At 36.7% G+C, this 72,089-nt stretch overlaps 1 protein-coding gene across 1 annotated transcript; it reads right to left on the reverse strand.

Moving 5' to 3' along the window:
• Positions 1-17,978: 17,978 nt before the first annotated feature.
• LOC149838698 (uncharacterized) lies at positions 17,979-32,471 on the reverse strand. Its single transcript, XM_090007767.1, has 3 exons — positions 32,036-32,471; positions 31,815-31,944; positions 17,979-18,275 (listed from the first exon to the last, which is right to left on the reverse strand). Exons 1-3 carry the CDS (start codon positions 32,399-32,401, stop codon positions 18,073-18,075), a joined length of 699 nt encoding a protein of 232 aa, XP_089863893.1. The 5' UTR covers positions 32,402-32,471; the 3' UTR covers positions 17,979-18,072.
• Positions 32,472-72,089: the final 39,618 nt, after the last annotated feature.

The raw sequence follows: 72,089 nt of genomic DNA on the forward strand, positions 1-72,089 counted from the left end.
ATAAAATCCAATTCTCGAGATGGAAAAATGGTTGGCTCTTTGATGTTGTCCCAGCATCCTGCAACTGCTTCGGCCTTCTATTCATTTCCTATAGTTTATAGGGGATCAATATCAATGCCCCCCCCCCCTCGTAGGTATATAATGACAAAACATGCATGCATAGTACAATAATACAGGAAACATTTCATCTAAAGTGTATAGCATATCACCAAATAATTGAACTCAATTCTACAACATATGCATGTCTTACCAGAGTAATTGAAACATCTATCATGACATGAGTAGCTTACAATTCTTTCATTTATATTTCTTTCTTAGATGATGCATATCAGGATTTCGTATATACTCAACATACTTTTGTTTAACTTTCTTTATACTCTATAGGTACAATGCAGACTAGATTAGAGGCTCAGCCCAATATTGTATATTCAGTCACTTTGTATCTTATTACCCCAGTCTTGTAGATCCTTTTCTTTCTCGGATGAGGGGTGCTTTAACGAGAGAGAAAACCCTAACATTTGCAACCTGATATATCATAATTCACTTTCAGCTAAAACCTTCTCACTACCACCCTGCGACACAAGTGGTATCTATCCTCTATCTCTGTGGTTGATAAAACAACATTTCGTAGTTAAAAATCTCACGGAACCTAGTGTACCCGCTTATTCTCTCATTATAAGCTATAAGAGAATTAATCATTCGCATTTTTTAGTTAACTCTCCTGACATACATGTTTTAAATAGTAATTGATCTTATGCTGATGTAATAGCCTCTACTAAGCTTAAGCATGTATGATTTCAACATGTTATAAGGTTATCGGTCACCAGTTTGGGGCACTAACACAATCTTATTCTGATTGATCATACATAAAGTTAAGAGCGCCTATTTAGGCTTGAACCATGCTTTCTTTCTGTGCAGAGTCCATGTGCATGACACACATGCCATAATACCAAGCTTAAACATAAGTAATAATATTCTTAAGCATGATTTCACATGATGCATTTTCATATCATTCATCTACATGCTATAGATCGAAGTATATAACCAGTCTCATACATTGCATATATCAATATCGTTTAGTCAAACATCACATTTTCAGTTCTACCAACATATATAGTATTATCACATTCATCTGAACGTAAAAATAGTCTCTCATTGGACCACTAGGCACTTACCTAAGTATTTCATGCAAGGTTATAGCAAAAATATGTCCCCCGGCTTGTTCTCGGGGTGATTCATTTGAATCCTTGACTTGACAACCTTAGCTGAGTTCAAAAAATAAAAAACCCTAACTTAGGTGTTCAGAAGTCGACTCTCTTTTAACAAGGGTCGATTCTTTTGAGTCAGAACCAAACAGAACATCAAAAGGGTCAACTCATTAGAGTCTGCAATCCAAACCACACAAACAAGGTGATTTTTATAGCAGGGATCAACTCTCTAACTGGGAGGGTCGACTCATAGCATTTCGAAGTTTTAAAACCAACCAAAACAGTCTAGGGGTCGAATCAAAATCTTCAAGAGTTGACTCTTCTCTTAGCAAGAGTTGACTATTCTCTCAACAAGAGTAGACTTTTCATTATGCAAGAGTTGACTATGCTGAATAGTAGAGAGTTCTGCCTTCTAGCACAACAAGGGTCGACTCATCCCTTTGGAGGGTCGACTCTTCTATTGTCAAGGGCTTCTACCCAGGCCATCACAAGGGTCAACTCTCCAAAAACAAAGGGTCGACTCTTCTGGCCTTCACAACCTGAATAAAAAGTAGCAAGGGTTGACTATGCTAACATAAAGAGTCGATTATTGCGTTTTCAACATTCCTTTAACTAAGTTTTTGCCGAGTTTTGCATATTGAAACTTCACCCAAACGAACGTATGAATTATGTAAACATTCGCAACTCGATAAAACAACAGTTTATTTTGAAGAAATGGAGCAAATTTTATTTAAAATAAACATGCATTGGTTCTCAAAACATATCTGATCATGCATAATTTTTGCATATATATATATATATATATATATATATATATATATATATGCATGATCTGTCAAAAAAATGCATCAAAAATCCATTCTTGTCAACATTTTTCAAGAGATTGCTTTAAAATCAAAATGAGGGAAAATGCACATTTCAAACCCTCTTCTGCGTGTTTTACAGTGTTTCAATAGTTTTGGGAGTTTTTAATTAGTGTTCTAATTAGTTTATGATTGATTGTTTTTTAAAATATATTTTTAGAAGTGTGGTTTTTAGAATTTTTGAAACTTAATTGGAGTTTTTAGAAAATAGTGTTTTGACCTAATTTTTTTAGTAAAAAATCAATTTTTCAAGAAGAGGGGGTGTCTTTCTCTAGATAAACACGCGAGCCCTCTCTCTCTCTCTCTCTCTCTCTCTCTCTCTCTCTCTCTCTCTCTCTCTCTCTTCTCTCTCTTCTCTCTCTTCTCTCTCTCTTCTCTCTTTTTCCTCCTTTTCGATCCAGCCGGTTCTCCCTCTTCTCTTTTTCTTTCGCCCGTTTGCTCTTCTTGTCTTCTAATCCCATCTATCGTCGGTTTCTTCTTGTTCCCATCATCAAAGGCTCGTGCAGCTCGAAAGAAGGTTGTTCTTCTTCTCAACCCTTCTGTCGGAAGCGGACCGTGACGTTATTTTCTTCTCCCTCATCTCTTTACTTGATTTGCATTTAGGGTAGATTTAGTTTATTTCGTCAAATGCATAAATAAGTGTTATTTTAGTATAGCATGCAGCGTGAATCATTCCCTGCTTGATCGTTTTATTTAGCGTAGAATAAAAGTCAATTTTTTTTTGCATTATTTAGCTAGTCGATTTTATTTTTTTTGTTTGCTTAGTTGTTTTAGCGATTCACTGTTTTGTGTGGATCACGCATGGCGTGAATACATGAGTAGCCTCCAAATGAACATGCACAATTGCTGATCACGTAGATCCACTTGGGCACGCAGATATTTTGGATGAGCATGTGTTCTGATGTGCGTGAACCCATGTGTTAAAAAGTCTTTGATTGAATGCAGCAAGGAATGATCTGTATGATTTTTTTTTATCATGCAGTCCCTTCCCTCTTGTTGATTTTTGACGCGAACACCAAACTGCCTATTTAGTGTGACTTGTGCATCGCGTATTATAGTCTGCACTTGGGTTAATCGACTGCTGAGTTAGTATGATCGGAGGGTGATTGCAGATTGTAGTGACTTTAGATCACACAGATTGGCAACTTACAGATTTGATTTCAAATCATTTTTAGCATCGATCTGAAAATTTTCAATTAGTTGGATAACCTGCAAGCTACTGGAAGCAATACATACCTACTGATTTTTATTTTTTTTTGGGATTTACAGCAGGTTGTGTGGTTCACGCTGGGCACACACAAGCAGCTGACAACGTTTAATGTGTTGGGTATTAATGTTGCTCACGCAGGCCAGCGTGATTGACGTTAATCTCAAATTCAGCAAGCGTGTTCCAGTTCAGTTCGTTTTACTTTTATTTAGCCATACAATAATTCAGCATTAGGTTAATCAGAATTGCTAGATTAGTTTTTATATTAATTGGTTAGATTAGATTTTATCGTTGCATAGTTTTAATTAGTTAATTTTAAATTAATGTGTTCTTGTAATTAGATTATGTTTAGTTCATTTTGCTATTAAGTTAGATTTAATTAAGTTGTTAAATTAGTTAGTGCTATTCACATTTTAATTGAATTAAAGTAGTTAGTATGTTTCATAGTTGTTATTTTGTTTGTTACATGTTAATTTATTTGTTAGAGTTTGTTAGATTATTGTGTCTTGATTTGGATTTGACTAATATTAGATTTTGGTATAGTTTCTTTGTTTGTTTTGGTCTTTTTGTGTTGCAGGCAAGCGTTTGCGGGTGTGATAAGCCCTCAAAAGTGCCCACGAAGAGCCCTCAGAGGTCCCTAAAAGGTCCCCTGAAGGCCCCTACGAGAACCCTTGAGAAGGCCCTTCAGAAGATGTGTGAGAAATGTAAGCAATGAATGCAAGGCAAATCAATAAGAAATACCAATATCACTTGGATTCAAGTAAAGCAATGCATATCAAGGGACTATTCACAAGCAACAAGAAGATCATTTTCCTTATTCTTTTTTTCTTCTAGCTTTAGGTTTATTTATTTTTAATTTAGGTTTGCAGTAAGGCCATTTATTATTTTTGAGCCCTTTGCAAGAGGCTAACTCATTGTAATTAGTTAGTTACTTTTATTTATTCTGTTTAAGGCAATAAAGGCTGCATTTCTGTGGAATACAAAGTTTTTCATTCCGATCCCTGAGTTCGACCTGGATCTCTCTCTAGTGTGAGCCGATTTTTATTATTTGGTGTTTGACTTTCATAAAATGTTTTTATCAAAATATATTTTAAAAAATTCATTTCATAAAACTTACACAAAAATATACAGGTTGCGGTTAGGGATTTTTGTGATTTTCTCAATTAGCATTTGATTAGTTTTTTTAATTGATATATAAAATTAATAATGATGTTTGTTAAAAAGGATTTCAAATATTTATTTATTTATTTTAAATAGTTTCATATCAATAATTAGGTTTTAGGGGTTTTTTGTGTTTTTTTAATTAGCATTTAGGTTTTTTTTAATAAAATAGATATTTATTAGTTATTTATGCATTTTTCTTTGATCAACATTAGACATGATACCACGTGCTTGATTTCTGTCAAAATTTGTAGAGTTTTATTATTTTTTTGTTTTAATTAGCATATGTATGAAACTATGAATTATATTTGTTAGGATTGAGGGTTTTTATTTAGTTTTTTTTTAACAACATGAATATTTAATTAGGTTTTAGGGTTTTTCAATTAGCATATATATATATATATATATATATATATATATATGTGTGTGTGTGTGTGTGTGTGTGTGTGTGTGTGTGTGTGTGTGTATGTGTGTGAATAGTGTTTGTTTATGACTTAGGTTTTTTATTTACTTTTTATTTTTAAATAGCATAAACCAAGAATATTTCATTAGGTTTTAGAGATTTTGTGATTTTCTCTTTTTAATTAATATTTAGGTATTTCTGTATTTTTTTATTTCAATCAAACATTAGACTTGATTTCACATGTTTGGTTTTAATTATAAACTTAAAATTTTAGGGGTTTTGGTTTTTTTAATTATTACATATATGAATGATATTTTTAGGATTTAGGTTTTATATTTATTTATCTTAAATGACATGAATATTTAATTAGGTTTTAGGCTTTTTATGTTTTGTTTCAATTAGCATTTAGGTGTTCGATTTTGGTTTTTTAATTGAGATGAATATTTAGTTAGATATTTTTGTGTTTTTATTTTTAATCAACATTAAGCATGATTCTACATGCTTAATTTTAGTTAGAAACTTAGAATTTTAGATTTTTTTTCAATTAGCATATACATGTAAATGATGTTTGTTTAAGTTTTAGGGTTATTATTTAGTTTTTTTTAAATAGCATGAACTATGAATATTTCATTTGGTTTTAGGGTTTTTTACTTTTTTTTAATTAGCATTTAGGTACTTATTTGTTTTTTTCTTTTTAATCAACAATAAACTTGATTCTATATGCTTGATTTTAGTTATACTTAGAATTTTGAGTTTTTTAAATATTATATATATGAATGATGTTTGTTAGGATTTAGGTTTTATGTTTAGTTTTTTAAATAGCATAAATATTTAATTAGATTTTAGGTTTTATATATATATATATATATATATATATATAGTTTTACTGTGCATTTGTGCCCACCCTAGTTTAGATTTCTGGCTCTACCACTATATATACATAGAGAGGAATCCATTAAAAAACTTGTCAAACCTACCCACTAAAACTTGGACTCACATGTGATCAAATGCACCACTTCACACAGGTTTGTCGATTGATTGGACAAGTATCCAAAGGTTCTAGCATCACAGAATGGTAGGGATGTCGATGATAATTAGCACATCACCAGAGGTTGCCGAATGATGTCGAGAAATGGTGAAAGTTGGCCAAAAAATAAGATTTCTATAACTATGTAAGACTCAAGTATGATAAAACATATTGCATTGTGAAGTATCTCTGATCATCGACCTAAGACCGTTGTTGAAAAGATCTTGACGTGTAGTATGCTAAAAAGTATCTGATTCGCCTGGATTATGCTAGAATTGGCTATAATCTTTGCCATAATTGGCCGAAATCAACCTATCATGCTTTGAAAGGATTTTTCCTAAAATGTGAATCTGCTCTTGCATCGTCCCATTTCAACAGATACTCAGGTTTTTATAAGATTTAAAAATCAATGGTCTATAATTTTTAAAAGTATTCAATGCTTAAAAAAAGATTTTTTTTTCCAAAAAACATGATCCAAGTGTCATTTTCTAACAAGTCAACAATGTCCAACACATCTACAATGTCAAATTTTCAAAAAACAACCCGAAAACACCTATTCATTGGTGGAAGGCTGACAATAGGCTAAAAAAGTGGTAGGCAGCTACCACTTTCCTATATATATATAGTCACTAAAATATAAGAACTAGAAATATGGTCATTTTCAACCTTTTTTTGGAAATTCAATAATGTGTGTAATACTCATAAATTTTTTGGCAATTATTTAAATAAATAATGATGATTTTATATCTTGAATATGGATTTTTATTTATTTAAATGTGCATGTGAGTTAGAATTAATTATGTACGTTAATTCAAAATTTAATTCCAAGTGAACAAGAATTTTATCCAAAGTTAAAATAAAATTTGAATTTAACTCAAGGTTAATTTTATGTAAATCAGAATTTAAATAAAATTTATCATAAATTTGGGTTTGGATTTAATTTTGATTAAATTTGAATTTAGAATATGGGTTTGGATCCAAATTAGGTTTGGAAACTAATTGGGTTTGGATTATGTATGAAATCCAAAACCTAGAATGGATCTAAGATCCACATTGAAAATTTTAGAATTTATCTTAAATTAATAAAACTTATTAATTTAATTAATGTAGAAGGTCAAACCAAGAGGATTGGATGTCCCCCTAGGTGAGCTCACACCTCTTGGCTGGAATTTTGTTTCCTAAAACCAAATTTACTTGAAAAAAAATAATATATCAAGTGAAAAAAAAGATATAAGAAAGTCAAAACTTACCAATTTAGAATCAAGGCTTGGGAAAGAAAGCCTTGAGACCGAATTGGGTGAGAAGTGCCAACCAAGGCAAGGGGCGACCCATATGGGACGTCTTTAACTGCTTGTGAATTAAAGAAAGAAAAAAATATATCAAGCAAAGAAAGAAGAAAAAATAAGAAAAAAATGAAAAACTTTTGAAATTCCAACTTGTATTGGATTTTTTGAAAGAGGTATAGAGCAAGCAAGGGGGGGTCCCACCTCTTATCTCTCCCTCTCTTTTCTTCTTCAAGCATTGAAGGAAGGTCCAACAACCATTAGAGTTCCTATAAGGTGCTATATCAGGAGATGAAGGCTTGCAGATTGATCGAAAATCATTTTCAAGGTAGGTACCTATATCGTATAGGCTCAAAAAGATATTTTGGGCATATAGAGAATGCAATATCGAGTTCTAAGGTGATCCATGGTGGATCAGCCGTAGAAAAAGTTGTAAATGCCTATAATGGACATGCCTCATATCAAAGAGTTTCAAAAATATGATTTCCTTAATAACCAAGGGTTGTTTTGGGGATTTACCAAAATGGTTTTTGGAAAAAAAATTGTGTAATCTTATAGAATAGATGCAAATAGGTTTAAAAAATATATATTTATTGATTTGTGTACATGTTTAGATGATTGAATGATGTGAATGAGGGTATAAAGAGATCTAAAAAATTGGTTATATTAAATTCTATGTTCATGAATGAAAAACATGTTTTTGTCAAAGACATAGTTTGAGATCTTGGAAAAACGTGAATTGAGTTATGATTTAATGTACGTATAGATTTTCTTTCCATGTTACAGCATGATGTTTGCATTATTATGTGTATATCATCCTTAGAAATCCATGATAGATGTGTTTGTATAAGTGCCTTTATGTATAGAATAAAATTAGGAATTTTACATGTTGGTTGTATTTTTCTTAACTGATTGATGTCAATAAAAAATCATAATGCTCAGACTATTCAGTTTTTTATGAAACCCTTTTACGTATGTCATGTAGACATATACACACTGTCAAATTAAATAGGTATTGATCAGAAAGTCATTCGTTTGAGGGTTGTAGCTTATGCAATATGAGCCAAGGAATCTTACCCATGAGCATAACTAAATCTGGCAGTTGTTGCCACAAAAAAATCAGTAAATATGTTTTATGGATTTTCTGGCTTGTTTTTTAATGTGTTGTAAGACAATTTGTAGAACCCATAAGAGATAATTTAAAATCTATAACTCTTGCCTGTAAGTACCAGAAGTTCATCCAAGATGGTGAAATTCTATTACCTATAAAAAATCAGGACTTGTATAATCTCATGACAGGGGTCCAATACAGAATATTTTTAAAAATAATGGCATAGAGTTTTGTAGCAAGAGTGAATACTATTGACTAACAAATAAGGATATTATCAAAAAATAGAGAAAACTATAAGCCTTTGAATCACTGTTTCTTTTGGGAATAGAATTTTGTACCTATGTAATTCAATAGAAATCAATTTCAAACCGAGAATTTCTATAGTAAAAATGTAACAAAATTTTCAGATCCATCAATTGAAAATGTTAGGGGACATATGTAACTGACATCTAAAATTTTTGACAGGCTTGTGGTGCTTTATGTACAATAAAGTAGAGCCTGAAACAAAAGTGTATTTTATGTTAATTACTGTTTTTATGCATTGATTGTGAACATATGCTATGAGACACATATCATAATTACGTGAATGTTATGAATGTGTAATTTAGTATACTGCTCCAAAATTTATGCATTTAATTTATGACAACATGATAAATGTGTATGCATGATGATTATGATGAATGATATGCTTACCTAATGGGATGCTTCATGATGAGGTGGGACCACATGTGATGGTAAATTGCGTGTGTGAAGCATAAATGTCATGTTGTGAGCATGTGCATCATGCAGTATGTGAATGATATATGTATATAGCATGTTGGATGTGTTGTGGGTCATGAGAGACCCTATGTGCACATTTCTCGTGAGCGAGCCCGAATTTTATAGAACCACTACAGTGTTTGTATGCATCATATCATGAATCATAGTTACACTTACTCATACATACTTAAACCTTAAGGGAGGAATGACTCAAGGGTACTTCCGAGGGGAGTATGCTACCGTGAGTCAGGGCTCAAGGGTATCCTAGAGTGAGAATAGGTTTTCAAGAGCCTGGTTTTGAATGAGTTGAGGTTTATCTTAAGTTGATTGTGAGAGCGTCTTGAGTGCAAGCTCATGCTGGAGAGCCCTAGGTGCTGAGGCACTTGAGTTGACTGATGAGTCTAATTAAGCAACACTAAGTAACTAATTCAAACCATTATCTACCTTATAAAGGGTAGGCGGTACACATGATTAAGGAAAGAAATAATTATGTTGGAGAGCGAGGCATCTCTTTGGTTCCCCAACCTCGGTGTAGAGAACCAGGACTACTTGATGAGGCCTAGGTAGGTAGTTCTATGACTCTGCATAGTAGGAATCGATTCTATGAACCACTAGAGTGCCTTTCGATTTAGACCAATTTAATGTGTGTTTGCAGATTCTTCTAAATCTTTGGCAATAATAAAATACATAGCATAACGAACATTCTATTGGATAAGTTAAATTGAAGTTGAAGTTCCTAGGAGTATGCCCCTTCAGGGTAAGAAAAGAAAAATAATGCATTAGAGATATAGTTCACATGTTTCATATTGAAGTGCATGAAATAAATGTATGTAAAGGTACAATATCTTGATTACTGACAAGTTTGATTGCAGGTATAATGTTAAAGAGTAAGTTAGTATTGTGTATTTACCTGTGTGCTCATATATGTTTGAATGTAATCGAGATATGTGATATATGCTTGTTAATGTACTAATTGCATGCTTTGTGTTCTTGAAATTTCTTGTTTATATGGGAGAGTGTTACTTATTAGGGCATGATTTAACCCCATACTTTTATAAATTTTTAGGTAATGAGTAAGATGGTGATGCAGTATGCTTGTAGTGGTATCAGGACGGTTGTCATAGCTCTTGTCTTGAATTTACGGTTCTTGGTTTTTTACTTTGAAGGCATTTGAGATATTTTGATAATATGTTAAGACTCTGATTTCATTAACAATTGAACATTTTAAATTTGAATGAATGATTTTGCTTAAACCTCTATTTTAGTCGTGTGGTGTGTGTATTGTGGTTTGATTGTAACCCGCCTAAGTTTATTTGGGTTTGCATATGGCTTGTGCATATTACTTATGTTGTTTTTTTCAAAAATAAAATTTTGAATTTTTTTCAATAAAAATTTGAGGTGTTACAATGTGGATATGTTTGGCATGTGAAATTGATAGGAATCAACCATTGGATCATGTATTTTTTTATGAAAAAATGTGATTTTTAAATGCTTAAATATTTATGAAGATTATGAGTCATTGATTTTAAATCCCTAAAAAAATCTCATTTATGCATCAAAACCAAGAGTGAGTTCTTATAAAACCAAGCATGTAAATCACATTCATACTCATATTAGAATCAAGAGAAAAGAACAGACAATCCATGAAAATCTTGGTTCACACAATAGTTATCATATTTTCTTATCTCATATTTTGTGACTCTCTCTCTCTCTCTCTCTCTCTCTCTCTCTCTCTCTATATATATATATATATATATATATATATATATATAGAGAGAGAGAGAGAGAGAGAGAGAGAGAGAGAGTAGGTGGTAGCTACCTTCTCTGTTTTGTGCCTACCGTGAGCCTATCGCACTATGAAAGGTTTTTTCTATTTTTTATAAAATCTGACCGTACAAATGTGATCTACATGTTTTATTTTATAGGAATAGACTCTTAGATCGTCTAATTCCGACACACAAGTAGTTTTCATAAGATTTAAAAATTGATAGTCTACAAATTTAAAAAATATTTAATGCTTAAAAGTTATTTTTTTTATTGAAAAACATGATAGAAATGTCATTTCCTAGCAAAACGACCGTGCAAGGTCAGATTTGCCAAAAACAACCCAAAAACACCTATTTAAGGCTCAAAAAGTGATAGCCGCTACCACTTTTCCATAAATAAATAATATATATAGTGGGTGGTAGCTGCCTACCGCCCAGCTGGCCTAGCACGTGTTCTTGAAAAGTACATTTATCAGACCTCGAGAAGCATTGTTAAAGGCCTCGTGACCTTCAGCGGTGCTTTAATTTTTTACAATATGACGCCCGCGCGTTCACTGGCGGTTACCAAAAAGTGGTATGCAGCTGCTATATATATATATATATATATATATATGGCAATACTAACTCATGAAGGTACAAAACTATTCTGGTAAAAATCATAGGTGCAACATGTAACAACTCAATCCAATCACATAAATGTGCTTCATATAGTTTGTTTACTAAGGATCATACCTTGAATACTTTTTTTTTTACATAAGAACACCATTTTTTGAGCTACTAATTTTTGGTACATTATAGGCCATTGATTTTTGAAGCCCTTGGAAAACCTATTTATACACCACAATCACATTATTCAAAAGCTGTTTCCTACTAAACAATCTATGTAGTTTACATTTGCAGGTTCAGATATTCAAAAAATTGAAAATAAAGGTGATTTCTACTAAATAGTTCCATACTTTCATTATTGCCAAATGTTTACCCTATAATTCATGTGTCATTGTAAATTCAACTAATTTGGTTTAGTAAAGGGTTTTAATGACAGAAACTCATCAGGGTTGATTCAGAACCTGTTAAGTTCAACTTCAAACTACCATGATCTGTGTTAACAAAGGCTATCAGCCTAATATGGTTCTTATGTAAATATCCTTTTAGCTACAATATAAGCACATTCAATTACATATTTAAATTGGGTCCACCAAGGTCATGGGTAAGCTTGAATTAGACTCATATGAGCCTGATCCGATTGGATCCAATCTAGATGTAATTTATAAACATCCAATATTTAAAAGCTGTGTAAAACTTTTCCATCTAGACAGCAACACTATGATTTTATTTCTCCTCTAAAGACGCATCCGAATAGGGCCTTAGTTTCAAAAGACCTGTGAAATTTATCTAATAGAATCAAATTTGATATTGTTATAATTCTATTTACTTTGTCTTTTCTAGTAAGCACTAAGTGATTTTTTAGAACTTGTATGTTTTTTATTGAAATATTCTCAAACTGCAATTTTATCAAAATTTTCTCCTACATAACTAAGATAAGCGGTTAAATGGTTTTAGTCCCACATTGAAAAGGGGGCCAAAGAGAAAAAGAAATGTCTTAACTTAGTTAATGAACTTTAAAAAGACGAACCATTCAGCAGCTCATAGAATGTGCCAAAAGGGGGTCTAATTCAGACAATGATGCAGATGGAATTAATTTTTAACCATAAATGATTGTGAACTAGAAAATATAACGAACATGATATTGTTTTCTTAACAGTTTTACTCTTTTTCTTTGGTTGAAATTATAGCGTTTGATTTTTTTTTACCCAACAACTTACATGGTGCATGATTTCTTCGAGGCTTGAGGTGACAATTTAGTTAAGAAGTTTGACCAAGGTGCTTAGTTTTTCAAGTGGCAAAAGGTAATACCACTAAAAAAATCGATTGACCAGATTTATCATATTTTGAGCTGCGAATTGACCACGTTTATTATATATTTTTGTGTTTAAGCTAAAACACAAGTGAGTGCTGTCTGTTTTATCAGTTCATTAAAGGCACGTTTGGAGGAAAGAAAGACGTAGGAAAAGTGATAAAAAATAGAAAATCCGTTTTCCACCTTCCCAAATGAGAAAGATTTTTTCTTTGAGAGAGTTTTACTAAAAAGTACACGTGTTGATAGAAAACATTCTTCCACGGAGGGTGGTGGAGGAATGTTTCCTACCAAAAAAAATTTTATTTCCACATTTCACCACCACCACCACCCACCATCTCACCGTCACCACCACCATCCATCTCACCACCACCAATAACCATCACCACCACCTTCTTTCTCTTCTCTCATTTTTTAGCATTTTCCCACTCTGTTTTTGTCATGCTACACAAATAAGAGAAAAACTTTTGGAGAACTTCTCGTATCAAAAACTCTCATAAACAAAACTTCCTTTTCCTAAGAGTTTTTCAATCTTCCAAACGTGTAAATGTATTTGCATTCAAGCCTCTTAAAGTCGAATCAATATACTTGGAACGAAAGCAAGCAATCAAAGTCTTTTGATGGTCATACACCCATGCATGGTCAACAACCACACGAAGCAACTAACTACTCTCCGACCTCGAGACCCTGCAGGTGCTCAGCCACAGCAATGGCAACACCGTCTACAAGGCGTGCCACCAACGAGATCTAGCCTTGAAGGTCGTCCACGACTGCGATGCCTCAGCCCGACGGCAAACAATCCGTGAGATGGAGATCCTGAAGAACGTTGGGCTCATGAACGTCCGGTGGTTGTTGGAGATAACGTCGCTCATGAACATTGGGCTCCCTGCCAACCGGACTTGTACAGCAGCCCTCTCCTTGTGTACCGCACCTACAGGCGTTGCACAGGGAGAAGGCAAAACGGGGGAGACATTGCCCCTGTTTTCCCGACGTTTCCCCAGCTGAAAAGGCTGGACACGTGGCGAGCAACTATATGATGAAACCGGACTCTCACTAATGCACCGAGAGCATTATAACTGTTGCCAACGAGTCCATGAATGAAGGATGAATCTGATAAACCTAGTGGGTTTGTCTGACAGAGGTAGTAGGCCTCGACATGTTTAGACTGAGGCAAGATTATGCCAATGACCACCGAGGTGGTATCCCATGTGGTAAGCAGGGTTCTGTGCCAAGCTGAAGGCCTAGGTTCGAATCCCTCTGCCACATGGGGCTTAAGAGATATCTAGTAACCCTAGCTTGCCTATAAAAAAAAAAGATTATGCCGATGAGCATCACCAACATGCGTGATAGGAAGAATCTAAATTAAGAAACAATTGGCAAAACAGAGGCAGTTTGTGGATTTAGAAGAGCAGAGCCCACGTATTCCTAGACCATCAAAGAGTACACTCAGTTTTTTAATCTCACGACAAATGGCACACCGTGGCTTTCGAACTTGTGATGTCTACTTGTCAAGTTGGTGATGTTCACAAGTTGCCTTAGTTAGAGGAGCAGAACCCTTGTGGGCAGCAACAGACCAATATTGGGGAAAATTCTCCCGCTAGGGAGGTTTGGATCAGAGTGGGCAGTGCCTACCCTGACCTTGTGTAAAGTAGGGTCAAGGTGGGGACACCTGTACCCAGGCCCTCCCTCCCCTTCCACCCCACCCCAACCTCTCTCTCTCTCTCTCTCTCTCTCTCTCTCTCTCTCCAATGGTGCGCACCAACGGCGGTCCGCCATTTGGCACTGAGGACTCCAGCACTCTGGCAACCTATTCGGCAGCACCAGCGGCGGTTCTCTCTCTATCTCTCTCCTGAAACCTTGCCGGACTATGTCCGTCCGTCCATCAACGACCTCTCTCTGGCACACACCCTTGGCAATGGTGACTGGGTTGTCTTATTCTACATTGCATTTTTTTTACAAAATGTTTGATCGAGGGTTTTTATTTTAGGGGTTTTGTTTTTGTTTTTAATTAGCATAACATACTGTTAGGGTTTAGTTTTTTGCATGAATGCTTAATTAAGTTTTTAAGGTTTTTCATTTTTTTAAATTAACATTAGGCATGAATAATGAATTCTTGATTTTGGTTAGATTATTAGGGGTTTTATTTTTTTCAATTAGCATAAATGAGTTATTTTTATGATGGATATTGATTTGGATTTTTCCAAACGACATGAATTTGTAATTAGGGTTTTAAGTTTTTTTTCCTAATTTCTTTTTAGTTATCACTAATTATTATTCAATTAATGAATGCTTGATTTTGGTTATCAAACCCCTAAATTTGATTTTTGTTGTGATTTATGTTTTTTATTTTAGGTTTTCAAATGAAAATAATTAATTAAGTTTTTTTTTAATTAGCATTATCTAAGAATGATGTTGGTTAGGATTTAAGGTCTTGATTTGGTTTTTTAGAATGACATAAATGTTTAGTTTATGATTTTAAGTTTTTTTTTTGTATTTTTTAGGGGAAGCAGATCAGGTCATGCTGAACATGAGCGTTTTTGCTCATGCTAACATCGTGGCCATCCCTTTTGCATTTTAAAAAGCTCAAAAGTCAACAAAACCATGTGGCATTCATCCAAAATGCAAACAGACAGCCACAATGTCGGCATGAGCAAAAATGCTCATGTTCAACATGACCTGATCTGCTTTCTTGTTTTATTACCATTAAGCATCAATCTATGAATTTCCTATGATTTGATTTTGGCTAAAATATTAGACACTTTTTATCAATTAACATAAATACATAATTTATGATGTTTGTAAGAATTAAGGTTTTCATTTATTTTTTTAGAATGACAAACATTTAGTTATGGTTTTAGGGTTATTTTTGTGTTTTTTTAATTACCGTTAGACATGAATCTATTTGATTTTAGTTAGAATATTAGGTTTTTTCTATCAATTAGCATAAACACATAATTTGTCATGTTTGAATTAATTAAGGCTTTGATTTGATCTTTTTTAAAATAACAAAACCTTTGATAAAAGGTAATCAAGAATATGTGCTTTGACATAAGGTTAAAAGCTATGTGACAAAGATACAAGTATGACCTGACACGTGACGCAAGTAAAATGCACGTTCTACTTTTTTTATTTTTTAAAACATGGACATTGATTTTTAGTTTTTAATCAAAATAAAAATTTTATATTTTAATACATAAAAAATGTAAATTATTGAAATGTCATTCAAAATAATTAAAAACGATTAAAAGACTAAACTAATATTTGTACTTGTGAGCGTTCATGTCATCGTGTCCGAGTGTGTTCAGTCATGTCGACAGGGCCCTGTGATTTTAGGTTAAAAGCTATCTTCTTAGGTCTCTTAATAAGATCACCTATTAGACGACAGGAATTCCTGAGAAAAAAGATCCAAGTGAGAGATCAGAGTACACCTTGACAAGAAGACTTCGCAATTCTCGCGCTCTCGAAGATATATCTTGCCGCCAGCAGAAGCCGTCCTGCCACCAGCTCTTAAGGTCTTGTTGCTTCAGTGAATCACTTGAGCCCTGATACATTTTCAGTGCCATGGAACATTGGAAGGTATAGCTCCAGGTCGGTGAATAGGAGACTAAATGCTTTCAGCGAATGCATGTTGTTAGCCTTTATACACTCAAATATTAACTCAAACATTACAACTGACTGTTAAATCATATTGTACTAATTTCCAGCAAATATCCATGTTTTTCTGCAATTGCAAGCAGGAGGTGATGCATACCCTTCAGGTTGTATAGCCAACTCGGAGTGAAGTAGGATTCTTTGGGAGTTGTCTGTCAGGATAAGAGTTGAGTTTTGAGTTTAGCTTTATTAAACTACTTTAGTGGGGATTGTTTGAGAGAATGACATTGAGAAAGCAGTTTATGAAAAAGTGGAAGAAGGTGAGATGCCCTCTCATTTGTATTTGCACTGGAAACAGGAATTGGCAACTACTGCATCCTACAAGTGGTAACTGAATTCCAAGAACTAATGGCTTCCACTTTCCAAATCCACTAACCCTCTCCATCTCCCAGCTAGCTAGCACAGCCTTACTGTGGCTAAAACTGTTAACGAAGTGTCATGGAATGAAAGGGTTATACCAGAGCAGAAGCATGTAACTATGGGAATAACCATGCTGGACTTGTGCCTGGCCGTGGACTATGATCTTGAAAGCTAGGCAAGCCTACCCTTAACAAATGTGGATATCGATAGGAAATCAAACATCCCCTACAATATTTCAATCAGACTAATTGGTTAAATAAATGAAATTCATTAGTTGAACAGAAGAAAAATAAGTAGCAAGCTAAATCAATTGATCAGAAAAAGCTAACATAGGCAATTACCTTTTTAGTTGGAGCTATAGTGCCAACCAATGTTGTCAGGATCGTATTGGACCCTGAATTGCTTTTCAAAACGATTAGGCAGATCCACAGTCTGAACCAAATCGAGCTGAATGGTCCCTTAATAAACTTTTGGTTGATTCAGTGCATTCAGTCCGATTCACAACGATTCTTACAACAATGGCACCAACAGTCCAGATGGAAGCTGCGGATGGGCTTGGACAAGGCCATCCTAAGGTGCCATAAGGCTCATCAGCCAAGGTGGAACAAGTCCACTCTGCTATTTCATCACAGCTCTTAAATGCCATCCTTACTGCTCTCCCCCATTGTAGATTTTAACTAAACCTTGAGGGATACTGTTGAAAGGGCCATTTTATTCTTCCAACTATCCACTCACGTTCATCAACCTTTGTGCAACCCCAGAATAAGCTGAATGAACCGAACTTGAGGTGTTCAAGCTCACCTCACCTTTGTGGCCAGTTGATCCAAGCTCGAACTCATGATTAGTTCGAGCTAAACAAGCTAATTCGCTCATGAAAAAGTATTGCTTCAAAGCTGAAAGTTATAGGATTTGAGCTTTAGACCATTTAGACAAACTCAAATTGACTTGTTTACAGAAAAAAATCATTGTTTCAAAGCTGGAAGCAAAATGATTTGAACTTTAGACCTATTGCTTGCAAGCTAAACACTTGACCATTTATTGCACACTACATTACATGATATAAAATATATCAATTACTACTTAACAAGCCTGTATAAGCTGGAACCAAGTCAAACGCTTGTTGTTCCATGTCCAGCTTGCTGAGACTATTTTATGAATTAGAATGAGCTCTCTATAAGCCTAGCATGAGCTGAACCATGAGTGGTGTGTCTCGTTTCCCAATCCCACTCCAGACTCACCAAAAAAAAGAAAAGGAAAAAGAAGATCCAACACCAAAATAGCTTTTCAGACATGGTCCCAAAACCCTGTCTCAGGTTGAAATTGTAAAACAATGTCTAAGATTAGTTCCTAACCGATTCCTACAATTTAGTAGAGACAATCTTACATATAGGCATTGTGTTGTTTCTGCTCAAAAGCTTCAAAGAAGGATCAACTTCAATATCCTGCATAAAGACTCTATCTCCAATGTTGAGATTGCTCAAATCCACATCAATCTTGGGCAGAATATTATCCGCAGGGCAAAGGTACTTCAGACTGGTTCTGATCTTCTTCAACGTGCCTCCTGTACCAAAATAAAGCATTTTGAAAATTCATCACTGCAGAGCATGCAAATCCAATAAAGAAGTCTCTGCTTAGTCTCAAGATAATAGAACCCCAACAATTACATTACTCATCACAATTAGCGATCTGTAGCTATCAGGACTAGAACAACTAAACAAACAAATAATGTTCATGATCATTTACTGGCTCATAAAAGCTTGGTTGTAGAGTTCAGCTAACCTGATCTCCAAGATTGGTTGCCAAAGGGGCAACGCTCAGGCTACACTAGGCTTGGCTAAAAGTTAGTTTTGGTACTTGGCAGAAGTCATTTCTCTTTTTTAGTATTTTTTGGAAAGATAATGTTCCCCTTCCGTCCCGTGCTACCACCTGAGAGGAAAGCTGTCAAGTACCATATCCAACAGATCTGAGGTTTTCACATCTCACCAGGGGCTACCTCACGGCTTGATTTATAAAGGAGAGAGGCAAACCATCCTTCTAAATAGTACCAAAACAAGACTTTTGAAGTTAAAAAACGGCAGATTTATTTCAATACTTCAAAACAATGGATAATGAAATTTGTTTGTTCGTGTAAATTTACAAGAGCCAGAGGAATGTAAAATTAGAAAGGGTGGAAAAGAAGCATATTAGTTATACATGAATAGTTTGACGTATGTTAGTGTATCAGCAGCATACATAAGCATCGAGTATTCTGGGAATACAAACCAGTGTCCTAAAAGTCCTAATATATCGTAAGATCATTATTGTATAACAAGTAAATACCACACGATGGATCAGGGATATGATGGAGTGCAATCTCTGACACCCTTTTTCCTTCTTTTTCTCTTTGTTTTTTATAATTGCAATCATATTTGGCCAGGCTTTTGGGTCTAATAAGGTTGTTTTTAAAGCCTTATAAACCCTAATCTTCACTTCTATGAAAGTTTTCTAAGGTTTTCAAGAACTAAGAAGTGAGAATTTTAGGCATATTTGTTTCCGGCTCTGAGAATAGGTTTGCCATTAAAAGAGGGCATTGTGCATGTTCCCTTGCGACTTACATTGTAAAGTTGCGCTTAGAGTCTATTTTGCTTTTGTTGAGTCTGATGTAAGCTGCCCGGTTCAGGTGAATCAATACCCCGAAGGGGCAGCCCGTATACTTAACTGTAATAGCCTGCGGGCAAAATTATGAATGAATTAAATGCATTGAGCTTTCTTTTGTTCATCCTCATTGTGATTGTTTCTTGTGATTGCAATTTTTCTCTATCTATTCTCTCTTGCACTCCGATTACAAGCTTCCGCAACTGGCAAACGAGCTGACAAATAGGCTTACAACGGTGAGGAAGGACCGTCGCGCCGTGTTGGCTTATTGAAGGAAATAGGCCCATGACAAGTAGTACCAGAGCCCATTCTCGTGTTGGGGAAGGGACTCTAGAGTCGGTGTCGACAGACACGCCGATAGGCTGCGACTTGTGAGCAAGACATCGTGGTGCTTTATCAAAACTTGCGCAACACCAAAGGCAAGACAATTGTCGAAACTGAGAAGATGGGTTCACCTCGAAGCCAAGAAGAGATGGTTGCAACTGTCAACAGACTGGTGAAAGATGTGACTTCGCATAAGGAAGCAATTGAATCATTCAATGGACTGAATGATGCGGTGGTGAGCCTGCAAGAGCAGGTGAACTTACTAATGGGGCAGGTCATTTCGTTGACAACTACAGTGGCCGACTTGCAGACTGAAGTAGGGAAGCTTCAGTTGAAGAACCGCATATTACAGCGGCCAGTGACCCTAAATCCCGGAAATTGTGAGAGGCCATCAAGGATTGATGTGCCAAAACCCGCAAAAGTCAATGGTTCTCGTGACAGCAAGGTCATTGAGAATTTCTTGTTCTAATTAGAAGACTACTTGGATATTCAGAATGTGATTGTTGAAGATCTGAGGATTAAGGCTTCAGCAGCTCTACTCGATGGAGATGCTATCGCTTAGTGGAGGCGAAAGCGTAGTGAAATGGAGATGGGTCAATGTGTGATAGACACCTTTGATGACTTCAAAATGGAACTGTGCAACTACTTCATGCCAAGGAATGCGCAGAGACAGGCGTACCGGATGGTTGGCGAGCTTAAACATATTGGTTTGTTACAAGACTATGTCAGAACGTTCCAGAAGCTTATGCTGGAGTTGCCTAACATGCCAGAAGAGGATAAGCTCAACTGGTTCATTGTGGGACTTCAGCCATGGGCACAGTCTGAAGTGAAAAGGAGCAACCCTTGTATTTTGAAAGATACATATGTGGCGATCGAGCGCTTAATTGACACTCAGTGCAAGCCTTTCACCCCATCAATCAAAGTTGAGAAAAAGCCTGACCACTGAGAAAAGAAGGACAAGTTGGCGCTACAACAAAGGTGAGGTGTCGATATGCCATCAATCCGACAAGAAATAGAACTACACAAAGCATAACAACAACAACAAGGGTGCGGTTGTGACATGTTGGTTCTGTGGCGATAGGCATATCGCCAAATACTGCCCCAAGCGCCTCGTGAAGACGACGGACAAATCAATGCAACGCAGAAGGAATGCAGTGATATTGAATGTAGTGACACTGAGACTATGCAACCACGAATGAGAGTCATGCGATCGATCAACGCAACTAGAAGTTGCGCAGTTGAGAACATGCAGGTTAGCAAAGAATTGATGTAACTCGAAGTCATTACGAATGAAAAGTCTACTTCAGCTATGGTAGACTCCGGAGCCACACACAACTTTGTCTCACAGGAAGAGGCAGAGCGGTTGGGCTTGAAGCCCGGGCCAAAGCAGAGAACCATCAAAATGGTGAACTCTGAGGCCAAGCCATCCTTGGTGAAGCAAGAGATGTGGCTATCTAAATGGGGAGTTAGGTCGGCAAAGCCAACTTCTTTGTGTTGCCCCTGGACGATTTCAAGATGATTTTGGATATAGAGTTTCTGCGCAGCCAGAATCTTATGATGCTACCAAAGTTTAACACGTTGACGATTATGGGGTCAAACTTGTCCCACACAGTGCAGTGCCTTACGCAGAAAGGCAAGTCTTCAGTGTTATTGGCGATGCAGTTGAAGAAGGGTGTCAATCATGTAGAGCACACATTCTTAGTTATTGTGCACGCAGAAGAAGACAAGGTAGAAGCAGCATTGTCGCCGACCCTAACCCTACTGTTGGAAGAGTTTCGGAGGGTGATGCCTCCGAAATTGCCAAAACGTCTTCCACCAAGACGTGAGGTCGACCATAAGATTGAGTTGACCCCGAAAGGGAAGCCTCCCGCAATGGTTTCATACCGCATGGGGCCAACTGAGTTGAAGGAACTGTGCAGACAACTAGATTAGATGTTGGACATAGGCATCGTTCATCCATCGAAAGCCCCATTTGGCGCCCCGATCCTTTTTTCAGATGAAACATGATGGCTCCAAATGGTTATGTGTAGATTACCGTGCTTTGAACAAGGTCACAGTGAAGAACAAGTACCTATTGCCATTGATAGCGGACTTGTTCGATCAGCTATGCAGTGCCTGTATCTTTTTCAAGTTTGATCTGTGATCGGGTTACTGGCAGGTGAGGAATGCTGAAGGTGATGAGCATAAAATAACTTGCGTCACCCGTTATGGTGCTTACGAATTCTTAGTAATGTCATTCAGGTTGACAAATGTTCCAGCCACGTTCACAACTTTAATGAATCAGATCTTCTAACCTTACTTAGTGATGCAGGGCAGGACCCGATTGGGCCCATCGTGCCACTCGATCCACCACACAGGGCAGATGAAGGACCCCGTGAAGATCTCTCAGCTCCAGCTCTGGATGCCTTTGATGCCGTTGAGTATATGCGTGACGTTCACAGACAAGTTCGGGCCAAACTTGTTGAAAGTTATGAGACCTACAAAGCTTTCGTAGATCAGAGTCGTCGTGATGTCCAGTTCGAGGTCGGTCAACTCGTCTGGGTGTATCTGCGTCCAGAGCGTTTTCCTGTAGGCACCTATAGCAAATTCAGTCCTAAGAAGTATGGCCCTTTTAGGATCCTTCAACGATTGGGTTCGAATGCTTACCTCCTTGAGCTGCTCGATGATTGGCACATTTCCCCTATTTTCAACGTGGCTGATCTATATGCTTACTGTGGCAACAACAAGTCGACAGAGCCGACTTCTTCCCAACCAGGGGAGAATGATGCAGGGCAGGACCCGATTGGGCCCATCGTGCCACTCGATCCACCACACAGGGCAGATGAAGGACCCCGTGAAGATGACTCACTTGCAGGGACGGAGCCACGACGCAGGGAGGTACCCCTGCGCACCTACGTCAGGCGTGGTGGAGCTCGCACACCCCAGAACCAGCTGCAAAGAGATACTGACCTGGATCGTGGGTCGGATCCAAATCTGAATCCACGACCCGGTCCAGTAAACAGTCTTTAAGAAGCCCTGTCTAGGGTTGCGTGAGGGGGAGAAGATGGAAAAAGCTTCAGCCGACTTCTTTTCTGCAGTTTTCCTGTTCTTTATTTGATTGCTATTTTCCTTTACGTGTCTTTACTGTTTATTGCATATTCCCATTTCTTATTGAACATTTCTGAATTAATAAAGAAGTTCAACCACACCGATTCATGGTGGGCCATTAGTTTCACTCCTCCTCCAACGCAGCTGCATCACTTAGACAAGATCGTGGTAGTCTACCTGAATGATATCGTGATCTACAACAACATGGAGGAACATGTCGGGCACTTGCGAAGAGTGTTTCAGGTGCTGAAGGAGAATGACCTATGTATTAAACGAGAGAAGTGTCTCTTCGGGCAGGAAGAGATCAGCTTCCTTGGCTACGTTGTGGGACGTGGTTTGCTGCGTATGGATGGACAAAAGATAAGGGTCATCCAGGAATGGGTTCCGCCAAACCAAGTGTCAAAGTTGCGGTCATTCTTTGGTTTGACAAACTACTATCGGCGTTTCATCGAAGGCTATTCCCTCATTGTTGCGCCCCTCACAGATTTGTTAAAGAAAAATCGTGTATGGCTCTGGAGAGAAGCGTGCCAAGATGCCTTCGATGGCTTGAAAAAAGCTTTAGTGAGAAAGTCAGTGTTCCGACTGCCTGATCACTCCAAACCCTTTGAGGTCCACACAGACGCCTCAAACTTTATCATCGACGGAGTTATTATGTAGGAAGGTCATCTGATTGCATATGAGAGTCAGAAGCTGAAGGATGCAAAAGAGGAGTTACGCGGTGCACGAACGTGAGATGACCGCCATCGTGTATTGCTTCAGGACCTGGCGGCACTACCTTCTGGGTGTTGAGTCCGTCGTAAGATGGACAATATGGCCACGAGCTATTTTCAGACACAGAAGAAGCTAACGTCTAAACAAGCTTGATGGCAGATGTTTTTGGCTGAGTTCGCCTTTTCCTTGGAGTACAAGGTTGAAAAGACCAATATTGTGGTGGATGCCCTGAGCCACAAGGCTGAACTGGCAACTACACGCTCAGAGCCTCCTGAAGTGCATTTGGAGGGCGCATTGTTGAGCCGCATCCGTGAGGGGACGCAGCAGGACCCGACAGCACAACACCTTGTTTCTTTGGCGCAGACAGGGAAGACTCGACAATTTTGGCTACAAGACGGTCTCCTCGTGACAAAAGGTAGACGCGTCTTCGTGCCGCGGTGGGGAAGCCTCCGTCGAGAATTGCTTAAGGAGTGTCATGATACAATATGGGATGACCAACCTGGTCAGGAGCGGACCTTAGCACTCCTTGAGCACGACTACTATTAGCCGCAGATGATGGACGACGTTGAGGGGTATGTGCGGACATGCCTCTTTTGCCAGCAAGATAAGGGGACAAACCAGAAGGCTTTCGGTCTCATTGAGCCTCTACCAATTCCAGAACGTCCTTGGGATAGCATCTCCATGGACTTCATTGTTACTCTGCCAAAGGTAGAGGGCCTCAGTTCTATTTTGGTTGTGGTGGATCGTTTCTCAAAGTATATCACCTTCATCCCAGCTTCTAAGGAGTGTCCTGCAGAGTTGTTTGTAACGCATGTGGTGAAACACTGGAGCATACCAAAGAGCATTGTGAGTGATCGCGATGCTCGCTTCACAGGCAAGTTCTGGCGTGAAGTATTTCGGCTACTTGGCTCTGATTTGCTGTTTTCAACAAGCTTTCATCCGCAGACAGATGAAGGGCAGACAGAGTGCATCAACGGGATACTTTGAGCAATACCTTAGGCACTTTGTTAGTGCCAATAAAAAAAAATGGGTGAAGCTCATTAACGTGGCACAATTTTGTTACAATCTGCAGAAGAGCGAGTCTTCAGGCCACAGCTCGTTTGAGATGGTCACGGGGCAACAGCCACTAACCCCGCACACTCTTCCCGCACAAGAAAAGGGAAGGTCATCGTTTGCCTATCAGTTTGTTCGCAACTGACACGAGCAGAATAAGTTGGCGAAGGCATTTTTACACAAGGCGGCAAAGAGAATGAAGAAGTGGGCGAACAAGTATCGTCGGCTCGCTGGGTTCCAAGTTGGGGACAAGTGTTGGTGAAGTTATATCCTGGTCACACAGGCATCTTCCGCGGTCAGCATTGCGGACTGCTCAGAAAGTATGAAGGACCCTTCACCATCACAAAGAAGGTGGGCAAGCTGGCGTACAAACTGGAGTTTCCACCAGACTTCAAGGTGCACCCAGTGTTCCATGTGTGCAACCTCAAGCAGTTCCATCCAGACGATGGAGATCCAGAATGCAGCGTGCCACAACGCGCTCCCATCATACAGAGGGCTCCGACAGCACAACGAGCCGAGAAGCACCTTAGTAAGATCATTCGTCACAAGGTCAACTACTTGGGCGAAGCGAAGAAATACCTAGTGCAGTGGGAGGAAACAACAGAACCAATGTGGGAGCCTGCATTCCGAATGAACAGCCGCTACCCGGCTGAAGTCAGGGCTTCATAAAACAGATGGCATCGAGGACGATGCATGATTTGAAGGGGAGAGCATGTTCCCTTGCGACTTACATTGTAAAGTTGCACTTAGAGTCTGTTTTGCTTTTGTTGAGTCTGATATAAGTTGTCTAATTCAGGTGAATCAATACCCCAAAGGGACAACCCGTATACTTGAACTGTAATAGCCTGTGGGCAAAATTGTGAATGAATTAAATGCGTTGAGATTTCTTTTGTTCACCCTCGTTGTGACTGCTTCTTGTGATTGCAGTTCTTCTCCCTCTATTCTCTCTTGCTCTCTTGCACTCTGATTACAAGCTTCCAGGACTGGCAAGCGAGCTGACAAGTAGCCTTGCGGCGGTGAGGAAGGACCGTCGCGTCGCGCTGGCCTATTGAAGGAAATAGGCCTGTGACAGTGCACAACATCTTAGTTAAAGAAGGTTTTTTCTCTAGCTAGTCTTTGTCCTTCTCCTTTCTACGCTAAGAACTTTTCTTTTTTTAGCTTAGATCCTTCAAGTCTTTATAATGAATATGATCTCCAATGATTTGAAATGGCAGCAGAAAAGGCAAGTTAAGCAAGTAGACCGATTATAATTAGTACCCAAGTTTCAGGGAAGGGTTCGGCAATGTAGTGCCTGTGCCAAATCATCATTTAGTTGGGACAAGGAATAAAAAATGCCCTTGCACTTCAAAAGACCGTTCTAAAGTTTTGAAATGACAATTAGAATGACTAATGATTTGAAATAGAGAAAAAAAGACTAACAAATGTCAAGATTGGTATAGACTAGAGTTGTCAGTCCAGAAAGCGGGAGCGGGAAGCAAGAATCGAGGCACTTCTAAAATTTTAGGAAGCAGGAAGCGCAGGTTGCCATAGAAGCGAATCGAGAATCGTCTCAAAAGCGAGTTGAAAGCGACCTAGGAAGCAAACCGAAAGTGAAAAGGGAAACAACCTAGAATTCGAGTGGGAAGTGAATAGAAATCAAATTTTCCTGATATTGGGCAAATAAATTGCTAAAAGCTCCAAACCTAACAAAAAAAGAAAAAATTTGTGTTTTAATATTGGGAAGCGATTGAGAAGCGAGTGGGAAGCGAAATGAGAAGCACACTTCACATTCAAAATGGCCGCTTTCCCGAGGGTTTCGGAAGCGCCGCGTTTCGCACTTCCGAAGCATTTTGGGAAAGCATGCTTTCCCAAGTCCATGAGCGCTTTCCGTAACCGTGGTATAGACAACTAGGAAACAATGATATCGTAGAGATTGATGATGACAATAATGATGATGTTGCATATCCTAATCCTATGCTTCCTAATGTTAATTAGAAGTTGCCAGTTTTAAAGCCACAAGGAAAAAAATAGTTATGAAAAGTAATACAATGAGCCAAAAAAGAAGAGGTGGCTTAGGAGCTAATAGAAACCTTGAGGCACGCCCTGCCTCTTCATAACCTAAAATTTACTCCAAGATATATAGTTGAACAAGTAAACATTGTAGTACATGGTTTTGTGATGCTTGCATTTTGTTCAATGTTGCAAGCTTGTTTTAATAACTAGTACTTAACCAAACAATAACATGCTCCCATATTATGGTTTGGGGAAAAAACTTCTTGATACAAATGTGAAGGAAGTTGAGAATTATTGTGATGAAAATAAACAGTCTTAGAAAAATACATGTTGTGACCTAAAGACGGATGGTTTGATGGATAACAGGACAAGGACCACATAAATTTTCTTACATACTATAAAAAGAACAATGCTTTTAACGTCAATCAATCTACTACTTGTGACAAAAAATATTCAAGCTTTAAGTGCAGTTTTCTATATTGTTGTCCAGGAAATTGGACATTTATGTCTAATTTATTATTGATAATGCAACAATAATAGGTCAATAATGAAGAAACTTGAACATAGATATGGGACTTTTCTGGGACTCCATGTGATGCTCATTGCATGGACCTTATTCTTGAAGTGATTGGTCAAATGAATAAATGAAGGAAACAGTTGAGTGTCACAAGCCTACCATAAAATTTATTTATAATCATGCATGAGCGTTGAAATTGTTGAAAAGCATACACAAGGGCTAGTGTTGATTCATCCTACAATTCCAAGCTAGTAAAAAATATAACTCCAAGTCTTCTCTTCAGCAACCAAGTGTCTCATCATGTATGCTATATTTATATGCGTCACCACCATGTTTTCTTTCTAGTATTTTATATTCATGAAATGCTTGCATATGTATGCTGGCATGCTTGCTCATGTACACCTATAGTTTGTTGATTTGCATTACATACACAACTGCTTGCAACAAGGTTGTAAAATATGTATATTAATTAGCACCCTAACATCCAAAGTTGGCATTGTAATACTCATAACTGCTTGCATGAAGGTTGTCAAATACGTATCCTAACCACAGTTGTCAACGAGCAAGCAGGAGCGGGAAGAGATTCGGGAAGCGGAAACGAAAAGCGAAGCACTTTTAAAATTTTAGGAAGCAGAAAGTGCGGGACGACTTAGAAGAAAACAGGGAAGTGCGAGATGACTTAAAAGCATACCGAGAATCGCTTTGGAAGCGAACCAAAAGCGAAGAGAAAATGAAGAGGAAAGCGACCTAGGATTCGAATGGGAAGCGAATAAGAATCGAGTTATACTGATATTGGGCAAAAAAAAATTTATTAAAGACTCCAAGCGCCCCCCCCCAAAAAAAAAAACTCACTTCTTCATATCAGAAAGTGAGTGGGAAGCGAGCTTCCCAATAACGGGAAGCACACTTCCCATTTAAAAGGGTTGCTTCCCAGCACGTTTCGGAAGCAACGCGTTTTGGGGAAGTGTGCTTCCCTGAGTCATATAACGTTTATGTTAACCCTGATCCTAACTAGTATTTAAATCCAAAGATTAACTTTGTATTTTAATATATGGTAAAAAATTATAAATTATCGCAAAACAAATTTTAAATAAAAAAATTTGTTATATTAGTGGAACAAAATAAGTGTTTAAAATGGAATTCTATCCTAGGTTATACTATAATAATTAAGTGCACATACTAAAATCCACAAAGTCATTAATAACAAGATAGACAACATAGATGTGTACCTATGTCACATAGGTGCGGATGCGGGTAAGGATGCGGCGATGCGGCACTTTAAAAAAATTGGGTGCGGGGAGGGTATAAATATATTTTTTAACAATTTTAAGTTAAAAATGTGTGTATGTGTGCATTTATGTATTTATATATATAATATAGATAAAACTAGACTTGGTTAGGGTTAACTGAATTTACTTTTAGACAGAAATGAACCTCAGTGTGGTTGACTTCACCTGACACAAAGGAAGTCGTGCCCAAGTGTCGCACCCGTATGGGTGTGGGTGCGACGAGGGTGCGGTGCCCTATTAGAAGAGTCTGTGTTACATAGATGTGTACAGAAGAATGCAAGAAGTGTGTATTATAAACTTTAACACTTCAAAACTCAAGCATAAAAAACTTATGCAAGTATGAGTGTGCAACAACTTCATACACAAAAATATATAAACAAATGAGAAACACTATAAGTAGTGCACAAGAAGAGGACAACATTTCAGGCATAGAACGAACATACATACATATGCTCGCAATGTACAAAAATTACAACCATACATGAAAAGGTGCACATGTGTGGCCCCAAAAGTAAGGTCAATATACATGGTCAAGATTCCAACTGTATTTAAACAAGAATTTTCACGTCTTAAAAGAATCTCAGTAAAATGGCATAACAGAAAGGGAAATAAAAACACATTTGGGAAGACACCCTGATGTAGGCAGGGAAAATCCCCAGTATAATGCTGATCTAATCTGTTCACCATATTTATCATCTTTGTACTGGCAACTCTTTGCCATTTTATTATTGTTATATAGAAACTGATAATGTGGTTCATATCGCCGACCCCAATTATTTTGGGATGAAGGCGTAGTTGTTGTTGTTGTTGTTGTAGAAACCGATAATGTGATAAGGGATTCCATCAATGTTGTACGTATGCTACGTATCGTTACTATGAGGAATATCAATATGATACACAATCGTATCGTGATATGAGTGCATATCATATCTGTATCGTATGTATCATACGATATAGGCCTGTATCGTATAATACATGGTATATCATAAGATACATGTTCAACTCGCTAAAAAGGGGGCTGAATCATAATTTTTCAGTTTTGGGTTTTAAAGACCTCTTGAGGGCCGACTCCCTCATTTGTATATAAGCCATTAGAGAGGTATTCACACACCATAGGACTCGTGAGAGCAATTTAAGGGTTGATCCATGTGCAAGAGAGGGAGCTTTTGCGGCTTGCTAAAGTAAAAATGCATTTTAACCATTTTTTCACTCAAGAAAGTGGGTTAAGGTAAAAAAAAATTATAATGAGTAAATTTTCAAAACTACCCTTCACAAAAAAATTGCTTTGGGGGCACTTTCTCCCTGCAACCCCTCGCCAACTTACCGCGAAGTTGGATCCACAAAAATTAGAGATTTATATCAAGGTAGAAATCCGGCTCCACACCATAGTTTAAAAACTCGTTGGGTTGACTCGGTGACTCAGCCTGAATCGCTCAGACTTTGAGTCAAAAAACATGCTGAACTCGTTTTTAAAAAAACCCGGATGAGTCAAGTGCGAGTCATGCATATATATACATATATAATATATTTTATATATAATTATATATTATATGAAATATAATATAAATATTATGTATAATACATATAAAAATATGGTTATACATGTATTAATAAAATTATACATTAAATACATTATAAAAAATATCATATAATGTATAATACATATAATATATTGATAAAATACTATAAAATATAGATAGTATATACATATATTTATATATTTTATATAAAATATAAAGTTAACATGACCCGGCCGAGTCACCAAGTAGACCCGGCGAGTCACGAGTCACTCAAGGACGAGCCAAGTGGCGAGTCACCAGGTTTTAAAACACTAATGGTATCAAATGATCTGGCATGACAATGGGGCACTCATGTAATAAGTGAAAATCGATTGAAAATCGAGTGCAACTATTGCCATAATATTTGTTTTTTATGTAATATGAAAGTCTGAATCTTGTGGCATTTCTTAATTGCAAGATATTTAATATTTTGCATTGTTCTTGTGACATAATTGATGTTTGATGATGTCTTCTGCAGCTCATATAGACATAAATGCTTCATATGTGATTTTATGGTTGTATTATGTGCAATTCATCATTGTTTCGTTGTTATGATTTTTTTAGATTTTTTTAGATTTTTTTTAGTTTTTTCTGTTTTTTTTTGAAAAAAAAATTTATTAAAAAATTATGATTTTTTATGACCCGATACAATAGGTATCTTATTTTGGGCCTGACTGATACGGGTAACGATACGATACTTACAACCTTGGATTCCATAGTTATTGTCTGGAAATGAAGAAAATTCTCTTTCCAGGTAATATTCTCAGTGTTGTGCAAATAAAAGTGTCACGACTCACATAAAGAAAGATGAGAAGCAGAATATTAACTGTGAGGAAAGGATACATAAAAATTCACGATGATGGTTGTTACACACTCGCCAACATAGACCACAATAACAATAATAATAATAATAATAACAATAAATACAAATTCAAAACGGAGTAAAAAGATCAGGACAACGAAATCACTCATTTAAGAGATGAATCACATAAGAAGCCCCCTTCATAGAGCACCAAATATTCCTTAAGGAGATTATGAAGGAGAATGGGCAGGTTAGATATGTCAGGGCTAAGAGGACTGCTTGGTGGGTTAAAACCTTGAAGAGGAAAATGCAAGACTAATAGCTAATTTCTGGACGATTGAGCCAAGGCTAAAGGATATATATGACATTGAAACAGGAAGGCAATGAAATATAAATAAGCTAACAATGTTGAGGCTTGACCATTATTTTAATAGATACAAGGCAAGTATGTTACACCCGTGGTGAGTCATTTGTAGCAGCAGGGAAAGCAGCAACGAAGAATGTACATTCTCAATTTTCAATCATGTAACATTTAACTCTTCAATCTGGGATATCCCAGCTTCTTATCGAAAAAAAGGGAATTCTTAGGTCCGGTCACAATCACAAGATGGCACCTGCAAGTTCAACTTCAATCATTGTCCCTCACGAATTTATCAAATTTGACTCCCTTTGATAAGCAATAGCATGCAACGATTAATCCGGTGTTTTCATCGTTAAACTTCCTAAACGACTAAAACACAAAATTATGGGCCACCAAAAAGACAATACATTATTCTCGAAAAAATGAAAAATAGGTGATACAGAGTCTGCCAACAAGGTTCGTTCTCCGCTTAACCGTCATCATCAACTCAACCTTCACCTTCTATGCGTGATTCTCGATTCTCGATCTCTATGCGACATTCTCCCCAAGAATCCCCACAAATAACACAGAAAACCCAAACATGCTCCTCGCACAACGAAACACATACTTTACGCTCCTAATTCAATAATCTTAAGCGTTCCAACAGTAACTCAACCGAAGAGAAAACAGAGAAAAAAAACATTCAGAAACAAATACCAAAACCAATTACGAACAATCTCAACTGTCCAAAAACAGCATTTTCCTACAAAATCTTCGCATTGAAGGGCTCACCTTTCTTAATCCCAGGGCAATCGCCCGCACCGTTGAAAACGATCGGCACGTCGACCTCCAGCTCGGAACCATCCATCGCCCAAACGAGCACCAAATTCAGGATTTCTCCTGTCTCCGAATGGCGGTGAACCTGAAAACATCAAGCTCTAATAACCCACAAAGCCAATGACACCCGAGAAAAAAATGGAAACAACCAACAAGTGCCAGAAGCAGGAGAGCACCTTGATGGGCAAGACGGTGCCGGACTCGATCACATGGGAGGATCCGGGGCCGGCTCGGATCTGAAGGCCGAAGGTGCGGGAGTAGAAGAAGGGCTCCTCCACGGAGCTGACGAGCGAGGCGATCTGGCGACGCTCGGCGGTGATGAGGCGTTTGCAGGAGACGGGGAACCCGCCGTCGCGCTCGAAGACCACCGCCGGGATCCTTTCCTGAGCCCTCTCCCGCGCAGCAAGCCTGCTTCCCGTGTGCTCCCTCGGCACCGCCTCGATCGTCTGCTGCGACGATGAGGCGGAGGAGGAGAGGGACCTCGACACGGGTTGCCTCTCCCTACGCACTACTGCAGCAGCAGCGACGCGCCATCTCTGCATCCTTCTCTCTCGCTCTTGCTCCTCTATCCGGCTGGCGAGGTTTCTCTCTGGGTTTAGGGCAAAATCTCGGCAGCCAAAAACGCGCGAAAAATATATATATTTGTAAATCTCTGGTTTTCTTCTGTAAAAACTCGGCAATAAAAAATAAAATTTTATAAATAAATAAAAATAAAAAATCAGGATTTTTCTATAAGAAATATTTGATAAAAACATAAATATCACATTTAAAACACAATATTTATATTTCTGATTAGAAAATCGTCAGAAAAAAAAAATATCGCAAGAAATTGCCGCTTTTAACTTTCAGGTAATTTCTCACGATAATTTCATGAGCTTTTAATAAATCTCACGAGATTTGTCACCATATTACAAGGTAAAGAAAATCTATCCACTGAGCTTTCTGGGCGCAGCTCCTGGTCCTATGCCAAGGCACCGGTTGTTAATGGGTAAGGCACACTTAAACCGAGTTCGGTCCATCCCCCATCTTTGTACCCCTCACTTCTAACCTTAGAGATGGATTCATCATGTTTAATTTCATAAGAATTGACAGTTTGATCGAATTTTTTTCACTTAAAAATTTTACATTTTGTCAACCATTGATTTTTTTAATTGCCTGGGGATTCAAATGTCGATCTTCACTAAATGAATGACGTAGATAACATCGATGGAGTCTGATTTGATAAGAACTTGCATGAATGAAATCCCAACGAGAGTATGAAAATAAGGATGGCATTAGGGGTAGGGGTGTCAACGGGTCGGGTTTGGTTCTGACTCAGGTGTAATCAGACTTGAATCAGATTTTTGGGCATGGTATCGGGTCCAGACCTGAGTCTAATCAGGTCTACTATAAGAAAAACCATACCTGGACCCGATAAGAACTACATGAACAAGACCTAGACCATACCCGATAAAATAATATTTTTATCATTTTTACATTAAATAATTAGGGTCTTAATAGAAACTCGGGTTGAGCCCAAGTCTGATATAAAATTTCATAAACTATATCCGGATCCATATATTAATCGGACTTTCGAGTCCAGACTGGGGTCTTAATCGGATCTTCTTATTTGTCACCATACCCAGACCCTATAGTGTTTGGTCTGGGTCGGGTCCGAGTAAACCTGACCCATTGACACCCCTAAGTAGGAGATGAGTGAAACCGATTTGCTCCTAAACCAGCCCAGTGAGGTTAGAGTCATGTTGAACAGAGGAAAACAAAGTTTAAACCCAACCCTTATAATTTATAATGTTTTTCAAATTTAAATATATGTTTTTTTAGTCATACATGTTTATATAGTACTCCAGTATGACAAAATTCATACCACAAATCCAATAGGAAAATAATAATCGGGACACTTTTTGTGTTCAACCCCAATTTGGATTTGGATCCAGTTGTATACTTGACGATTGACATAGATCAACCCAATAAATATCAGATCCAGTTTAAGCTCAGTTTAATAAGGTTCATGCCAGAAAACCTAACAGCAGACTTGGCCTGAATCAGACTGTCCCAGTGGCCGGCCTGAAAGAACCACCCCTAGTGAAAAGTGGGCCAAAAGCCAAATTAAACAACCCAAATCCAGCACATCGTTTTTGGATATGGATATTAAGATGGAGGACAACTGTGTTTCCAATTTGAAATCAGACTTATATGGTCGGATTATTCAGATTTGGACTTGAATCCAAATCAACCTACTTTACTAAATCAGATTGAACCATATAAAAATCAGGTATAGATTCAAATATACTTCATGATTCTATTTCTGATTCGAAGTTACTACTTAAAAATCAGGTTCAGATTCCACGCAACCATGAACTGGCCCACACCCTGATCCATTCGCACTCACACAGAAGGCCCAATGTCTATTGGAATCAGAGTCTATCATGGAGAAGGATTTGGCCATTATCTACTCCGATTCCCTCTAGTTCTGCTATGGTTCCTGCTAGACACACTCTTCAACAATGACAAAAACAAGCCCCGTAGTGAGATGGGACCTAGGCCGCTGGGCAGATAGTCTAGGTTCAAATCTCATTGGTGTTACCCCTTGCAGAAACTGAGGATTGCTTGAACAAAAATAAAGATAGTCTCATTCTATAGAGTCAGGATCGGGTGCAATCACATGGCACAAAATTTGTGCATTAAGCACCCGATTGCCCTTCACCAGGCCTTGGGCCCCACAACGACAGCCATGTCCCTAAGATGGAGGGTGATCAGGTGCTTAATGTACAAAATTTGTGTCATGTGATTGCACTTTGATCCAGACTCCAATAATAACAACAATGCCATCTATTTTTAATAGGAGCACTTTAACATTGTGAGGGTTGGAGTTCCTCTATCGCTCATAAATGTCTGTTTTACAGCCTAGGCATTTTTTTTTCTTTTTTCTAAGAACAGTTCCATATTAGGCATATATGATATGTTTATCATTTGCTCGACTCTTTGACAAATGGACCTTAGCGTTTTTTCTCTTGAAAAATAAATGAAGTATACATTCAATTAACAAACATAACAAAGTGTACATATATAAAAAAAAAATGCATAGCTGCACAATCCTTAAGTGCGCAGTTATGGATGGAATCATGGTAGCACGAGAAAACAGTGAAAAAACTTGCAAAATGCAGTTTTTTGCAAGTTTTTGAATTAGCCGTGCTTTTGAAGCGCCACTAATGCCACAAAGGGGATGCATTCGATATTTTTTAAATAATTTTAGTGGTGGTCTAGAACCACCACTAAAGGGGGGTTTTGCATGATTTTGTTCATTTTTGAGTGTTCATCACAAATGTGAATTATGCTTCCTAGTTCAGTCCAAGATATTGGAAAAGGAAATATATCTACGTCAGAGTACTTAAATGATCATGTTAAATTTCTTTTTGATTCTTTTAGAGTTGTAAATGAAGTTGTCTCAAATGAAGGTCTGGTTCGTCATACTTTTAATGGTTTATCTCATGAGCATGAAAGTTTTATTACCATTGTTACTACTCTTGATGGTCTTCCTACAATTTATAATTTTTATTATATGCTACTCAACCAAGAAAAAAAGATTCTGTTAGTAAATCAAATCGATCCTCGGTTGATTCCACTGCCACTGCCTTCTTTGCTCAGCAAGGCAGATGTCGTAGCCGAGGTCAGACCAGACAATTCAGAGGAAAAAGAAACAAAAGCAAAGTTAGAGGTAGAAATTCAAAAAAAAATGGTGGTTATTAATTTTCTATAAAAAATTTACAAGGTATAGGCAACAATTCAGGAAACTCTAACCAACAAGGAGTGATTTGTTAGTTTCATGGCTGTAGGAATCATTCTGCAAGGCAATGTTGAAATATTACCAAGGCTTTCACTACTTTCTTGAACTCTTCTTCAAAAGAGAATTTCAATGGGTACCCAGATACAAAAGCTACACACTATAGGATAGCCGATGAGGTAGGTGTAATAGAAAAAGTTAAATATCACGGTCTTGAAATTGTTATGGTGAGTAATAATGCTTATCTTCCTAGTACCACTACATATAAAATCAATCTCTAATATAATGATAAGTCTTTTATTCTGAAGAATGATCTAATTGTTCCTCAAATAAGTAGAAATCTTGTTAGTTGCTAGATTTACACAAGATAATACCTGCATACTTGAGTCACATGTTTTTATATTAAGGATCTAAAGAACCAGATTACACTAGCAAAGGGACATAGTGGAGGAGGACTTTATTTTTGAGGCAAAGATACACTACAAGAAAAATGCATATTAGTATCCGTCGCAACATCCATCGCTAACTTATTTAGCGATGGCTTAGCGACGGATAGCGTCTGTCGCATAACCCTAGTCGCTAAACTACGACAGAATTTATCTGTCGCCAATCTGTTACTAAGTAGCGATGGATTAGCGGCAGATCATATATGTCGCTAATCCGTCGGTAAATAGAGACCGATTTGGTTATGCGACAGAATTTAATCCGTCGTTACTCTTTAACGAGGAATATGTATCTGTCGCTAATGTTCGTCACCAATTTGGCGACGGCCATTAGCGATAGCTTAAATTCCATCGCAAACCAACGACTGCTTTAAATTGGCGACGGAGTAGCGACGGATAATATCCGTCACTAATTTAAAAAATATATATATATTTTTTTAAATATTCTAAAACTCGAGAAATTTTTTTTGTTTTACGATGCATATAACCTGCTTATAAAAAACAAAGTACACATAAAAAATACATATATAGGTGAAACAAATTTAACACAAGTTCTAAGTTAAACAAACTTTAACAACCAAATACAGTCCTTGTCAAGTTATAATTAGTTACAAGTACGCCAAACAAATTAAATAAATGAATCTAATCCTCGCCAAGATTCTGGGCATCATCCTCTTCATTTTCTTGATCTGCCCCTCCCTCCATGCCTCCATTAGCTCCTCTACACTGATCATCTACAGCATCCTACAAAAGAGCCAAAATGTTAGTATTTATAAACAAAATATAATGAAATAAATTATATGCATTGCACCTAATCTAATGCAAAAAAGTAAATGGATGAATGACACATAGACTAGCAATAATCTGGAGGACATTAATAGAATTCTGATATGTGTTCTAAGATTGAAAAAAAAAATTATAGTGATTCAATCATGCAGATATTTGTTCTAAGGTTGTCAAAGAATGTCACAATGATTCATGCATGCATATATGGTTTATAAGGCTATCAAATAAATGTGTTATGTATCACAATCATGCATATATATGTTACAAGGCAGTCAAAAAACTTTCATAGTGATGAAATCATGCTTATATGTGTTCTAAAGCAGTAAAAAAACTTTCATATTGATTCAATCATGCATAAATGTGTTCTAAATTTTTTTTATAGTAATTCAATCATGCATATGTGTGTTCTAAGGTAGTAAAACAATTTCATAGTGATGAAAACATGCGTGTATGTATTCTAAGGTTGTCAAAAAACTTTCATAGTGATTCAATCATGCATATATGTGTTCTAAGGTTATCAAAAAACTTTCATATTGATTCAATCATGCATATATGTGTTCTAAGGTTGTCAAACAACTTTCATATTGATTTAATCATGCATATATGTGTTATAAGGCAGTCAAAAAACTTTTATATACGCTAATATGATGCTCATATGTCTTATAAGGCAGTCAAAAAACTTTCATAGTGATTCAATCATTCTCATATGTGTTCTAAGGCAGTCAAAAAACTTTATATGTGATTCAATCATGCGTATCATGTTCTAAGACAGTCAAAAATTTTTATAGTGATTCAATCATGCATATATGTGTTATAAAGCAATAAAAAACTTTCATATATGCTAATATCAGGCTCATATGTGTTCTAAGGTTGTCATAGTGATGAAAGCATGCTTGTATGTGTTCTAAGGTTGTCAAAAAACTTTTATAGTGATTCAATCATGCATATGTGTGTTATAAGGCACTAAGAAAATTTTATAGTGATAAAATCATGCATATATCTGTTGTAAGGTTGTAAAAAAACTTTCATAGCATCTATCTTTTGATACCCCATACCTAGAGCGTTGATCATAACCTTCACATGGTAGAGATGTTCTGACAATTTCTCATCTTTGGGCAACATACTCTTCACAATAGAGCACAGACGGTCAAAACATGATTGACTCAAATTATACTCTGACTTCAAATTCAGTAGTTGAAGAACTGCAGACAAGATAGTGCAACTCTCGCAACCATTCCATAGTGGCTCATCAGCATCTCTAAGTAAGTCATAAAATCTACTAGTTGCATCGTTTGTTGCTTCTTCTTCTACCCCAGTTGGTGCATCACTATGTCCCATAGCAGAACCCATAGCAGAACCCATTTCTGGTTCTGTGACATTAAATATCAAATTCATATATGGATTATCGTGCACCACATTCACCCGTGCATCAAAATTACTCCAAAATTCTTCATCATGAAGCGTCTAATTTTGATAACCACTAACAAAACCCTTCCTGCATAAGTGATGTCTAACGCCATGAGGTTTTACAAATCGATTGTTCTTACACATCGTGCAGTGGCATCTGATCTGACCGGTGGGATCCACTGTACTGACACTTGCCATTGCAAATTCAATAAAACTGTCAACATCATCCATATATTCATGTGACACCTCATTATCAACTATCCTACGGTACATTCATTCACGGTTTGCAGTCATTTTGTCCTATATTGTTACAGATATTATCATCACTAGTTAAAAGAGAATCGTAATAATGCTATGATGAAAAAAATATCTAAATTATCTATTAAATCTTGTTTGGTGATTGTTTGTGAGCAATTTTTTGTTTCAATAAATGCGTAAATTTTCTCTCCCTCTATACCACAAATATGCTTAACATAAAATGCAATTCTATGAACTATTATGCATGTATTTATAAACTCAATATTTTCGTGTGTAACACCATCACATCATATTTATACACATCATGAGGATATTTAGAAATATGAAATCACATTCCATAAAATGATATATTCATTTGAAGCATGTTTTTATGATACAATTTCACATAAAAGGCATACTCAAATAGAAAATAAGTTCATGTCAGCATGGATACAGACACATCAAACATCGCAATACATTCAAATCATTCATATCAAAATAATGTCAAATATGTACATGCAACAAACACACTCCAATATCCCGCTAACTACTACCATGCCTAGCATGGAATCCGTACTAAAAAAATAACACTTCTATTTTTATACATTAAAATCATGCTCAGCATAATCTCCAAACTCCATCAAAGCAGTCCTAGATATTCATAACTAAGTGAGTGTATGAACAGAAAAGTGTTGCATCCAAGAAATTAAATAACATGTGATGCGCTTGCATCACTTACTCACCATGGGTATTTTCCCGATTTGAATTGCTTTTGCCTTTTTATTTTTTTTCTATTTTTTTTGTATTGTATTTTTAGCCGCATGTGATGCTTAACACTAAACACCACTTAATTAGCTCAATAACATACCTACAAGGCACAAATATACAAAACAATACATGGAGGAGGCTTGACCCCTCCCTGGCAAAAAAAGAAACAGGGAGAGGGCTCGGCCACTCCCTCTCATCCTGTAAGACAGGGAAACAGAGAGGGGGCACAACCCCTCCCTGGCGAAAAAAATAGCAGGGAGGGAGCTTGGCTCCTCCCTGTCGAAAAAAAAGGGAGGGGGCTTGTCCCCTCCCTAGCGAAAAAAAAAAACAGGAGAGGGGGTCGAGCCCCTCCCGCGCATCCTATAAGACAGGGAGATAGGGAGGGGGCTCGGCCCCTCCCTGGTGAAAAAAAAGGGGAGGGGTCGAGCCCCTCCAATGCAACCCGTACACCTGGCAAAAAAATTACACCCGCGAGGGGGCTCGGCCCCTCCAGCGCAACCACTATTATCTTACACCAACAAGGAGGGGCCGAGCCCCTTCTCCGATGAAAAAAGCACACCTACAAACGCTGACTGACGGGCGATAGGAAGGAAAAAAGAAGAAGGGGAGGAGGGTCAATACCTGTGAACGCCGACTGGCGGCTGGCGATGTCATCAGCGGCTAGCAAAGAGAACACGGGGGAGAAGGAGAAGGGCGGTGACTCAGGCGGATGTCGATGGACACAAAGAGGGGAGCGACGACGGTGAGGATGCCGACGAATGAGGTTGAAGAGAGACAGTGTCAGGGAGGGCGTGGCTCACCAGAGCTCCAGTGTGGGTCGTCGGTTGCCGTAGGGGAAACGAGAGGTGACACGGAGAGGGGGGGGGGGGGTTCTCGGGGTTGTCTGGGTGTCTGCCAAACACAGAGAGGGAGAGGTGGCTGGGGCAATCACCGGAGGGCGGTAGGTGGCCGGGGTGAGCAACGCGGGTGAGAGAAAGAGAGAGAGAGCATAGTTAATTTTGTGCCCTAGATGGGCATTTTACATCGAAAATTAGTGACAGATTTGCGTCAGAATAATTTTGTCACCAACATCGATGCTACTTAGCGACGGATTTTTACCATTGCTACTCTGTCGCTAAGTTGCGATATAGTTTGCGATGGATATAAGTCCGTCGCAAATCCGTCGCTACTTAGCGATGGATTTGGCGATGAAATTGTTTCATCGCAAATCCCGCAACTAAATCAAACTTTAGGGATGGCTCATTTTCTCTCGCTACACAAAATTGCGACGGATTATTTTCGTCGCAAATTTTCATCGCTAATTAACATTTTTCTTTTAGTGATAGTGGAGAATCAAGAAGATCAATGGAGATGTCCTTTGCTTTAAAGCATATGTCATTCCAAATTTGGAAATGCAAACATTGTCATCCTAGATAAAGTGTAATGAATATACTTAGTTCATCCAATTATTTATTTTATTTGAATAAGTCGTAGTTATTTGGTTTATGTTCTAGTTGTGTAATTAGAAAAACTCATAAATTACCATTTAATTTATCTAAAACTATTGCCTCATATCTTTTAAAAATTGTGCATGTTGATTTTTGGGGTCCTGCACCTGTTATGTCTAGAGAGGGACACAACTATATTTGTTGATTGTTGATGACTACTTACATTTTCATGACTTTTTTCTTTGTTGAAGAAGTTTGACACTTTAAGCTATTTTGAAACTTTCAAAATTATTGTAGAGAATCAAATTGGTTTTCAAATAAAAATATTTCATAGAGATGAAGGTGGCAAGTTTATGAGCCTGAGATTTTCAAGGTTCTTAAACTACCATGGGATTAAAAAATAAGTCGCTTGCCCCCACACTCCTCATCAAAATAAAGTTGTTGAAATAAAACATAGGCATATTGTGGAAATTAAGTTAAGTATGTTATTTCATGCCTCTATGAGCACCAAGTTTTGAGTTGATGTTTTTTTGTATTGTTGTTTATCTCATAAATAGACTACCTAGTCCAAATCTTAGCAATAAGTCAACATATGAATTACTCTTGAAACGGGTACCAAACTACTCTTTTCTAGGAGTTTTTATTGCACCTATTATCCCCACCTTGTTTCTTAAAATACCTTAAAATTGGATCTGAAAACCTTGTGTTTTTATTGGTTATGAAACTAATTATAGGGATATTTGTGCCTTGATCCTGTCCTCAATAAAGTGTATATTTTCAGTCATGTGATATTTAATAAGTCTAAATTTTTATATACTGAATGTAATAACCTTGTCATATTTAAAGAAGTCTCTAATTGGTTGCAGAACCAAGAAAACAATAATACAGAGCAGCATATGAAACACAATCTAGTTGTTATTTTATCTGCTCCGCTCCTAACCAAAGTCGAAATTCAGATATGGCAAGTCATATTCCAGATCTAAACCAAAGTCAAAATTTGGATATAGCAAATCCTATTTTCAATATCCTACCCTCACCTGTACCAAATGGCCCTAATATAGACACCAGACATTCCTCTCCTCCTATGTCAGAACTTCGTTACAACCTTGACATAATTGAGTCTCATGATCCTATTCAGCCTCCCTGCCCTGTTCTTAGGATTGGTAAACAAGTTGAAATAAACCGAACAGGGCATGCTCGAGCTCAACTTGTTTACTAGTGGATTGAGCTCATGGCTCGACTCATGTTTGTGTTTAGCCGAGTTGAGCTCGAGCTCAGCTCGTCTCTGAATGAGACGAGCCAAAACACGAGCTGACTTGTGTAAAAACATTTCATGTTATTTATACATAATAGATATATTTTTGTATATTATACTTGAAAATATATATAACTTTTTATAAATTACACTTAATAGTCTATATTTTATGTATATATTTTTCATTCATCCTTATTTTATATATATATTTTATGTATTCTTCCTTTTATATATTACATAAAATATATATTATCCATAAAAATATATATTATCTATATAAGTACTATCAAGCTAAGCCGAGTTGAACACCTTGTGTTCAGGCTTGACTCGTTTAAGCTAAACGAGCTGGGCTCGGCTCACCAACTATACGAACCGATTACAAATGAGTTCGTGATGAGCTGAACCAAGCCGAGTCACAAGCTGCTTGGTTTGTTTACTAGCCCTACTTGCTCCTGAAGTGTCACAATAATCTGTTAAAATACATCATATGGTTACCGGTTTCAGGATGAAACCTTAGAGCCCAGATTATTCCTAACCACTATAATTAAGTATCCCTTAAGCCTTGCCATGATAAGTAAGTTAGTTTAAGAGTTAGAACCTAAGTCTTATACTGAAGATAGCCTACAAGAAAAGTGAAAAATGACTATGCAAGAGAAATATGATGCCTTGATTAGAAATAAGACCTAGACTCTGGTACCTGCTGAGTCATCTCAAAACCTGGTAGGATGCAAATTGATATATAAAATAAAAAGGCATGATGATGGGTTCATTGTTAAATATAAAACTCATCTTGTGGCTAAAGGATATAGTCAGCAGAAAGAAATTGATTACTTTGAGACATTCAGTCATGTTGTTAAACTTACTATAATAAGAACTATATTGTCTCTCACTGTAAGTTTTGGCTAGTCTATACATTAGTTATATGTTAAAGAAGCTCTTCTTGTGGCAGCCTATGAGATGAGATGTGTTATGGGTGAATGATTGCTCTAATATAAAAAGAATTTAGAGAAATTTTTCTTATCAAAAATCACACTTTTTTAGAAAAACTGTCTTTTCAAAAATTTTCTCTCATTTGGAACAATAGGAAAAGTTACCATTTTTTGTTTCTTGCATTTTTTCTACCATTTTCTTGCTTCTAAACATGCTCTTAGTCTACAACAACAACAACAACAACAACTACGCCTTCATCCCAAAACAATCGGGGTCAGCGATATGAACCAAAAAAGAAATTCATTTTGGGTCTTCCACATGAATCCTTTTCCTCCAATCATTTCTATCCAACGCCATGTCCTCGGTGAGGTTCAAAGCATTCATATCCTTTCCTATCATCTCCATCCAAGTCTTCCTAGGCCTACCCCGACCTCTTTTAACTAATATATTTTCCCATTTCTCCAACCTTCTAACTGGAGCATCATTAGGCCTTCGCCGAATATGTCCAAACCACCGTAAACGATTCTCTCGCATCTTATTTTCAATGGGTGCAACACCTACCTTCTTACGTATCTCTTCGTTCCGAATCTTATCTTTTATTGTATTTCCACACATCCATCTAAGCATCCGCATCTCAGCTACACTCATTTTTTGAATATGATGTCTCTTGGCAGCCCAACATTCCGTACCATATAGTAAAGCGGGTCTAATAGTCGTCCTATAAAACTTTCCCTTCAACCGCAATGGCATTCTACGATCGCACAACACTCCAGTAGCACTTTTCCATTTCATCCACCCAACCTTTATCCTATGATTTACATCTCCATCAATTTCTCCATACTTTTGAATGATGGATCCCAAATATTTGAAATAATCATTCACCGGTATATCTTGCTCACCAAGTTTCACTACACTCCCATCACTACTTCGTTGCTTACTAAACCGACATTCCATATATTCAGTCTTACTCTTACTCAACTTAAAACCTCTAGCTTCCAATGTCTGTCTCCATAATTCTAACTTAGCATTAACCCCAGCTCTAGACTCATCAATCAAAACAATATCATCAGCAAACAACATACACCACGGTACATTTTCTTGAATTGATCTCGTAAGCGCATCCATCACTATCGCAAATAGGAAAGGGCTTAAACCAGATCCTTGATGCAACCCAACCGTTATCGGAAAATTGGTTGTCACCCCTCCACAAGTGCGGACATTGGTTACTACTCCTTCATACATATCTTTAATTATACTAATGTACTTGAGAGAAACACCTTTCTTCATCATTGTCCACCAGAGAACGTCCCTAGGTACTCTATCGTATGCCTTCTCTAAATCAATAAAAACCATATGCAAATCTTTGTTCCTCTCTCTATATCTTTCAATAAGTTGTCTAAGAAGATGTATAGCTTCCATAGTTGATCTTCCAGGCATAAAACATGCTCTTAGTCTGGTTTCATAAATATCATAGAGAACTTGTTTTAGTTAATTGTAACTTATAATAATGCTGCCATAGCATCTATCACAACCATTGCTAAGCAAATTGCCTTTCTCCAGTGATTTTCTTGCTACACGATCACAAACTTGTCCAAAATACCTAGAGATGTCTTTTAAGCTAGTAAGTACTTAAACATTGAATCCTAAACCATTCCAGTGAAAAGCAGTTATGATATATAGAGGTGGATCTTACTACCCCGAGTCTCGAAAAAGATCAGGTGAAATCACATTGCGCATTTCAAATGTGCTGCTGCTTTTAAAAACCCACCATATGCTGTTGGGTCCCACAGCTGATAGACTGAACGGAGGTGGTCAGGTGCAGTAGTACATAAAAAATGTGCAATCTGATTGCACCTAATCCAAGCTCATCCCTAACCTTGAAAAGGAGGATCTGCCTTTCCAGACGGGAGGAGCAGCTTGGGATCATTAATGACGGTGTTGATGGTTGCAATGAACTGTGGCACATTATTGAACCCAAACAGCAACAAGCAGACCCGACGAAAGGGCATTGTCATTAATAATTCTACAAAGATCACTCGTCTTGTCCTTATACATATAGCTCTATCATTTTTCTCTCTTACCCTTTTCTTTCACCCATTTGTTTTTTTACAATTTTTGAATAAGTATTTACGTGAAATATCCACATAATTAACAAAGTAAGAAGTGGGTGTTAGAAAAAAAATCATAAAGAGAACCAAAAAGTGAAGGTTTGAGGGAGAGGTCTTATGCGTAAAGCATTTAGAAATAATATGCTGAAGCTAAGTAAGAAAGCAACATAAAACAAGTAATAATACTACGTTTTACTTTAAATGCATCTTTTAAGCTTTTTTTACCAAGCGCACTCTTCATAGGTGCAGCTTAATAATAAAAATATAATTTGGAAATATATATATATATATATATATATATATATATATATATATATATATATATATATATATATATATATATATATATATATATATATATATATCCTCTCGCATGAAAAGTAATTTCCTACATCAAGTTTAGTTTAGTTTCATGTTCTCAAAAGTAAGCTTTCATTCTCTCAAAGTAGGCTTCTGATAAAGTTTTATATAGAAACAAGTGGTCTTATGCTTCCAAAGCTAGCTTTTGAGTTTATAAAAACTTTTTGGTAGCGATAAGTTAACCAAATAATGTAGCCAATGAAATGGTTCCACCTCAATTCCCATTAAGAATTTCTCAATGGTTTGGTTTTTTCCCTTTTCTATTTTCTATGGCGAGGAACTTTCCTAGGGACGTGGGTAAAATTTATGTTATTCAAATTTTGCTAAAATTGCGGCACTAAATGTGTACTCTACGGTGGTCTTGGGGTGTTAAAACTTGATTTAACTTGAGAGGGGAAGAACCAGAATCACACACACGCAAGTAGGAACAAGATTTTAACATGGTTTGGCAAGGGTGTGCATACATCCACGAATGTCTCTCTCTCTCAACTCAACTATTTTTCAGAGAGAGAGAGAGAGAGGAGGCTTCTTTATTTGGTAATTGATTACAGTAGGTGACTCATTCATACTGCGATTCCTTAAACATGATAACTTCTTAATACAAGATAAACATATAATACAAGAGGACTCTTTAATTATGAGAAGAGTCTCTACCAACGTGTGGAAGGAGTTCTTGCTTGACTAAACCTTCATGTTGCTTATCCTCAACGTACCAAACGTGGTTTAGATCTAAATCGTGATTTGGATACACTAACACCTCCTACAAGATCATCTCTTCGGAGGTGAGATTAATTAAGCTTGGATCTGATAGCTTCGAAATGTGCCGTAGATAGAGGCTTAGTTATGGTATCTGCAAGTTGCTCCTCAAATATAATGAATTTAACATCAAGCTCCTTCTTTTTGACTATTTTTGCACAAAATGAAAATCTATTTCAATGTGCATCATATGAAAAACATGATTAGCTACTATGTAGCCCCCAAGATAATTACACTGTATAACTGGTGGTCCTTTTTGCTCAACATGTTATTCACTCAGGAAATAGTTTACCCAGGTTAATTCATAAATTGCACCAGCCAAAGCTTTATATTTTGCTTCTATACTTGACTTAGCAACAATTAGTTGTTTTAATGAATTTCAAGAAAGAATATTTGTTTCAAGAAAAGTAAGATAGCCCCCAGTGCAACGTTTGTCATCTGGGCAATCTACCCAGTCAGCATCTACAAATCTTGAAAGTTAATTGGACTTACTTTTATGAATATGTAGTCTATGCTGGTCCCTTTAAGATACTGAAAACTCCTATTAACATGATTCCAATGGTCCTCCGTTGGTAAGTGCATAAATTGGCAAGCTTTATTCACACGATAAGATATATTCGATAATGAGTAGGATCCTCAAATGGTTCTCCTTCATATTTGGATGAAGTAACATTAACAGCTGCAGGTGTTGTCATTGTCTTTGCATCAAGCATATAACTTGGTTTCAGAATATCTAGAATGTACTTTGTTTGAGATAGAATTAAACCATTTATATGATGAACAACTTTTATTCTCAAAAAATAATGAAGAGGACCCAAGTCTTTGATAGAGAATTTTTGTCTAAATATATCTATCAACCCTTGAACCTCTTAATATAATTAAATTTCATGTCACAATGATATCATTCACATGTACCAAAACAAGCAAAATATAATTCTTGCACTTCTTTATAAAAAGTGACATGTCAACTTTTGATTCAACAAATTTTAGTCCGCTTAAGTCAAGTGACGATTCAAACAAAGTCTTTGGGGGCTTGCTTTAATTCATATAAGGACCGATTCAGTTTTATATACATAGTCAGAGTAATTATTTTCAAAGCCTTGAGGTTTAGCCATATATACCTCTTCTTATAGATAACCACCTTAATCTTCCTCCCATCTACAACCATTTATAGACCTTTCTCCTTCTGTCTTGGCTGTGGTCAATCACCTCTCTTTCTCCGGTACGGTTGAATTACCTCTTTATGTGAGAGAGGGCTGATCGACTCTCTCTCTCTCGATCTCTCTCTCTTGGGTGTGGTTAACCACCTCTCTCTCTATGATATGCTCGAACCACCTCTCTATCTGATAGAGGGCTGATCAACTCTCTCTCTCTTGGGTGTGGTTGACCACATCTCTCATATGCTCAAACCACCTCTATATCTGAGAGAGAGATGATCAACTCTCTCTCTCTCTCTCATTTTTTTTTTACATTTTCTACTTAGTTTTTCTCATGCCAAACAAACAAGCGAAAAAATTTCACTTAGAAAAATTCACATGTCAAAACTTTTCATAGTAAAAATTTTCATTTCCTGAATTTACAAATAGTAGTTTTCATGAAATTAATAACTTAAATTTTTGCTTTGAAAATTTTCTTAGCCTACGAACAGTAGATTGGATCATCATGGACGGCTCATGCTTAAAAACAATGATGCATATAGAGTTTTCACTTAAAAACATTAATACATATGAGAGTTTCTAAATCCTTAGCCTACTCTATATTTTGTTACACACGTGAACGTGCACATGCATATTTGTATGTGTGTATAATTGCATGCATGTATTTATACCATAAACAAGCTCTTAACAAGATTTTACTAAACGTGACTTTAAGATCGTTTAGCAAAGCAAACTCGATTTTAAGATCGTGCTTGGTTTTTTTATTAAAGAAATGAGTTAAAATTAGTATTGAGCTGAACTTCGGTACATTGCTTGTTGCCCACATCTATTTAGGAGAGAGAGAGAGAGAGAGAGAGAGAGAGAGAGAGAGAGAGACGAAAGAGGATCAACATTATCACTCATTAAGATCAACAAAATGTTGAACCCATGAACCCAACAAAATAGAAAACAAAACTAAAATATAGAAAAACAAAAGGAAAAGGAAAAGAAAAAGAAACTACAGCCAGCTAGCAACAAACAACAAAGCCAAGCTCAACCAGGATCCTCTGGATAAGAAGGAACCACCGATGAGTGAACGTTGTTAAGACGGAAGGAGAGGTCTCTAAGATGCATACGTAGAATCGCATATACATCAACCAAGATTTTATGGACAAGATTGTTAAGGATGACCGGAATTTGACGGAAAGTAGCATCATTGCGTGCCATCCAAACAAACCACCAAGTAGTAAGCAACCATGTCTTCCAGATCAGTCTCCACCGCTTGCAACGTCTAATTTCAATAGGGCCTATGTGGTGAAAGAAATTGTAAATAAAAAAACAAATAACTAAAAACAATTGACAGATGGATGACTCGCATAAATTCAACCAAAGCAATGCACAAACATCTATTATTGAGATTTTTCAAAGTGGGGAAGTTCTCATGATAAATTAGAACTTGTTTTTCAGAAAAACTTGTTTTTCAGAAAAACTTGTTTTTCAGAAAAACTTTTTTTTCATGAGGAACAGGAAAACCACCCGGCCGAGATCAGAGACCCAGTCGTGCTCTGGCTAAGCCTGCTGTATTTACAGATGCTTTTCTGATGGGGGTAAACTTGTGGCACACCCCCTTTCCGCCAGAGAGTCACCTTGCTTCGACACGAGCAAGGAACATAATGCCCTTGCCCCTTCTTATATGCCCCTGACATCTGTGAAAATGAAACCCTGACCACCCACCTAATTAACAGCCAAGGCCCTCTCCCACTATGCCAAACCCCTTGGGTCTTTATTTTTAAGAAAAACTTGAAAAAGTATCAGAAAATATATAATTTAAATGTTGAAAAGTATAAATAGAAATTACATAAAAACTAGAAAAAGGTGTTTACATTTAAACAGGCATGTAAGAAAAGATCATAATTTTTAAAATTAATTGTTGCATATTTTTTAAAAAATCAGATAAAATCACGGTATTCTTAAAAGACGATCGATATATGTGACCATGAACAAAAGTAGCTTGTTAAAGTGTGCCATCAAATTTCACCGACTGTTAACTTCCTCTCCGAAATTTGACACTGTCATTGCGGTTAGTATCATGTATCCATCTCATAAACTTTTATATCTCGGTCCTGAAGTTGTGGGTTGAAATTTACATATGTAAATTTTCTGAACCTTGTGGCCATTGACTCAATGTGTTTAATTAGTCCCAGTGCTGAGATAACAATACGGATTAGTGCAGTTGTTAGTGCTAATAATGCTGATGTTGATTAGGTTATCAGCTATTTATAAAAAACCACCTAATCATCAGCTATTTAGGAGAAGCTTGCCACAGTTTCAATAATTAAGTTCATCTTTTTTTAGTCAAACTAAATGGCTAAATGGCTTCATTATTTAATTATTCTTAATGAAAGTGCATAAGTCGAATTAATTGTTCAAAGAAAGGACAGAAAAAATCATTTAGCCCTTCAAACAGATATGTGAAATGCATTCAAATAAAACAGGTAATTGTAATATTCGAAACATTGTGTCGCTTTCTGTGAATTTCTCATGTGTTTCTCTTCTGTTCTTAATTTACTCTTATTATTAGTCCAATTCACTGTCTTGGAGTACATCCTAAATGTATGTTTTGCATCCTTTTAACAACAGTGTGGTAGGCAGCAAATCAAAGACATGGACCTAACACATATAATCTTGGTCCAAGGGTCCGATCTAGAAAACACCAAAAGATAACAGGGAGTGTCCCGAATTATGAAAAGTAGGACAAGATTATCAACACCCAATGAATCTTTCTATGCACCCAAGTGGAAGATGTAACCCCAAAGAATCCAAGTTGGAGTTATCATGGGGATTGCAAGGATCTGCAAGGGGCCCTATGAGGTACAATTGAGATTAATAAGAAGGCCCACAATGCCCAAAAGATGAACACTTGTACGGCTGGGGAGGGAGGCAGGGTGCCTGTCCCCCCTTTCTGTCCTCCCTTTTGGGTGAGTGAGAAGGTGGGAGGGTTATGGGGCTGTGACCCACCCGCTCTGCTCTTGGCCATTATTTTGATGTTTCCTTCTGCAGATAAGGGATAGAAGATCAGCAGGCAGTCTATGACTGGGGTAGGGGTAGTGAGATAAATCTATTTTTTCCTAGTAAGCAAAATCCTAGCTTAACCTTATCATGTGATAGATTTGGTAATGACATCATTAATGGGGCCCCATGGGGGGCATTTGTCCAAGCATAATTGTGATCAAGTTGGTGCAAGTAGATGGTTAAAAACTGTATTTTTTTTATTATTAATTATTTGAGAAAAAGCCATCTTTATGGTTCGAACATACGGATTACGAGCTGAGATATGCCACACTGATTGTGGTTAGGGCTTGCTCGATGGCTCGTCCAAGATTGGACAGAATGAATGAATATGATAGACAAAACTCATGTTTTGTCTGTTATGTAACAACTGTACTAAGACCAATGCTTGTTTTGATTGTACAAGAAGTTGTGCTCCTTGTGTCAAATGTTTGCTTTATGTTGTGTGCGGACAACATGAACACGCATGGATAATGGGTCGGATAACTTCATTTTGAATCATTTGACTCGATCCGCCCAATCATATGAGTGTTTTAACATGCACATCATAGATTTTAGCTTCGAATATGGATATCAAAACTAAAATATATTTAAAATTTAAGTAATTTGAGAAAAAATAAGAATTTATATTTTTTTGATATATAAATAATTTAATCAATATCATATTACATCTAATTATGAAAGTTTAACATAAAAATCTAAAACTTTAAAATCAAATTAACTATAAAAATTAAATTACCAAATCCTATTAAATCATAAAACCATAAAATACAAGAAAATAAATCATAAATAAATCTTAAACTATAAGAAAAATAAACCATAAAATTAAATAAAAAATCCTTAATTCAAACCTTAATCAAAGAAAAAAAATAGCCATAATCAAATACAAGAAAAGCACTAACCAAATTAATTATAAAAAACCTTAATTAAAAAAAATTGATTCAACGCCTTAATCATAGAAAATCAAGAAAAAAAATTTAATCAAATCAAATAAAACCTTAATCAAATTAACTATAAAAAGCCCTAAATAAAAAAATCTAATCAAATTAACTAAAAGTCCTAATTTAAGAAATTTGATTCAAATTCCTAAGAAAAAGAAGAAGAAGAGGGGAAAGAAAAAAAAGAAAAGAACGAAAAAAAAGAAAAGAAAAACAAAGAAGAAAGGAGAGAGACAAAAAGAAAGGAATGAAGAACAAAGAAGGAAAGAAGAAAAGGGGGTAAGAATGAGGAAGAGGAAGAGGACTCGCGGACGGCCTCACCAACGACACCGGGGACCCTTGGCGCTGCCTCACCCCCTCTTCGCCTGGCTGCAATAGAGAGAGAGAGAGAGAGAGAGAGTCGAGGGACCCCTCCCTGACTTTTTTTTAATGCTCTCCCATCCCTGTTCTAACAGTAAGAGGGGGGTGAAACACAAATTACTAGGTAAAAAGGATGCAGCGGACGAGTTCCGCACGTCAGACACATCCTTAGTTTGTTATATCTCCCTGTTCTCAGCATAATTTCTGTCAAAAATGGTGCGGGGACGGAGGATATCAAATGACTCCGTGTTTGAGGTGTAAAAAGGATGCGACGGAAGTGTTCCCTGCGTCTGCCACATCTTTACTTTGTTATAACTTATATCTTCCTGTTCTCAACACGATTTGTGTAAAAAATAGCGTGGGGACATAGGTACGGTGCCTACTAGAAAAGTCTCCCCCATTGCTTTGGCCTTATGATAAAGGATGCACCGGGGTCCTCCAACTTGAGTGTGACATATATCACCAATGTTTTGAAGTCTTCTGGTTTTACAGTGAAAATTTTAACATTTCTGGTTTTACAGTGAAAATTGTAACAAATGATAATTTTTTTGATGGAATTGCAGTACAATCAAAATAGGAGCTTTTGGAACCAAAGGTCAGCCAATGTATGGTAAATGATGGGGTTTTTTTTTCCCTTGGACTATCCAAAAAAAAAAAACAAAGCAAAGTGTTTTTCCTTCTCTCTTTTTTCTGGTAGTCTTATTGAAATTTATGCATAATGACATCTTGTTGGTATTTTTCTAAACATATACCAACGTTAAAAAAAAAAACTCAAGAATGTAACACAGTCCAAGAAAATATAAGCTCTTAATAAAGTAACTTGCATATAACTTTTCATCTCGTCTGCCACAAAGATATGGGCACGACCCCGGGGCGCTATGCCGGTATGTTATGAAAATTCAATTTTTTTTAAAAAAAAGGACGGGAAGACATGGTTTTTTCTAATTTTTAATCAATACAAATATTTTTAATATTGTAATACATAACAAACGTTTTTTTAGTAAAATACATAAAAAATATTAAAAATTTATCTAAAATATTATAATAATATATCTACGTGTCAGTGTCTGCATCATCATGTTCCAACATGACCGATTGTGCCACCAGGACACATCACCAAAATAGCGTATCCATTTGACATGGCATGTCATATGCTCACGCATACATCCAAGCTTAATATTTGCTTACATCGTCATCAGATCATATCCAATATAAAATTCTAAAGCTTTATTTAAAAAAAAAAAATTTGTTAGTAGATGAGACCTACATAAGTGGACCTAAGTATATAGTTTGCTTGGTAGACAATATGTTTTAGATCATCTGTGACGTGTAAGAAGGTTATTCAAAAACTTTAAAAATCGATAGTCTATAATGTATCGAAATTTCATGACTAAAAGAAAGCCATATTTTTGCATAAAACATGATTTAGACACAATCTCTAACAAACAGAGAAAGCTGTTCAACCAAATTGATGAGGTTAATGATTTTCAACTAAATAGGTTCATCTTGTACACACAAACACGCGTGTAAATAAGTAACATATATATATATATATATATATATATATATATATATATATATATATATATATATATATATATATATATATATATATATATATATATATATATATACTGATCCTTTAGAAGTGATCTACATATTAAGTTTACTAGAAACTGACCCTTGCATTATGTTTTCAATGTCAGATTTCATGAGGATTGAAAAACATTGGTTTACAATGTTTCAAACCTAAAAAATATATTTTTTTACGTTGAAAATGTATGATACAAGGGTTGATTTTTACTATTTTGATCATGATAAACACATCCATGAGATCAAATTTGGTCAAAAAACCTCTTCCTGTAAGTTCCAACTAGGGGTTCCTTACCCTAGGGTAGCAAATGCTGCCAGACTCTCTCTCTCTCTCTCTCTCTATATATATATATATATATATATATATATAGAGAGAGAGAGAGAGAGAGGGGGGGGGTGAGCACACCCACAGTTCATTGGTAATAGCCACTGTTTTTCAGTCATCCGACAGTGCTGATGTGTTTGGCATATTCCATTTGTTAGAAACCAGCTCTTTCTTGTTTTTTATGAAAAAATACAAATTTATAGCATTTAAAATTTTAAAATTTGTAGACAGTAGATTTTTCAACATTTAAAAAAATGCTGGCTGGAATTGAATGATCTCAACAATATGTAGAACACATCTGTACGCAAAATTTTAGGAAAAATTAAACAAAGGTGAAAAATGGTGTGTACACTGCATACCTCTCTCTCTCTCTCTCTCTCCTCCCTCTGATGTATATATATATATATATATATATATATATATATATATAACATAAACCGAGATTTTGGTTCATTTTTTTGTGTTTTTAATTTCTTAAATCCCACTATGCGGACATGATCGACATGTTTGATTTTAAATAGACCAGCTCTTGATTCATCTGATTGTGATGCATATAGGATTTGTTAAGGCTATAAAATCGATGTCTCATAATTTTACTAAATGTTCAAGCATCTAAAAATCATGTTTTTTTTGTAGAAAAAACATAATCGAACAATTGATTCCCAACGAATGGATCATGCTGAGCAATCTGCTGGGTTAATTAGATTTGCAAAAATAAAAAAAGTATTGGAAAAACGTAGTTTACACTCTAGTTCTCATATTTTAATGGCTATTCAATTAGGTATAATAATCTCATAAACAAACTTCTTGAGTTAATTTTTTTTGGATGATGCCATTATAGTACAAATGTCTCATTGCTGGACGAGAGGTGCCATGTTGAACATGAATATTTGTGTGTAAAACTCTAAAAAGTATTCACCGAGGGAAGATCAGGTGCAATGTGATTGTGCACTTTTGGTGTGCTGCTGCACCTGATCACCCACCGTCTACTGTTGAACCTCACAGCTGACTGGCTGTGTCCCAAATATGAAAGGTGGTCAGGTTTCCATCAGCATATAAATGTGTGCAATCACATTGCACTTTATTCTCCTCATATGAAAGAAAAAAACCCCATTTTACAAAGCTAAATAAACAAGTATGTTATGGAGCCAAAATATTACCCCATGTGGCGGGGTGGGGGGCAGATTTGTTGGTCTGAAAGGCGTAGCTAGTGCACTTCACCTTGTGTTGGGATGTTGTAGGTTCAAAACCCAATGGTATAGTTGTATAACTGGTAGGGGTCTGCCTAACTAACACTAGCTTGCCTTTTTTTATGTCGAAGGAACTCTTACCGAGAGAACTGGGTCACTAATGGGCTCGCCATCGCCTTACGTGCACAGCAGCTTGCCTTTCAAAAAGAAAAGAATGGGGGCAAAATTTTATGAATACAATTAAGCCAAGTGATCTCGATCGAGCTAACTTAAGCACTGCTGCCAATTAGCAAAAGATGCGTATAATTGTGTGCATGCGTGTCATCACGTGCATGAACAACTCTAGAAAAAGCAACGAAGATCATCATGATGTCATTATCAATAAAAAAAAAAAAACAAAGAAAAAGGCAACTTGGCTACTGCAATTAAATTACCTTTTTACCCAAATCATTTCCAGATTATGACGAAAAGCGCACCCCGACTGTCTCCATCTCGGACCTCGATCCGGGTTTCTCGTGTTGCCCAACTTTTAAAAAACAGGGGGAAAGTGACGAATTGTCTTGGCAAAACGACAAGCCACAACATGCTGCAGCCATTTAAGGCCGTGTTTGGGTCCGTAGAATTCAGAAGTGAGATTTAGAAAGTGAATCCCATTTGTGTGTGAAATTCACTTTCTCATGGCATCGATCTCATGAGATTTTGAAAGTGAATATTTTTTGAACAACATTTTCACTTTTCAACAACACAACCTAATGTACCCTTAGGGTGTGTATCCCTTATACAAAGCAAAACAGCGCCCCCCCCCCCCTGAGCATAGTGACCATAGATTAACATGACTATCTAGAATGGTTGGTTTTCTAATCCAGCATTGGTTTTCTCGTGTAATAAACAAAAAAATTAAATAAATGCACGACACAAAATGGAATAAGAGACTCACATTAAATTTGGATCAATCAAATTTGAGATCCAAATTTTCTTATGCACGGGCTTTAGGAAACTTTAGGTGGATGGGGATTATATGAAAGATTTTGTATTCCATGGTACTGAGAAGTGGTGGACTAGAGATGATTGCATTTTGCAAAAAGTGGCTGATCTTAAGATGTGAACTAGTGATTCCTCATTAGTGCTTTAATAATTTTTTAAATAAAAATATTTTAGATTTAATTTGAATAAGAGTGATGAGAAGTCACCAAACAATTATAAGCAATAAGAAATCGCTCAAGATGAGATGGTAATTACATTATAAGATGCACACTCATTCCATATGTAAAGAGCCAACAAGATGAAAATTACACTTGAAGACTAAGCACATCCTTCTCCATTGACACTGCAGGCAAATTACCTGGAGTTTACATTTAGCATTTCAATTTCAGTCATTTTAGGCCTGCACACTTTTTTATCACTCTCGAGCACTAACTTGATACGGGCATGAGAGAAACGCCTGTGCAACTAGCTTGGGCATTCCAAAGCGTTTGTGCAAAGGTACGTGCGCTCCCTTAAGCGATAGTCTAAAGACCATGTTCGAAGGTAATGAAGCAAGGTCATGTAAGGATCCCTGTTGCAAACCTTAGCTACTATCTGAGTCTCTTGCTTCCTAAGATGATAAAAGGCAAGAAGAGAAGCATGATCAGAATAAGAAAAGGTTACCGAAAAAGGTATCATCCATGGTGCGATGCACAAGCATAGAGAAAAGAAAATATGAGCTATCAAAGTCTTGGGTAGGGGGCAAGCATCAACTCCTTTCTCCAAAACAGAGTTACCAACCATCTAAACAACACAGAAACAACATCCTCAGTTGGCTATTGGAGGGAGTAACAATCTCTTCCTCTTCCTAAGCCTCAAGAGTCTTAAAAGAGTTATGATTTTCAGCTGCGACTTTCAAGACACCATAGCTTTTTGGCTTTGTGCTTCTACTGTTTTCACCCCTTACTAAGACCAGGTGCATTGGATGCTGGATTCTTGCACAAGCAACTTACAGTGGCATGTGATCTTACCTTACACACCTCACAATAATGCATGCTCAATGTTGCTTCAATATAAAGGTCTACCTTATAGTACTTGCTCAAAACAATGAGAATCAAATCAAGGATCTCTGAATGAGATTGAGCTTCTACGAGGATCCTAACAAAATGCAAGCGAGTTTGAGTAGAGGTCCTATCATCAAGAGCATCCAGCTTTTCCTCCAATGCATCCGCTATCAAGCATAAAATATCATTGCACCAATAAGCAGGTGAAAGACCATGCACTCTAATCCATACCAGAATAGACCTTAAACCCTAAAATTTCAGCATGCCACATTTGTCCAAACTTTTCATGTCTAACTTACAAACCAGTCAATGGCCAAAATATTTATGTTTCTCCTCACAAAAATATTAAAGAAAAAAAAATAAGGAGTTTGCCATCAATCTTAGAGGGCCTAAGCAGGTTTTGGTTAGGCGAAATCGATGAGCCAGGAGGATTAAGGTCGCCACCAGAAAAATCACTTGTGGCCCCAGGAACAACCTTGTGAGAAATATCAAGAGTTGCTGAAACATCTCCTTCTAGGGCCACAGGGAATGGAGTAACATCAACTAGGGACTCTTCTGCACAGTCATCCCATGACTCCTGTGAGACGTAGGCACACACATCTCCATGCTGCCCACTGGGCAGAAGGCCTGTGCCTTGGCGTTGCTCCTGGTGAGAACCGACTGGAGTTCCTCTACTAGGTATAGGCCTAAAGGGGAGAACTGGGTCTGAGAGTGACTCGACTCGCAAGACTGGAAGGCCTCAGGACCGGAGTGGACGAGGGAATAAGTGGAAGGTTGCCACTCAGAGGCCTAGATGCCTTGATCAGCCTCCCTGAAAGCAACATGGTTAATGTCGCCCGAAGAAGCAGAGAAGAAGTGTAGGGGGCCATGTTGGCGATTTCTGTAAAACAAACACAGAAAGCGTACCTATATTCACCATAGAGCATGTGCAGGGTATTCAACATTCTCCTTAGTCGGTCGACACCCACTATGAGCCCAGGCCTAAAGTCGACGGTGAGTAGGACCCTGAACCCATGGTGTTGAATGTAGGTAAGGCTGAGGCTGAATGACAATGTCTCACATCATACGTTGCCCAACCTCCTATTTATATAGTGGGATAGAGAGAGGGGATACAGTGAATGTGGACATCCACATTCACATAACCTCCTCTTTCAATGGCATTAACTGCTCTCCACTACGCAACCCACTACTCCACCATGCTTTTAATGTCATATCGGGTCACCCAATGGGTTGGACCCGATCCACATGCCCAACATTATCTCACTTGACCCATTGACACTAAAAGTACACTAAATCAAGGTTTATACTATTATCTTGATTTAATTCTTCAGGTGAGTTTACATGCTACCCTTTATCATAAGGATGAATCAAATGAGTCATGGAGATGAACACTCCTTTATGAAATGTCATATTCCCATGTACTATACTACAATTCACCTTTAGTGCTTAAGCATATAGAACAACATCCATCTGAGCCTTCGCAATATCATCCTGAGGACAGTCCTTTAAACTCAATTTATCCCTTTTCACTGTAGGTGCCAAACCGGGATAATAATTCTCCATCCCATATCTTTTAAGAACCTTAATGATATATGATTTCTGAGAGACGCCAAGGACACCCTTAGTACTGTTGCGATGGGTCTTAATTCCAAAGACATAAGTGGCCTCACCCATGTCCTTCATATCAAAATGAGAGGAAAAAAAATCTTTTGTTTCATGAAATAGACTAAATCATTAGTTGCAAGAAGAATATCATCAACATATAAAACCAAAATTATGAAATTACTCCCACTAGTCTTAATGTAAATACACTAATCAATAATATTTTTAGTTAATTCAAAGTTCATAATTACCTGATTGAACTTCTTATACCACTGGCGGGAGGCCTGTTTAAGTCCATAAACTGACTTATTCAATTTACAAACTAAGTTATTCGAGTCATCTATACTGAAACCAGAAGGTTGTTGCATGTATACCTCCTCATCCAGATCCCCATTCAAGAAGGCAGTTTTCACATCCATCTGATGTAGCTCTAAATCAAAATGAGCTATGAGGGTCATGATTATCCTCAATGATTTCTTAGTTGAGACAAGAGAAAAAGTCTCATTATAATCAATGCCCTCTATCTGTGTGAAACCTTTTGCAACAAGCCTAGCCTTGTAGCTCTCCACATGACCTTTAATTAGAGTTTGTTTTAGTCTTATAAACTCATTTACAACCAACAGGTCTAACTCCATCAGATTGAGGTACAAGATCCCACACTTGGTTCTTTGCCATAGAGTCAAGCTCTTTTTTTATGGCATTAATCCAATGTGTTGATCTTTCACTTTCAATGACTTATACAAATGTGAATGAATCTTTATCAATGTCTATGAAATCATTTGACTCTTGTAAATACACCACATAGTCAAGATGAATAGCAAATTTCTTGATTCTGGTGGACCTCCATACAGGTGGTTCAAAATGAGCTTTTATATCCTGTTGTTGTTGTATATCTTCATCAACAACCGGATCTAGTTGGGATTGATGTTCATTGACCGGACTTTCTCTTACATTACCCGAAGGGACAATGATAGAAAAAATCAGGTCTTTATCCTTAGCAGGTGTAAAACCTGAATCCTGTATTTCTTCAAAATCAATATTTTGAGACACATCTATCCCAATAGAACCATTTTCAAAAAATCTTGTTTTATCTGTTTTCACTATCTATGGTGTATGAGATGGACAATAAAACCTAAAGTCTTGACTTTTCTGGATAACCAATGAAGAAACCACTAGTTGTCTTATGATCAAAATTTTTTATATGTGGGTTATACAATTTAGCTTCTGCCGGACATCCCCATATGCACATATATGACAAAGAAGATTTTCTACTTGTCCATAACTCGTAAGCAGTCTTTTGAACAACCTTCGTAGGAACCTTATTCAAAATATGCATTGTTGTCCTAAGAGCTTCACCCCATAAAGTCAAAGGAAGGTTTGAGTGATTCAATATCGCTCGAACCATTTCTTTAAGCGTATGATTTCTCTTTTCAGCTACACCATTCTGGTAAGCACTACCAGACATGGTATATTGAGGTTCAATGCCTTTCTTTTTTAGAAATCGCACTAATGGACCTTTCTTTTGTCTCATCTTAGTGAAACGATCATAGTATTTGTCACCTTTATCAGACTTGACAACCTTAATAACTTCATTAGTTTATTTCTCTACTTCTTTCTTAAAGTCCTTAAAAACTTTAAAGACCTCTGATTTTTCAGATAATAAGTAGAGATACATATACCATGAGTAATCGCCTATAAAGGTGACAAAATATTTTTCACCCGTATAACACGGTGAAAAAGGGCCGCATACATCCGTATGCACTATTTCTAACTTTTCATTATTGTGTTTGGTATCTTTCTTATACATGTTAGATTGCTTAGCCTTTATGCAATCAACACATGGCTCTATATTCGTAAAATCAAGGGATCCGAGGATTCTCTCTTTCATGAGTCTTTGGACTCTCTCTTTCAAGATATGTCCTAACCTTCGATGCCAAAGCAGATAGGATTGATCATCCTTTAGGCCACGTTTATTGTCAATCATTGTGTTCTCAATGGAGTGAGATTCCAAATTTTGGAATTTCGTTCTTAATCGATACAAACCATCACACATATATACAGAACCTATATTCATTGAATTTTTCATAATAATAAGTTTGGAATTTTCAAATTTAAATACAAAGCCAAACTTATCAAGTTTTGAAATTGAAATTAGGTTCTAATTATAGGATGGAACATAGAATGTATTGACCAAATCTAATACAAATCTTGACTCCAACACAATTCTGCAGGTCCCAACATTCTTGACATGCAAACACATCCTATTTCTATAAAAGATGCTTCTCTTATGCTCTGTTGGTTCCCTTTTATTCAGAAATGCCTACAAAGAGTTGGTAATGTGTATCGTGGCACCATAATCAACCCACCAATTATTCAATGGAACATAGATTAAATTGCACTCATAAGAAATGAATAACTTATTACCTTTATTTTTGAGTCACTTCTTATACTTCAAACAATAAACCTTCTTATGCCCCTTCTTCTTGCAAAAGAAACACTTTATAGAAGAGCCTCCTGATTGGGATTTAACTTTCGTCTGAGAGTTTGAACTCTCCCCAGTGGCTTTCTTCTGATTCTACTTTTTGAAGGAGTTTTTCTTTAGTCTCGACCTCTGTTTATTCTTATGAGAGACCATGTATGCACTTCACATCCTCTCACCCTTTAATCTCTCCTATTCTTCAACACACTTAGCCAAGAGGTCATTAAAAGACCACTCATCATTATGTATGTTGTAGGAGATTTTGAAGGGTTCATACTCAGTAGGTAATGAGGTTAAGATCAGATGGACCAAGAATGAGTCAGAGATGGTGAATTTCATGTCATTCAATTGAGTCACAATATTCCTCATTTTCAAAATATGCTATTGGATGTGATTGTCACCAACATATTTCATAGACACCAATTTGGACATATGCGTACTGGCTCTTGCCTTATTAGAAGTGACGAATTGAGCCTCAATGACTTCCATAAATTCCTTCACTGTCCTGTAGTGAGGAATGATGCCTCGAATATTCTTAGCCACCCGAGATTGCAAAAGCAATAGGCTAAATCTGTTCGAGCGCTCCCACTTCTCAGAGACAGTCTTCTGATCGGCTGAACTCTACTCTGTAAGAGCGAGAGGTTCATCAATTCTAAGGGCTAGATCTAAATCCATATAGCCCAAAATGAATAACACAATTTCTTTCCAATCTGAAAAGTTAGATCTTTCTAAAAGGGAGAAATTACTAAAGTCATTGATAAGAAAAGAACCTAATAAAATAAGAAACAAAAATGAAAAGACATTACTATTATTGCTCAGACGAGACTCATGTTGAAAAGGTAAAAGTGAGACCCTTTATTTTCACCTTTTCTGAGACAAGCATAGTTGAGTCATTATTGTTCCACTTTGGTGGAAACAACAATACTCATAGTTGCTTCATCTCTTCAATTCTCAAGAAATTGACTTCAGTTGGTAAAACTAGCAGATTGTGTATTCAGAGGCAATTCAGTATTGTACCTTTGGGTACGAACATGCTTCATGGGATGGAATACACATCTACTATCACACCCTATGTAAATTTGGAACACAATGCCCTACCTTTGGGTAGAATCGTTGTTTCATAAATTCGCACACAATCATAATAACAAATCTTAATACGGTCCAAAGAATCCTTAATCAACACGACTCAGATCACTTTGGTGATTACATATATCAATCAATCAAGATTTTTTATCAAAAACCTATTTGTATTGTGGAGCACGCCCATGCACATATTTTAATGCATGTATATTCATGATATAATACAAGTTCATGCTTCAACTAATATACATGTTAGGAATACAATCCAGGTGTTAGTTCTTTAGTAAGGAGATCGACGATCATTTTTTTCGTATCAATTGTATCAATACATACCAAGTAATTCTTAGTCATTTCTTTAATAACAAAGTACCTTAACTTCATGTGTCGACATGAGATTGAGCTCTTGTTGTTATTTGAGAAGGACATGGTCGGTTCATTATCATAAAAGACATTTAGTGGTCTCTAAATAGAGTCTACAATCCCAAGATCCATAACAAAACTTCTAATCCATGCAGCCTGAGATAAAATCTTGTATAAAATCAATAATTTTTGCCCCAATGGATTTCAGAAATTTCTTCACTGTCCTACAATGAGAGATAACACCTCAAATATTCTGAGTTACTCGCAATTGCAAAAGCAACATGCTAAGAATATTTGAACATTCCCACTTCTCATAGACATCCTCTTAAGTGTTCCCATTTCACATAAACAGCCTTCAAAACGACTGTTCTATTCTCCATATGAGTGAAAGATTAATCGCTCTATACAAGATTTATATTAAAAAGGTAAATGTGAGACCCTTTATTATTCACCTTTTCTAAGACAAGTATAATTGAGTCATTATCGTTCTATTTTAGTATAAATGACAATACTCATAGTTGCTTCGTCTCCTCAATTTTGAAAGAATTGATTTCAATTGGTAAAACTAACAGATCATGTAACCAGAGGCAATTCGACATTGTACCTTTGGGTACAAACATGCTTCATGGGTTGGTATACACATCTACTATTGCACCTTATATAAATTTGAAACACAATGAGCTACCTTTGGGTAGAATTACTGTTTCATAAAGTCACATACAATCATAATACTGAATCTTAACAAGGTCCAAAGAATCTTCAATCAACGTAACTCAGATCACTTTGGTGCTTGCATGAGTTAGTCATTCAAGATCTTTTACCGAAATCATATTCATATTATGGAGTATGTCCATGCACACATAATATGCATGTATATTCATGACAAAATATGCATTATATTGTCAAAATACAAGTTTATGCTTTAACTTATATGTATAAAGTAATTTTGATGATAACACATTAAAAAATATCATAAATTTAGTCATAATTCAAGATTAAAAATATTATGCATAACTTAAACAACATAAAATACATATATTAAACATGCATAAGTCATTCTTCCTTAACAATATACACTTATAAAACATGAAAAATAACTAAAACATACTCTTATAGGTAAAACTCAGGGTCCTTAGGCTGGAACCAGTCTTAAAGCACTCTGAACCGGTCTCAAATCGGTCATGTAGTCTGAACCGATTCTTGAACTAATAAATCAGTCCAAAACATGAACAAAAGCTTATAAAACTCTAAAATCGAATGAGAAAATCTCCGTTCTTTCATGGATTCATGAAAATAAGACTCTACATCTCAAAACTAGTGAAAAAACAAAAGGAACTAGTTAAAAATGACTTCAAACCAGTTCTGAAAGGTGTCGTATCGGTCACATAACCGGTTCAGGTCTAAATAGTAAATAGACCCCTTTTTGGATCTGATCTGATCCAATCTGGATCTAGATCTAGTTCCAATAGATTCTAGGTTGGATGCCCCCAGTTTGGATCCAAACCCATATTGATCGGGTCCAAATTGGATCCAATGATCCAAAATTGATTCAGACCCATATCTGGTCCATAACAGGACCCAAGTTGGATCCAGAAACCATACCCAATCTAGACCCAAATCTATTTGGGTCCAAATCGCGACCCGGTTTATCCGGATCAGACCAGACCCAGATCGCTTGGATCCAGATCATTACCTGATTTGTCGAGATTAGACCAGACCTGACACCCAAATGTGCTTGATTTTGATCCAACCAGGTCGGATTAGATTACCGACTCGATGTTTGGATCAAACCCAGACCCAAAACCGAAATGGGTTTGATCCCTCAGAACGGGTCAGGTCTGCCTCAGGGATCAGGTCAAAACATTGACCCAAACTCTTCAGATCAGAGCCAGACCCGAAACCCAAATGGGTCTGGGTCCAAACCAGGGTTGGGTCTGACCCGATCCAACCGGTTCCTCAATGGTTCCAGTACTTGGATCGGGCCTGAGCCAAAATGTGAGGTAGACCCGATCCACCCAAAATGGGTCTGGATCAGGCACACCACCTGGTCAGTACAACCGATCTAACCTAGGTCACTACACAGAAACGGGGGGCTGATAGCCTTTCGGTTTTCTCAGAAACCGAAAGCCATGATAGGCTGGGAAAAAACTTTTGCCCTCGTACTGTAGATGACATTGATGAGGCCGCCGATGAGTCAACAACCCCCGACGAAGGTCACCCCCTATCCCGACGATGTCCTGTAATAACCCTAAAATTTATGTTATTTATTTAAATCAATTTAATGTGGGTTATAATTTTTCGAGTTTGGAGCTGGAACATCCTTTTCGGATCCAGGATCCATAGCAATACAAGAAGGGTCCGTGTATAGAATACCACATATACATAATGAATATATATATATATATATATAATGAATAATACAGATCCGTAATTGGACTCGTATGGGTCCAAACCGCAGACTCAAATGAGTAAAGAATCTGTGCATCTAGAATGCGTATGGACTACGGGTCTCCAACTAGGTCCCAAGCCGTGCCCCACGAGCCTGTGAAGTTTAAAAAAACAAAAAACAAAAAACAAAAAAAAAACAAAAGCCCTACCCGATAAAAATGAGTGTTAGGGTTCGTTTCTGAACCCTAACACATCGTACAGGTGAGGAGGTTGAGGAAGGAGGATGTGCAGTCACCGGGTGAAGGGGAGGATAACGGATCCCCTTCTGATTTTCGTGGCTCCCTTCCATATCTCGCCTCCTTCCCTTCCCATTTAGCTGAACTCTCTCTCTCTCTCTCTCTCTCTCTCCCTACGTTCGATCATCGCAGCCACTGTTGTCGTCGGCGACTTTCCAGAGGAGCAGGAGCGGTCGGTTGCACCTCCAACAATGGCGTCTCAGAGAAGGAGCACCGAACAAGTAGGTTTACTGTTTTTTTCAGTGGTTATATCGTATGCTCGGGTGTGTGTGTGGGAGACAAGAATCCCTATTGGAAATAAAAGGATTTTCAGACTCATGGTGCCAAAAATCCCCAAACCTTAGAATTTGGGGATTTTGGAAACTTGAACGTAAAAGTTTGATGGGGTTCGACTACCATGAACCGTGATTAAGAAAAAAAAATGTTTATGACTGCCAAAAACCCCAAATCAACAGATTTGGGGATTTTAAGCCGGTAATCAAAGGGGCTTCGGTGGTCTGCATGGGGGTGGATGTGTTGCTCTTGAAAATTTTGAGTTTACAGACTCACTGTGCAGGTTGTATATGTATACTTGGTTGCAAGCATGAAATGCCCTCTGTGAACCCTAATAAGAAAGAAATTTTTTGAGGATTATGCAGTATCGGGGTAGTGATTACTGCTTTGCAAGGTACTGATCATGTTGAAATTTTGTAAATGTATTTTGGGTTCTTTCATCTGATTAATTGATGTCTAAGCATGCTTAAGTTCTGGGTAATTCTTTTGATTTTCATCAGATTCATCGATGTCTGAGCATACTTAAGTTGTGTTTATCTCTTTTGATATTCCTTGGATTAATCGATGTTTAGAGACTTCCATGTCAGGCATATATCTTGAATTTGCTTGGGTTTGAAGATTCTGGTAATTAGCATATGGTTGTACTTTGGATAAAAGTTGGAACTTGGATTATAGCTAACACATCCATATCTAAATGTTAACGTGATAAACCCAACTTCATATCCAAATCCAATTCAATTATTGAATAGAGATTGGATATTGACTAGGCAACATCCAACCCCATAAAATAGATTTATGTATGAATCGTACCTAAAGCTTTTAAATAGGGAAAAAAATATGGATTAAACCTTCTCATGACCAAATAGCATATGCTGATCTAGATTTAATGAAGTCCAAAATGACCATCTTGAGTAATACAGATTGCACTTGTTTTGGTCTTTGGCTTACTCTCTTCCAGAATGTTGATAGCATTTTGGGAGATCTACTTTATAGCTCATAGACAAATTTGTTGGAATCAAACAATATGATACATGCAGGTATAGGGAATGATAAAGAAAGTGTAAACAAATGCACAATGACTCCAAATATTCTCTTTTAAGTTCTGTTTATTTCTTTTGATATTCATCTGATTAATCGACGTCTGAGTATGCTTAAATTATTGTCTTCTGATTTGTTTTTATGTTTACATTATCACAAAATATGAATTTGAAATACTCAGACTAGGGTAATGTTTTGACCAGCCTCTGCTTGAATCTACCATAGATCCTAATTTAAAACACTCGGATTATCACATGTTTCACATGGAGGGGTTCGCACGTGACGATTTATGATAACATAGTAGCATGAACAGAATGTATAGTGGGCTAATTAAAATGTAATAAGCAGGTGTTGGTGTCTGTAGATATAATTCAAATTACATGTCTGCATCCTCTGTAACTTCATATATAATGAAAACTGATGGTTGTGAAGCTACGATAGCTAAAATGCCTGCATAGATGAGTAATGTTAGAGCCCATCTGGTTAAATAATATTGCGGTATCCAAAATGGGTAATTTACTAAGTTGGTTATTGTTAAGAATCTTGCCTAATGGGCAATGTGTGTTGGGTACCTGATGCAGGTACTTGGACTAATTCAATTACACTGAGGAGGAAACTAAATGCTAATTTTTGTTGGCCTGACTAGTTTAAAGATTAAGGAGCTCATGCTTGACAGTTTAAAGGTACCAGAGCACTCTGAGTGGGTTTGCATAATTAAATGATTAAAGTTTTGGGTAACATACCTATTTAAGGTATAAATAATTGGAGATCTACCCTTAATGTGGTATGATTCAAAGATTTTGGGAACTCTAGTGTCTTTGAGTACTAGGTTCAATTCATGAAAAAATCCTGACACATCGAGAAATACAAATTAATAAGAGAGCAACCCACTCAAATTCGGGCTTACCTTGGAGAGGGTAGGTGATACGAAACTTCGGAGACATGTGTTTCTTGCTTCGAGCGACAATGACTCGTTGGTCTCCAGTCCTCAGAGTTGGGGGACCCGGACTACTAATGTGTATTAGGTGGTAGCTCTTTGTTCTTCTGCAGAAGTTAGGGATGCATCATGCTTTGGTTTTGAGCCTTTGGGAGGTTCTTTCGGTCACTGACCACACCCTTAGAATTTACAATTTTAGTTAAAATATTTCGGTTAATAAAACACCAATAAATAATAAACCCTCGAATGTTATCTCCTATTATGATTGTCTTGGCCTGCGTGTACCTGCAAAATAATTAAAGATAAACATTTTAATTAGATCATCTTAGGTATCACATATGAGTATGTAGTGACATATTTACAATTGTACACATAAACAATTACTTTTGACATGTGGGCATTTACTTTTAGCATGCAATGGAATCTGTGGTTATGAGATGTTTAAATTCTGCTAATGTTGTTACCTGGTAGTTAGTGTTCATAAACCGTTACTGTCTTAGTGTAGATTCTTTATTTGTTCTTGTATATGCTGGAAATTACATACGACACCCACATCACATACTTGACACATTGTGAACACCCCAAATTTTTTTTCAAAGGGTTTTTAAAATGACCATTTTGCCCATGAGCCCATCTTCTGAGTAACCGGGTAAATTTTTAACCAAAAATTCCATTCATTCCTTAGATTCGTTAGAATTCAGACCCAAAGTCTTAGCTCTGACCCAACTTTGATTCAAATCGGATCCGATCCCCTCTTTGAGAAAAATTTCAAAAATAAAAACCCAAATTCTCAGAAAACTCTCTTTTGTAAATATTTTTGCAAAACTACAAAAAAAATCAATTTTAAAATTTTTTCTCGTAAATCTTAGGATTTTTATACAAAAAAATAGAAAAATAAAACAAAAACCAAAAAAATGGAAAATTTCAAAGAAAAATGAATGAGTTTAAACCTTTTAAAGTCGATTTTGCTAAAAAAATCATTTTTAAACCTTTTTTTTTTATTTTATTTATCCAGCTATCCACTTATACATATCATAATATACCACACAATCAACGCCCACAACCACTGTTATCATCACTTAACACCCATTCCCCTTGCATCTCCTCTACTATTCACCAGCCTAATAACTGATATATATATATATATATATATATCACCCGTGTTTCGGTGAAATATTTTCATGCTTCAACCTATGCTGCAACTGGTGTTACCCCAAAAGGGTAGTTGTAATGTCATGATGCGCTGTCAACCATTGTTCATCTTATGGAATATGGGACTAAAGTCTGTTGAGGCTGGAAAAAGCTGGTGTTTAGGCACGGTACAGATGAAAAAGAGCCTAATCTGGGTGTCTCGTTGAAAGCATCACTGGCAACTCTTAAGCTTTTCATGCAGGGTCAAACTCCAAACAACTGTTTCGTACATATAATTTGGACCCTATGTTGGTTGATATGTATCTTGGATCATTTTGCATTGAAATCTTGTGTTAGTAATGCCCCATTATTAACTAGTCAAAGATTATACTAGTTGCCTTCGCAACCTTAGAGAACTTGATTTGGGAATGGAGGTTTATATGCCACTCAGTTTATAGTATGTTAAAAAATGTTGGGTGTTGTGGTCATCTATCTGAAAGCATGTTCAATCTTAGCTGATAATTTTTTTGTTGTGATTGATGTTATTTCCCCTAATGATAAGCAAAATCTGTTCTCATGATTATTTATATTGCACCAGCGTGTGTAGCTATGTGTACAACTGAAACTATAATATTCCGCTAACCTGCAGTCTTCTATTTATCTGTGTTAAGGTTATTTTTTATATTAATCTTAAAGGGGAGGTCAATTTCTGCTTCTACTATTTTATGCTTTTATAGTTTAGCTCATATTCCTTTCAAATTTACATATACAAACCATTGGTTCTAGATTTGGGTACAGCCACTATTATGCATCACCTACTACCACTTTCCCCTTTGTTATATATATCCAGTATATTTACCATTTTCTACAAACAGCCTCCATTGCAGCCACTTTCTTTACATGCTACTGTTGCAATAGTAACCACCATACCTGCCACACAATGCATAACACCCTGTCAGCTTCCCATTGCACTACCTATGATCAGATACTTACTCCACAGCCTTTTACACTTTTACCACTCATTGGCTGCCACCTGTTGCAAGAAATATCACAGCATCCATTACCATATCACTATGTTACATGTATTGCAATAGGTGCTCTTCATTAAGACAATGTATTATACAGATGTCCTAAAATTCATGGTTGGTTTAGGATTTGGTATGTACACTCTTGCTTTTTGTATATTTTTCTCATTTTAGGCGTCATCTTATGCATTCTAGCCTTTTTAATTTTTTTTCATATTTTATATGTTACTTTATGACTAACTCAAATTCTGCAGGAGTTATATGGGAACAGTTTGTTTTTCCTTCTTAATTTAGGATCCATTCAATAATGTAGAATTTACATTCCTCACACTAGATTAGAATGAATGAGCATTGTAAATATTATGAATTACTTGTTCTTCATGCATTTTTCCTTTATTTCTCAAGATCTCACAAATGACTACACGAATGGCACGTGCAGCATTTCATAAGAGGTAAATTAATCCTAAGTTGATGATTTACATCAACGGCCATAGTCGGGATATAAACAAGACTTAGGATTTTTATCTTTTATAAAATAACATTGGATTCGCACTGGATCCATCTTCAAAATTCATCATGTTTTCTTAAATATTATCTTCTTTTATCAGAATTTAACTTAAAATTAACTCAAAATATATACCAATGGCCATAGTCAGGGTATATTGAGGGTTAATTTCATTTTAAACTCTATAAAAGCACTAAAAGGGTATTTTATCCTTCACTTGAATTTAGATATGACTATTATATAATACATTCAATGACCATAGTCAGGAATGTATTATATCATTAGTCTTGTTTAAGTTCATTTGAAGAATGAGATATGATTTTCAAATTCCAATTTCAAACTTATTCAAATTCATTCATCATATAGGATAGAATTACATCATATTTTTCAAAACTCTTTTCCAAAATCCAAGTGATCCCAAATATATTTCTTAAGTCTATAGTTTAATTCATTCTTCTATCTTATTTCAAAGATTTAAATTCCAAGTTCAAAGTCCAATTTGACTTTGAAATTTCAAAATTCCATCTTTATATTCTTGACTCATTCCAAATTCAAGCTCCAAATTCAAAGTCCAAATTGACTTTGAAGTTCATTTATAAATTCAAATTCTCAAATCAATTTTGAAATTCCAAAATTCCAATTCAATTCAACATCCAATTCAAAAACTCAATTTAACTTTGAAGTTTCTAGATTTATCTTCTGATTCTAAATCCAGTTTTTTCTTCAAAGTTTTAAATCAAAGTTGAGATTGACTTTGAATCTCAAACCTTCCCAAAGTTCAAATCTGGATCTTCAAAAACCCAGATCATCTTTAAAAGTCCTATTTTGGACTTCTCAAAGACCCACATCCAAAATCAAATCCTAGTCTCAACTTGGATCCAGATCTCCAAGTATAAAACTCCATTCCACTTTGGGTCTCAGATTACAGATCCAAATTCCATTTCTAGGATCCAGAATCCAATCTACTATTGGATCTTAGATTCAGATCCAAATTCCATTTCTAGGATCCAGAATCCAATCTACTATTGGATCTCAGATTCAGATCCAGATTCTATTTTAGGATCCAGAACACAATTCTACTTTGGATCTCTGACTTCAGATCAAAATCCTTCTTAGGATCCAGAACCCAATTCTACTTTGGATCTCAGACTTCAGATCCAAATTCATCTTAGGATCCAGAGTCCAGCTCTACATTTGATCTTAGACTTCAGATCCAAATCCATCATAGGATCTAGAACCCAAATCTACATTTGGATCTCAGACTTCAGATCCACTCCATTTTAGGATCCGAAATCCAATTCCAAATCTAGATTTCAATTTCATCTTTCGGATCTAATCTGAAACTCTTAAATCCATTTCTATCCTTAAATACCATCTGGATTTCTCAGATCCATTCTAAAATTCCAACTTCAAAAATCTAAGTTCAAATTCCATCTCAAGTATTAATTTCCCTTCCTAAATTCAAAATTCAAAATCCATTTCTAATTTCGAAACTTCATCTTCTTTCATCTCAAAGCTTCAAGTCATTCTTTCTCATTTATTCTTCCAACTCTGATCTACTTCAAAAGACTTAGAACTCCTCTGATCCATCTCAAATTTCCAAGTTAAAATTCAATCATTTCTTCACCCCCTTATCAAATTCATCTCAGAAACACTTGGAAATTCTTCAAAATATTTTCAAAAGAGCATACATCTTTGCATTTGCACAAGCATGATTCATTGTGCATTTAAACTTAGGATAAAAACTTAGATAATTTCTTAGCAAAGCAAAAGGCATTAATTCGACCCTTGGTTCGATTACCCCTGGTAAAGGCGCCAGGAACGGTCGAACCTCGTACCGACGAGCGGATCCCGTCTCCCAGTTTTCCCGCAAATATTTCAAAAATGAAGGCGAGTTATTTCAAATATTTTTAAAATTAAGGTCAAGTGAGACCCGCAAAAGAGTTCCTCTTCTCTTCTCTTCTTTCTTTTCTCTTCTCTCTTTCTTTCCGTTCTTTTATCTTTTCTCCCTTCAAAAAGGAGGAAAATACGAGGTTGGAAAGGAAAAGAGAAGGAAGAGAGAGAACATTACGAGAGGGAAAATTTTGCGATGATCACAGGTTTGGCGACCGAGATGGGACATCGTCTTCGTCCGGTCGAATTTAATGCCTTTTCTTTTGCTTTGACATTATCTAAGTCTTTATTCTACATATGTCAGCTTCATTTCCATGCAAACCTTAG

This window comes from Nuphar pumila, chromosome 5 (genome assembly GCF_984573655.1).
Source record: "Nuphar pumila chromosome 5, dmNupPumi1.hap1.1, whole genome shotgun sequence".
Lineage (NCBI taxonomy): Eukaryota > Viridiplantae > Streptophyta > Magnoliopsida > Nymphaeales > Nymphaeaceae > Nuphar > Nuphar pumila.

Coding starts and splice junctions, on each gene's coding strand:
- LOC149838698 (XM_090007767.1), bottom strand. CDS start 32,401: ATGCAGAGATGGCGCGTCGCTGCTGCTGCAGTAGTGCGTAGGGAGAGG. Junction 31,945..32,035: donor GCACCGTCTTGCCCATCAAG/GTGCTCTCCTGC, acceptor TGATGTTTTCAG/GTTCACCGCCATTCGGAGAC. Junction 18,276..31,814: donor TTGCCCTGGGATTAAGAAAG/GTGAGCCCTTCA, acceptor ATTTTGGTACAG/GAGGCACGTTGAAGAAGATC.